We start from the raw sequence: 72089 nt of genomic DNA on the forward strand, positions 1-72089 counted from the left end.
AGAGAATATTGGGACTGAAGGTGGATGAAAATCAGCATAATGTATTGAATCAGAGAGAGTTTTCCTCTGCAATTATTCATAGAGTCTTGACTCATTCACTTCCCCAGAGAGTATTGGGACTGAAGGTAGATGAAATCTGCATAACGTTTTTAATCAGAGAGAGTTTTCCTCTGCAATTATTCATAGAGTCTTGACTCATTCACTTCCCCAGAGAATATTCGGACTGAAGGTAGATGAAAGTCAGCATAATGTTTTTAATCAGAGAGAGTTTTCCTCTGCAATTATTCATGGAGACTTGACTCCTTCGCTTAACCAGAGAACATTGGGACTGAAGGAAGATGAATATCAGCATAATGTTTTTAATCCGAGAGAGTTTTCCTCTGCAATTATTTATGGATTCTCGACTCATTCACTTTCCCAGATAATATTGGGACTGAAGGTAGATGAAAATCAGCAAAATGTTTTTAATTAGAGAGAGTTTTCCTCTGCAATTATTCATAGAGTCTTGAATCATTCACTTCCCCATAGAATATTGGGACTGAAGGTAGATGAAAATCAGCATAATGTTTTTAATCAGAGAGTGTTTTCCACTGCAATTATTCATGGAGTCTTGACTCATTCACTTCCGCAGAGAATAATGGGACTGAAGGTAGATGATAATCAGCATATTGTATTTAATCAGAGAAAGTTTTCCACTGCAATTATTCATGGAGTCTTGACTCATTCACTTCCCCAGAGAATAATGGGACTGAAGGTAGATGAAAATCAGCATATTGTATTTAATCAGAGAAAGTTTTCCACTGCAATTATTCATGGAGTCTTGACTCATTCACTTCCCCAGAGAATATTGGGACTGAAGGTAGATGAAGATCAGCATAATGTATTGAATAAGAGAGAGTTTTCCTCTGCAACTGTTCATGGAGTCTTGGCTTATTCACTTCCCCAGAGAATATTGGGACTGAAGGTGGATGAAAATCAGCATAATGTATTGAATCAGAGAGAGTTTTCCACTGCAATTATTCATGAAGTCTTGACTCATTCACTTCCCTGGAGAATATTGGGACTGAAGGTAGATGAAAATCAGCATATTGTTTTTAATCAGAGAGAATTTTTCTCTGCAATTATTCATGGAGGCTTGACTAATTCACTTCCCGAGAGAATATTGGGACTGAAGGTAGATGAAAATCAGCATTAAGTTTTTAATTAGAGAGAGTTTTCCTCTGCAATTATTCATAGAGTCTTGACTCATTCACTTCCCCAGAGAGTATTGGCACTGAAGGTAGATGAAATCTGCATAACGTTTTTAATCAGAGAGAGTTTTCCTCTGCAATTATTCATAGAGTCTTGAATCATTCACTTCCCCAGAGAATATTGGGACTGAAGGTAGATGAAAATCAGCATAATGTTTTTAATCAGAGAAAGTTTTCCACTGCAATTATTTATGGAGTCTTGACTCATTCACTTCCCCAGAGAATAATGGGACTGAAGGTAGACGAAAATCAGCATATTGTATTTAATCAGAGAAAGTTTTCCACTGCAATTATTCATGGAGTCTTGACTCATTCACTTCCCCAGAGAATATTGGGACTGAAGGTAAATGAAAATCAGCAAAATATTTTTTTTTAATAAGAGAGAGTTTTCCTCTGCATATATTCATGGAGTCTTGACTCATTCACTTCCCCAGAGAATATTGGGACTGAAAGTAGATGAAAATCAGCATAATATTTTTAATCAGAGAAAGTTTTCCTCTGCAATTATTCAGGGAGTCCTGACTCATTCACTTCCCCAGAGAATATTGGGACTGAAGGTAGATGAAAATCGGCATAATGTATTTAATCAGAGAAAGTGTTCCACTGCAATTATTCATGGAGTCTTGACTCATTCGCTTCCCCAGAGAATATTGGGACTGAAGGTAGATGAAAATCAGCATAATGGTTTTTATCAGAGAGAGTTTTCCAATGCAATTATTCATGGAGTCTTGACTCATTCACTTCCCCAGAGAATAGTGGGACTGAAGGTAGATGAAATTCAGCAAAATGTTTTTAATTAGAGAGAGTTTTTCTCTGCAATGATTCATGGAGTCTTGACTCATTCACTTCCCCAGAGAATATTGGGACTGAAGGTAGATGAAAATCAGCACAGTGTTTTTAATCAGAGAGAGTTTTCCTCTGCAATTATTCATGGAGTCTTGACTCATTCACTTCCCCAGAGAATATTGGTACTGAAGGTAGATGAAAATCAGCAGAATGTTTTTAATAAGAGAAAATTTTCCTCTGCATTTATTCATGGAGTCTTGACTCATTCACTTCCCCTGAGAATATTGGGACTGAAGGTAGATGAAAATCAGCATAATGTTTAATCAGAGAGAGTTTTCCTCTGCAATTATTCATGGAGTCTTGACTCATTCACTTCCCCAGAGAATATTGGGACTGAAGATAGATGAAAATCAGCAAAATGTTTTTATTTAGATAGAGTTCTTCTCTGTAATTATTCATAGACTCTTGACTCATTCACTTCCCCAGAGAATATTGGGACTGAAGTTAGATGAAAATCAGCATAATATTCTTAATCAGAGAGAGTTTTCCTCTGCAATTATTCATGGAGTCTTGACTCATTCACTTCCCCAGAGAATATTGGGACTGAAGGTAGATGAAAATCAGCATAGTGTTTTTAATTAGAGAGGGTTTTCCACTGCAATTATTCATGGGGTCTTGACTCATTCACTTCCCAAGAGAATATTGGGACTGAAGGTAGATGAAATTCAGCATCATGTTTTTAATGACATAATTTTCCTCTGCAATGATTCATGGAGTCTTGACTCATTCACTTCCCCAGAGAATATTGGGACTGAAGGTAGATGAAAATCAGCATAGTGTTTTTAATTAGAGAGGGTTTTCCACTGCAATTTTTCATGGGGTCTTGACTCATTCACTTCCCCAGAGAATATTGGGACTGAAAGTAGATGAAAATCAGCATAATATTTTTAATCAGAGAAAGTTTTCCTCTGCAATTATTCAGGGAGTCCTGACTCATTCACTTCCCCAGAGAATATTGGGACTGAAGGTAGATGAAAATCGGCATAATGTATTTAATCAGAGAAAGCTTTCCACTGCAATTATTCATGGAGTCTCGACTCATTCGCTTCCCCAGAGAATATTGGGACTGAAAGTAGATGAAAATCAGCATAATATTTTTAATCAGAGAAAGTTTTCCTCTGCAATTATTCAGGGAGTCCTGACTCATTCACTTCCCCAGAGAATATTGGGACTGAAGGTAGATGAAAATCGGCATAATGTATTTAATCAGAGAAAGTTTTCCACTGCAATTATTCATGGAGTCTTGACTCATTCGCTTCCCCAGAGAATATTGGGACTGAAAGTAGATGAAAATCAGCATAATATTTTTAATCAGAGAAAGTTTTCCTCTGCAATTATTCAGGGAGTCCTGACTCATTCACTTCCCCAGAGAATATTGGGACTGAAGGTAGATGAAAATCGGCATAATTTATTTAATCAGAGAAAGTTTTCCACTGCAATTATTCATGGAGTCTTGACTCATTCACTTCCCCAGATAATATTGGGCCTGAAGGTAGATGAAAATCAGCATATTGTTTTTAATTAGAGAGAGTTTTCCTCTGCAATTATTCATAGAGTCTTGACTCATTCACTTCCCCAGAGAATATTGGGACTGACAGTAGATGAAAATCAGCATAATATTTTTAATCAGAGAAAGTTTTCCTCTGCAATTATTCAGGGAGTCCTGACTCATTCACTTCCCCAGAGAATATTGGGACTGAAGGTAGATAAAAATCAGCATAGTGTTTTTAATTAGAGAGGGTTTTCCACTGCAATTATTCATGGGGTCTTGACTCATTCACTTCCCCAGAGAATATTGGGACTGAAAGTAGATGAAAATCAGCATAATATTTTTAATCAGAGAAAGTTTTCCTCTGCAATTATTCTGGGAGTCCTGACTCATTCACTTCCCCAGAGAATATTGGGACTGAAGTTAGATGAAAATCGGCATAATGTATTTAATCAGAGAAAGTTTTCCACTGCAATTATTCAAGGAGTCCTGACTCATTCGATTCCCCAGAGAATATTGGGACTGAAGGTAGATGAAAATCGGCATAATGTATTTAATCAGAGAAAGTTTTCCACTGCAATTATTCATGGAGTCTTGACTCATTCGCTTCCCCAGAGAATATTGGGACTGAAGGTAGATGAAAATCAGCATAATGGTTTTTATCAGAGAGAGTTTTCCAATTCAATTATTCATGGAGTCTTGACTCATTCACTTCCCCAGAGAATAGTGGGACTGAAGGTAGATGAAAATCAGCATAATGTTTTTAATAAGAGAGAATTTTCCTCTGCTTTTATTCATGGAGTTTTGACTCATTCACTTCCCCTGAGAATATTGGGACTGATGGTAGATGAAAATCAGCATAATGTTTAATCAGAGAAAGTTTTCCTCTGCAATTTTTCAGGGAGTCCTGACTCATTCACTTCCCCAGAGAATATTGGGACTGAAGGTAGATGAAAATTGGCATAATGTATTTAATCAGAGAAAGTTTTCCACTGCAATTATTCATGGAGTCTTGACTCATTCGCTTCCCCAGAGAATATTGGGACTGAAGGTAGATGAAAATCAGCATAATGGTTTTTATCAGAGAGAGTTTTCCTATGCAATTATTCATGGAGTCTTGACTCATTCACTTCCCCAGAGAATAGTGGGACTGAAGGTAGATAGAATTCAGCAAAATGTTTTTAATTAGAGAGAGTTTTTCTCTGCAATGATTCATGGAGTCTTGACTCATTCACTTCCCAAGAGAATATTGGGACTTAAGGTAGATGAAAATCAGCATAGTGTTTTTAATCAGAGAGAGTTTTCCTCTGCAATTATTCATGGAGTCTTGACTCATTCACTTCCCAAGAGAATATTGGGACTTAAGGTAGATGAAAATCAGCATAGTGTTTTTAATCAGAGAGAATTTTCCTCTGCATTCATTCATGGAGTCTTGACTCATTCACTTCCCCTGAGAATATTGGGACTGAAGGTAGATGAAAATCAGCATAATGTTTAATCAGAGAGAATTTTCCTCTGCAATTATTCATGGAGTCTTGACTCATTCACTTCCCCAGAGAATATTGGGACTGAAGATAGATGAAAATCAGCAAAATGTTTTTATTTAGATAGAGTTCTTCTCTGCAATTATTCATAGACTCTGGACTCATTCACTTCCCCAGAGAATATTGGGACTGAAGTTAGATGAAAATCAGCATAATATTCTTAATCAGAGAGAGTTTTCCTCTGCAATTATTCATGGAGTCTTGACTCATTCACTTCCCCAGAGAATATTGGGACTGAAGGTAGATGAAAATCAGCATAGTGTTTTTAATTAGAGAGGGTTTTCCACTGCAATTATTCATGGGGTCTTGACTCATTCACTTCCCAATAGAATATTGGGACTGAAGGTAGATGAAATTCAGCATCATGTTTTTAATGACATAATTTTCCTCTGCAATGATTCATGGAGTCTTGACTCATTCACTTCCCCAGAGAAAATTGGGACTGAAGGTAGATGAAAATCAACATAATGTTTTTAATTAGAGAGAGTTTTCCTCTGCAATTATTCATGGAGTCTTGACTCATTCACTTCCCCAGAGAATATTGGGACTGAAGGTAGATGAAAATCAGCATAATGTTTTAAATCAGAGAAGGTTTTCCACTGCAATTATTCATGGAGTCTTGACTCATTCACTTCCCAAGAGAATATTGGGACTGAAGGTAGATGAAATTCAGCATCATGTTTTTAATCAGAGATAGTTTTCCTCTGCAATGATTCATGGAGTCTTGACTCATTCACTTCCCCAGAGAATATTGGGACTGAAGGTAGATGAAATTCAGCGTCATGTTTTTAATCAGAGAGGGTTTTCCTCTGCAATGATTCATGGAGTCTTGACTCATTCTTTTCCCCAGAGAATATTGGGACTGAAGGTAGATGAAAATCAGCATAATGTTTTTAATCAGAGAGAGTTTTCCTCTGCAATTATTCATGGAGTCTTGACTCATTCACTTCCCCAGAGAATATTGGTACTGAAGGTAGATGAAAATCAGCATAATGTTTTTGATTAGAGAGAGTTTTCCTCTGCAATTATTCATGGAGTCTTGAATCATTCACTTCCGCTGAGAATATTGGGACTGAAGGTTGATGAAAATCAGCATAATGTTTTTTATCAGAGATAGTTTTCCTCTGCAATTATTCATGGAGTCTTGACTCATTCACTTCTCCAGAGAATATTGGGACTGAAGATAGATGAAAATCAGCAAAATATTTTTATTTAGAGAGAGTTTTTCTCTGCAATTATTCATGGAGTCTTGACTCATTCACTTCCCCAGAGAATATTGGGACTGAAGGTAGATGAAAATCAGCATAATGTTTTTAATCAGAGATAGTTTTCCTCTGCAATGATTCATGGAGTCTTGACTCATTCACTTCCCCAGAGAATATTAGGACTGAAGGTAGATGAAAATCAGCATAATGTTTTTAATCAGAGAGAGTTTTCCTCTGCAATTCTTCATGGAGTCTTGACTCATTCACTTCCCCAGAGAATATTGGTACTGAAGGTAGATGAAAATCAGCAAAATGTTTTTATTTAGAAAGAGTTTTTCTCTGCAATTATTCATGGAGTCTTGACTCATTCACTTCCCCAGAGAATATTGGGACTGAAGGTAGATGAAAATCAGCATAATGTTTTTAATCAGAGATAGTTTTCTTCTGCAATGATTCATGGAGTCTTGACTCATTCACTTCCCCAGAGAATATTGGGACTGGAGAAAGATGAAAATCAGCATAATGTTTTTAATCAGAGAGGGTTTTCCACTGCATTTATTCATGGAGTCTTGACTCATTCACTTCCCCAGAGAATATTGGGACTGAAGGTAGATGAAATTCAGCGTCATGTTTTTAATCAGAGAGGGTTTTCCTCTGCAATGATTCATGGAGTCTTGACTCATTCACTTCCCCAGAGAATATTGGGACTGAAGGTAGATGAAAATCAGCATAATGTTTTTAATCAGAGAGAGTTTTCCTCTGCTATTATTCATGGAGTCTTGACTCATTCACTTCCCCAGAGTATATTGGTACTGAAGGTAGATGAAAATCAGCATAATGTTTTTAATTAGAGAGAGTTTTCCTCTGCAATGATTCATGGAGTCTTGACTCATTCACTTCCCCAGAGAATATTGGGACTGAAGGTAGATGAAAATCAGCATAATGTTTTTAATCAGAGAGAGTTTTCCTCTGCTATTATTCATGGAGTCTTGACTCATTCACTTCCCCAGAGTATATTGGTACTGAAGGTAGATGAAAATCAGCATAATGTTTTTAATCAGAGATAGTTTTCCTCTGCAATGATTCATGGAGTCTTGACTCATTCACTTCCCCAGAGAATATTAGGACTGAAGGTAGATGAAAATCAGCATAATGTTTTTAATCAGAGAGAGTTTTCCTCTGCAATTCTTCATGGAGTCTTGACTCATTCACTTCCCCAGAGAATATTGGTACTGAAGGTAGATGAAAATCAGCAAAATGTTTTTATTTAGAAAGAGTTTTTCTCTGCAATTATTCATGGAGTCTTGACTCATTCACTTCCCCAGAGAATATTGGGACTGAAGGTAGATGAAAATCAGCATAATGTTTTTAATCAGAGATAGTTTTCTTCTGCAATGATTCATGGAGTCTTGACTCATTCACTTCCCCAGAGAATATTGGGACTGGAGAAAGATGAAAATCAGCATAATGTTTTTAATCAGAGAGGGTTTTCCACTGCATTTATTCATGGAGTCTTGACTCATTCACTTCCCCAGAGAATATTGGGACTGAAGGTAGATGAAATTCAGCGTCATGTTTTTAATCAGAGAGGGTTTTCCTCTGCAATGATTCATGGAGTCTTGACTCATTCACTTCCCCAGAGAATATTGGGACTGAAGGTAGATGAAAATCAGCATAATGTTTTTAATCAGAGAGAGTTTTCCTCTGCTATTATTCATGGAGTCTTGACTCATTCACTTCCCCAGAGTATATTGGTACTGAAGGTAGATGAAAATCAGCATAATGTTTTTAATTAGAGAGAGTTTTCCTCTGCAATGATTCATGGAGTCTTGACTCATTCACTTCCCCAGAGAATATTGGGACTGAAGGTAGATGAAAATCAGCATAATGTTTTTAATCAGAGAGAGTTTTCCTCTGCTATTATTCATGGAGTCTTGACTCATTCACTTCCCCAGAGTATATTGGTACTGAAGGTAGATGAAAATCAGCATAATGTTTTTAATCAGAGATAGTTTTCTTCTGCAATGATTCATGGAGTCTTGACTCATTCACTTCCCCAGAGAATATTGGGACTGGAGAAAGATGAAAATCAGCATAATGTTTTTAATCAGAGAGGGTTTTCCACTGCATTTATTCATGGAGTCTTGACTCATTCACTTCCCCAGAGAATATTGGGACTGAAGGTAGATGAAATTCAGCGTCATGTTTTTAATCAGAGAGGGTTTTCCTCTGCAATGATTCATGGAGTCTTGACTCATTCACTTCCCCAGAGAATATTGGGACTGAAGGTAGATGAAAATCAGCATAATGTTTTAATCAGAGAGAGTTTTCCTCTGCTATTATTCATGGAGTCTTGACTCATTCACTTCCCCAGAGTATATTGGTACTGAAGGTAGATGAAAATCAGCATAATGTTTTTAATTAGAGAGAGTTTTCCTCTGCAATTATTCATGGAGTCTTGAATCATTCACTTCCCCTGAGAATATTGGGACTGAAGGTTGATGAAAATCAGCATAATGTTTTTTATCAGAGAGAGTTTTCCTCTGCAATTATTCGTGGAGTCTTGACTCCTTCACTTCTCCAGAGTATTGGGACTGAAGATAGATGAAAATCAGCAAAATGTTTTTATTTAGAGAGAGTTTTTCTCTGCAATTATTCATGGAGTCTTGACTCATTCACTTCCCCAGAGAATATTGGGACTGAAGTTAGACGAAAATCAGCATAATGTCTTTAATCAGAGAAAGTTTTCCTCTGCAATTATTCATGGAGTCTTGACTCAATCACTTCCCCAGAGAATATTGGGACTGAAGGTAGATGAAAATCAGCATAGTGTTATTAATTAGAGAGAGTTTTCCTCTGCAATTATTCATGGAGTCTTGACTCATTCACTTCCCCAGAGAATATTGGGACTGAAGGTAGATGAAAATCAGCATAATGTATTTAATCAGAGAGGGTTTTCCACTGCAATTTTTCATGGAGTCTTGACTCATTCACTTCCCAAGAGAATATTGGGACTGAAGGTAGATGAAAATCAGCATAATGTTTTTAATTAGAGAGAGTTTTCTTCTGCAATTATTCATGGAGTCTTGACTCATTCACTTCCCCAGAGATTATTGGGACTGAATGTAGATAAAAATCAGCATAATGTTTTTAATTAGAGAGAGTTTTCCTCTGCAATTATTCATAGAGTCTTGACTCATTCACTTCCCCAGAGAAAATTGGGACTGAAGATAGATGAAAATCAGCATAATGTTTTTAATTAGAGAGAGTTTTCCTCTGCAATTTTTCATGGAGTCCTGACTCATTCACTTCCCCAGAGAATAATGGGACTGAATGTAGATGAAAATCAGCATAATGTTTTTAATTAGAGAGAGTTTTCCTCTGCAATTATTCATAGAGTCTTGACTCATTCGCTTCCCCAGAGAATATTGGGGCTGAAGGTAGATGAAAATCAGCATAATGTTTTTAATCAGAGAGAATTTTCCACTGCAATTATTCATGGAGTCTTGACTCATTCACTTCCCCAGAGAATATTGGGACTGAAGGTAGATGAAAATCAGCATAGTGTTTTTAATTAGAGAGAGTTTTCCTCTGCAATTATTCATGGAGTCTTGACTCATTCACTTCTCCAGAGAATATTGGGACTGAAGGTAGATGAAAATCAGCATAATGTATTTAATCAGAGAGGGTTTTCCACTGCAATTTTTCATGGAGTCTTGACTCATTCACTTCCCCAGAGAATATTGGGACTGAATGTAGATAAAAATCAGCATAATGTTTTTAATTAGAGAGAGTTTTCCTCTGCAATTATTCAAAGAGTCTTGACTCATTCACTTCCCCAGAGAAAATTGGGACTGAAGATAGATGAAAATCAGCATAATGTTTTTAATTAGAGAGAGTTTTCCTCTGCAATTATTCATGGAGTCCTGACTCATTCACTTCCCCAGAGAATAATGGGACTGAATGTAGATGAAAATCAGCATAATGTTTTTAATTAGAGGGAGTTTTCCTCTGCAATTATTCATAGAGTCTTGACTCATTCGCTTCCCCAGAGAATATTGGGGCTGAAGGTAGATGAAAATCAGCATAATGTTTTTAATCAGAGAGAATTTTCCACTGCAATTATTCACGGAGTCTTGACTCATTCACTTCTCCAGAGAATATTGGGACTGAAGGTAGATGAAAATCAGCATAATGTATTTAATCAGAGAGGGTTTTCCACTGCAATTTTTCATGAAGTCTTGACTCATTCACTTCCCCAGAGAATATTGGGACTGAATGTAGATAAAAATCAGCATAATGTTTTTAATTAGAGAGAGTTTTCCTCTGCAATTATTCATAGAGTCTTGACTCGTTCACTTCCCCAGAGAAAATTGGGACTGAAGATAGATGAAAATCAGCATAATGCTTTTAATTAGAGAGAGTTTTCCTCTGCAATTATTCATGGAGTCTTGACTCATTCACTTCCCCAGAGAATATTGGGACTGAAGGTAGATGAAAATCAGCATAGTGTTTTTAATTAGAGAGAGTTTTCCTCTGCAATTATTCATAGAGTCTTGACTCATTCACTTCCCCAGAGATAATTGGGACTGAAGATAGATGAAAATCAGCATAATGTTTTTAATTAGAGAGAGTTTTCCTCTGCAATTATTCATGGAGTCCTGACTCATTCACTTCCCCAGAGAATAATGGGACTGAATGTAGATGAAAATCAGCATAATGTTTTTAATTAGAGAGAGTTTTCCTCTGCAATTTCTCATAGAGTCTTGACTCATTCACTTCCCCAGAGAAAATTGGGACTGAAGATAGATGAAAATCAGCATAATGTTTTTAATTAGAGAGAGTTTTCCTCTGCAATTATTCATGGAGTCCTGACTCATTCACTTCCCCAGAGAATAATGGGACTGAATGTAGATGAAAATCAGCATAATGTTTTTAATTAGAGAGAGTTTTCCTCTGCAATTATTCATAGAGTCTTGACTCATTCGCTTCCCCAGAGAATATTGGGGCTGAAGGTAGATGAAAATCAGCATAATGTTTTTAATCAGAGAGAATTTTCCACTGCAATTACTCATGGAGTCTTGACTCATTCACTTCCCCAGAGAATATTGGGACTGAAGGTAGGTGAAAATCAGCATAGTGTTTTTAATTAGAGAGAGTTTTCCTCTGCAATTATTCACGGAGTCTTGACTCATTCACTTCCCCAGAGAATATTGGGACTGAAGGTAGATGAAAATCAGCATAATGTATTTAATCAGAGAAGGTTTTCCACTGCAATTTTTCATGGAGTCTTGACTCATTCACTTCCCAAGAAAAAATTGGGACTGAAGGTAGATGAAAATCAGCATAATGGTTTTAATTAGAGAGAGTTTTCTTCTGCAATTATTCATGGAGTCTTGACTCATTCACTTCCCCAGAGAATATTGGGACTGAATGTAGATAAAAATCAGCATAATGTTTTTAATTAGAGAGAGTTTTCCTCTGCAATTATTCATGGAGTCCTGACTCATTCACTTCCCCAGAGAATAATGGGACTGAAAGTAGATGAAAATCAGCATAATGTTTTTAATTAGAGAGAGTTTTCCTCTGCAATTATTCATAGAGTCTTGACTCATTCGCTTCCCCAGAGAATATTGGGGCTGAAGGTAGATGAAAATCAGCATAATGTTTTTAATCAGAGAGAATTTTCCACTGCAATTATTCATGGAGTCTTGACTCATTCACTTCCCCAGAGAATATTGGGACTGAAGGTAGATGAAAATCAGCATAGTGTTTTTAATTAGAGAGAGTTTTCCTCTGCAATTATTCATGGAGTCTTGACTCATTCACTTTCCCAGAGGATATTGGGACTGAAGGTAGATGAAAATCAGCATAATGTATTTAATCCGAGAGAGTTTTCCACTGCAATTTTTCATGGAGTCTTGACTCATTCACTTCCCAAGAGAATATTGGGACTGAAGGTAGATAAAAATCAGCATAATGTTTTTAATTAGAGAGAGTTTTCTTCTGCAATTATTCATGGAGTCTTGACTCGTTCACTTCCCCAGAGAATATTGGGACTGAATGTAGATAAAAATCAGCATAATGTTTTTAATTAGAGAGAGTTTTCCTCTGCAATTATTCATAGAGTCTTGACTCATTCACTTCCCCAGAGAAAATTGGGACTGAAGGTAGATGAAAATCAGCATAATGTTTTTAATTAGAGAGAGTTTTCCTCTGCAATTATTCATGGAGTCCTGACTCATTCACTTCTTCAGAGAATAATGGGACTGAATGTAGATGAAAATCAGCATAATGTTTTTAATTAGAGAGAGTTTTCCTCTGCAATTATTCATAGAGTCTTGACTCATTCGCTTCCCCAGAGAATATTGGGGCTGAAGGTAGATGAAAATCAGCATAATATTTTTAATCAGAGAGAATTTTCCACTGCAATTATTCATGGAGTCTTGACTCATTCACTTCCCCAGAGAACATTTGGACTGAGGGTAGATGAAAATCAGCATAATGTATTTAATCAGAGAGAGTTTTCCACTGCAATTATTCATGGAGTCTTGACTCATTCACTTCCCCAGAGAATATTGGGACTGAAGTTAGATGAAAATCAGCATAGTGTTTTTAATTAGAGAGAGTTTTCCTCTGCAATTATTCATGGAGTCTTGACTCATTCACTTCCCCAGGGAATATTGGGACTGAAGGTAGATGAAAATCAGCATAGTGTTTTTAATTAGAGAGAGTTTTCCACTGCAATTATTCATGGAGTCTTGACTCATTCGCTTCCCCAGAGAATATTGGGGCTGAAGGTAGATGAAAATCAGCATAATGTTTTTAATCAGAGAGAATTTTCCACTGCAATTATTCATGGAGTCTTGACTCATTCGCTTCCCCAGAGAATATTGGGGCTGAAGGTAGATGAAAATCAGCATAATGTTTTTAATCAGAGAGAATTTTCCACTGCAATTATTCATGGAGTCTTGACTCATTCACTTTCCCAGAGATTATTGGGACTGAAGGTAGATGAAAATCAGCATAGTGTTTTTAATTAGAGAGAGTTTTCCTCTGCAATTATTCATAGAGTCTTAACTCATTCGCTTCTCCAGAGAATATTGGGGCTGAAGGTAGATGAAAATCAGCATAATATTTTTAATCAGAGAGAATTTTCCACTGCAATTATTCATGGAGTCTTGACTCATTCACTTCCCCAGAGAATATTGGGGCTGAAGGTAGATGAAAATCAGCATAATGTTTTTAATCAGAGAGAATTTTCCACTGCAATTATTCATGGAGTCTTGACTCATTCACTTCCCCAGAGAATATTGGGACTGAAGGTAGATGAAAATCAGTATAGTGTTTTTAATTAGAGAGAGTTTTCCTCTGCAATTATTCATGGAGTCTTGACTCATTCACTTCCCCAGAGAATATTGGGACTGAAGGTAGATGAAAATCAGCATAGTGTTTTTAATTAGAGAGAGTTTTCCACTGCAATTATTCATGGAGTCTTGACTCATTCGCTTCCCCAGAGAATATTGGGGCTGAAGGTAGATGAAAATCAGCATAATATTTTTAATCAGAGAGAATTTTCCACTGCAATTATTCATGGAGTCTTGACTCATTCACTTCCCCAGAGAACATTTGGACTGAGGGTAGATGAAAATCAGCATAATGTATTTAATCAGAGAGAGTTTTCCACTGCAATTATTCATGGAGTCTTGACTCATTCACTTCCCCAGAGAATATTGGGGCTGAAGGTAGATGAAAATCAGCATAATGTTTTTAATCAGAGAGAATTTTCCACTGCAATTATTCATGGAGTCTTGACTCATTCACTTCCCCAGAGAATATTGGGACTGAAGGTAGATGAAAATCAGCATAGTGTTTTTAATTAGAGAGAGTTTTCCTCTGCAATTATTCATGGAGTCTTGACTCATTCACTTCCCCAGAGAATATTGGAACTGAAGGTAGATGAAAATCAGCATAGTGTTTTTAATTAGAGAGAGTTTTCCACTGCAATTATTCATGGAGTCTTGACTCATTCGCTTCCCCAGAGAATATTGGGGCTGAAGGTAGATGAAAATCAGCATAATATTTTTAATCAGAGAGAATTTTCCACTGCAATTATTCATGGAGTCTTGACTCATTCACTTCCCCAGAGAACATTTGGACTGAGGGTAGATGAAAATCAGCATAATGTATTTAATCAGAGAGAGTTTTCCACTGCAATTATTCATGGAGTCTTGACTCATTCACTTCCCCAGAGAATATTGGGGCTGAAGGTAGATGAAAATCAGCATAATGTTTTTAATCAGAGAGAATTTTCCACTGCAATTATTCATGGAGTCTTGACTCATTCACTTCCCCAGAGAATATTGGGACTGAAGGTAGATGAAAATCAGCATAGTGTTTTTAATTAGAGAGAGTTTTCCTCTGCAATTATTCATGGAGTCTTGACTCATTCACTTCCCCAGAGAATATTGGGACTGAAGGTAGATGAAAATCAGCATAGTGTTTTTAATTAGAGAGAGTTTTCCACTGCAATTATTCATGGAGTCTTGACTCATTCGCTTCCCCAGAGAATATTGGGGCTGAAGGTAGATGAAAATCAGCATAATGTTTTTAATCAGAGAGAATTTTCCACTGCAATTATTCATGGAGTCTTGACTCATTCGCTTCCCCAGAGAATATTGGGGCTGAAGGTAGATGAAAATCAGCATAATGTTTTTAATCAGAGAGAATTTTCCACTGCAATTATTCATGGAGTCTTGACTCATTCACTTCCCCAGAGAATATTGGGACTGAAGGTAGATGAAAATCAGCATAGTGTTTTTAATTAGAGAGAGAGTTTTCCTCTGCAATTATTCATAGAGTCTTGACTCATTCGCTTCCCCAGAGAATATTGGGGCTGAAGGTAGATGAAAATCAGCATAATATTTTTAATCAGAGAGAATTTTCCACTGCAATTATTCATGGAGTCTTGACTCATTCACTTCCCCAGAGAACATTTGGACTGAGGGTAGATGAAAATCAGCATAATGTATTTAATCAGAGAGAGTTTTCCACTGCAATTATTCATGGAGTCTTGACTCATTCACTTCCCCAGAGAATATTGGGACTGAAGGTAGATGAAAATCAGCATAGTGTTTTTAATTAGAGAGAGTTTTCCTCTGCAATTATTCATAGAGTCTTGACTCATTCACTTCCCCAGAGAATATTGGGACTGAAGGTAGATGAAAATCAGCATAGTGTTTTTAATTAGAGAGAGAGTTTTCCTCTGCAATTATTCATAGTGTCTTGACTCATTCGCTTCCCCAGAGAATATTGGGGCTGAAGGTAGATGAAAATCAGCATAATATTTTTAATCAGAGAGAATTTTCCACTGCAATTATTCATGGAGTCTTGACTCATTCACTTCCCCAGAGAACATTTGGACTGAGGGTAGATGAAAATCAGCATAATGTATTTAATCAGAGAGAGTTTTCCACTGCAATTATTCATGGAGTCTTGACTCATTCACTTCCCCAGAGAATATTGGGGCTGAAGGTAGATGAAAATCAGCATAATGTTTTTAATCAGAGAGAATTTTCCTCTGCAATTATTCATGGAGTCTTGACTCATTCACTTCCCCAGAGAATATTGGGACTGAAGGTAGATGAAAATCAGCATAGTGTTTTTAATTAGAGAGAGTTTTCCTCTGCAATTATTCATAGAGTCTTGACTCATTCGCTTCCCCAGAGAATATTGGGGCTGAAGGTAGATGAAAATCAGCATAATGTTTTTAATCAGAGAGAATTTTCCACTGCAATTATTCATGGAGTCTTGACTCATTCACTTCCCCAGAGAATATTGGGACTGAAGGTAGATGAAAATCAGCATAGTGTTTTTAATTAGAGAGAGAGTTTTCCTCTGCAATTATTCATAGAGTCTTGACTCATTCGCTTCCCCAGAGAATATTGGGGCTGAAGGTAGATGAAAATCAGCATAATATTTTTAATCAGAGAGAATTTTCCACTGCAATTATTCATGGAGTCTTGACTCATTCACTTCCCCAGAGAACATTTGGACTGAGGGTAGATGAAAATCAGCATAATGTATTTAATCAGAGAGAGTTTTCCACTGCAATTATTCATGGAGTCTTGACTCATTCACTTCCCCAGAGAATATTGGGACTGAAGGTAGATGAAAATCAGCATAGTGTTTTTAATTAGAGAGAGTTTTCCTCTGCAATTATTCATAGAGTCTTGACTCATTCACTTCCCCAGAGAATATTGGGACTGAAGGTAGATGAAAATCAGCATAGTGTTTTTAATTAGAGAGAGAGTTTTCCTCTGCAATTATTCATAGAGTCTTGACTCATTCGCTTCCCCAGAGAATATTGGGGCTGAAGGTAGATGAAAATCAGCATAATATTTTTAATCAGAGAGAATTTTCCACTGCAATTATTCATGGAGTCTTGACTCATTCACTTCCCCAGAGAACATTTGGACTGAGGGTAGATGAAAATCAGCATAATGTATTTAATCAGAGAGAGTTTTCCACTGCAATTATTCATGGAGTCTTGACTCATTCACTTCCCCAGAGAATATTGGGGCTGAAGGTAGATGAAAATCAGCATAATGTTTTTAATCAGAGAGAATTTTCCTCTGCAATTATTCATGGAGTCTTGACTCATTCACTTCCCCAGAGAATATTGGGACTGAAGGTAGATGAAAATCAGCATAGTGTTTTTAATTAGAGAGAGAGTTTTCCTCTGCAATTATTCATAGAGTCTTGACTCATTCGCTTCCCCAGAGAATATTGGGGCTGAAGGTAGATGAAAATCAGCATAATATTTTTAATCAGAGAGAATTTTCCACTGCAATTATTCATGGAGTCTTGACTCATTCACTTCCCCAGAGAACATTTGGACTGAGGGTAGATGAAAATCAGCATAATGTATTTAATCAGAGAGAGTTTTCCACTGCAATTATTCATGGAGTCTTGACTCATTCACTTCCCCAGAGAATATTGGGGCTGAAGGTAGATGAAAATCAGCATAGTGTTTTTAATTAGAGAGAGAGTTTTCCTCTGCAATTATTCATAGAGTCTTGACTCATTCGCTTCCCCAGAGAATATTGGGGCTGAAGGTAGATGAAAATCAGCATAATATTTTTAATCAGAGAGAATTTTCCACTGCAATTATTCATGGAGTCTTGACTCATTCACTTCCCCAGAGAACATTTGGACTGAGGGTAGATGAAAATCAGCATAATGTATTTAATCAGAGAGAGTTTTCCACTGCAATTATTCATGGAGTCTTGACTCATTCACTTCCCCAGAGAATATTGGGGCTGAAGGTAGATGAAAATCAGCATAGTGTTTTTAATTAGAGAGAGAGTTTTCCTCTGCAATTATTCATAGAGTCTTGACTCATTCGCTTCCCCAGAGAATATTGGGGCTGAAGGTAGATGAAAATCAGCATAATATTTTTAATCAGAGAGAATTTTCCACTGCAATTATTCATGGAGTCTTGACTCATTCACTTCCCCAGAGAATATTGGGGCTGAAGGTAGATGAAAATCAGCATAGTGTTTTTAATTAGAGAGAGAGTTTTCCTCTGCAATTATTCATAGAGTCTTGACTCATTCGCTTCCCCAGAGAATATTGGGGCTGAAGGTAGATGAAAATCAGCATAGTGTTTTTAATTAGAGAGAGAGTTTTCCTCTGCAATTATTCATAGAGTCTTGACTCATTCGCTTCCCCAGAGAATATTGGGGCTGAAGGTAGATGAAAATCAGCATAGTGTTTTTAATTAGAGAGAGAGTTTTCCTCTGCAATTATTCATAGAGTCTTGACTCATTCGCTTCCCCAGAGAATATTGGGGCTGAAGGTAGATGAAAATCAGCATAATATTTTTAATCAGAGAGAATTTTCCACTGCAATTATTCATGGAGTCTTGACTCATTCACTTCCCCAGAGAACATTTGGACTGAGGGTAGATGAAAATCAGCATAATGTATTTAATCAGAGAGAGTTTTCCACTGCAATTATTCATGGAGTCTTGACTCATTCACTTCCCCAGAGAATATTGGGGCTGAAGGTAGATGAAAATCAGCATAGTGTTTTTAATTAGAGAGAGAGTTTTCCTCTGCAATTATTCATAGAGTCTTGACTCATTCGCTTCCCCAGAGAATATTGGGGCTGAAGGTAGATGAAAATCAGCATAATATTTTTAATCAGAGAGAATTTTCCACTGCAATTATTCATGGAGTCTTGACTCATTCACTTCCCCAGAGAATATTGGGACTGAAGGTAGATGAAAATCAGCATAGTGTTTTTAATTAGAGAGAGAGTTTTCCTCTGCAATTATTCATAGAGTCTTGACTCATTCGCTTCCCCAGAGAATATTGGGGCTGAAGGTAGATGAAAATCAGCATAATATTTTTAATCAGAGAGAATTTTCCACTGCAATTATTCATGGAGTCTTGACTCATTCACTTCCCCAGAGAACATTTGGACTGAGGGTAGATGAAAATCAGCATAATGTATTTAATCAGAGAGAGTTTTCCACTGCAATTATTCATGGAGTCTTGACTCATTCACTTCCCCAGAGAATATTGGGACTGAAGGTAGATGAAAATCAGCATAGTGTTTTTAATTAGAGAGAGTTTTCCTCTGCAATTATTCATAGAGTCTTGACTCATTCACTTCCCCAGAGAATATTGGGACTGAAGGTAGATGAAAATCAGCATAGTGTTTTTAATTAGAGAGAGAGTTTTCCTCTGCAATTATTCATAGAGTCTTGACTCATTCGCTTCCCCAGAGAATATTGGGGCTGAAGGTAGATGAAAATCAGCATAATATTTTTAATCAGAGAGAATTTTCCACTGCAATTATTCATGGAGTCTTGACTCATTCACTTCCCCAGAGAACATTTGGACTGAGGGTAGATGAAAATCAGCATAATGTATTTAATCAGAGAGAGTTTTCCACTGCAATTATTCATGGAGTCTTGACTCATTCACTTCCCCAGAGAATATTGGGACTGAAGGTAGATGAAAATCAGCATAGTGTTTTTAATTAGAGAGAGTTTTCCTCTGCAATTATTCATAGAGTCTTGACTCATTCACTTCCCCAGAGAATATTGGGACTGAAGGTAGATGAAAATCAGCATAGTGTTTTTAATTAGAGAGAGAGTTTTCCTCTGCAATTATTCATGGAGTCTTGACTCATTCACTTCCCCAGAGAACATTTGGACTGAGGGTAGATGAAAATCAGCATAATGTATTTAATCAGAGAGAGTTTTCCACTGCAATTATTCATGGAGTCTTGACTCATTCACTTCCCCAGAGAATATTGGGGCTGAAGGTAGATGAAAATCAGCATAATGTTTTTAATCAGAGAGAATTTTCCTCTGCAATTATTCATGGAGTCTTGACTCATTCACTTCCCCAGAGAATATTGGGACTGAAGGTAGATGAAAATCAGCATAGTGTTTTTAATTAGAGAGAGAGTTTTCCTCTGCAATTATTCATAGAGTCTTGACTCATTCGCTTCCCCAGAGAATATTGGGGCTGAAGGTAGATGAAAATCAGCATAATATTTTTAATCAGAGAGAATTTTCCACTGCAATTATTCATGGAGTCTTGACTCATTCACTTCCCCAGAGAACATTTGGACTGAGGGTAGATGAAAATCAGCATAATGTATTTAATCAGAGAGAGTTTTCCACTGCAATTATTCATGGAGTCTTGACTCATTCACTTCCCCAGAGAATATTGGGACTGAAGGTAGATGAAAATCAGCATAGTGTTTTTAATTAGAGAGAGTTTTCCTCTGCAATTATTCATAGAGTCTTGACTCATTCACTTCCCCAGAGAATATTGGGACTGAAGGTAGATGAAAATCAGCATAGTGTTTTTAATTAGAGAGAGAGTTTTCCTCTGCAATTATTCATAGAGTCTTGACTCATTCGCTTCCCCAGAGAATATTGGGGCTGAAGGTAGATGAAAATCAGCATAATATTTTTAATCAGAGAGAATTTTCCACTGCAATTATTCATGGAGTCTTGACTCATTCACTTCCCCAGAGAACATTTGGACTGAGGGTAGATGAAAATCAGCATAATGTATTTAATCAGAGAGAGTTTTCCACTGCAATTATTCATGGAGTCTTGACTCATTCACTTCCCCAGAGAATATTGGGACTGAAGGTAGATGAAAATCAGCATAGTGTTTTTAATTAGAGAGAGTTTTCCTCTGCAATTATTCATAGAGTCTTGACTCATTCACTTCCCCAGAGAATATTGGGACTGAAGGTAGATGAAAATCAGCATAGTGTTTTTAATTAGAGAGAGAGTTTTCCTCTGCAATTATTCATGGAGTCTTGACTCATTCACTTCCCCAGAGAACATTTGGACTGAGGGTAGATGAAAATCAGCATAATGTATTTAATCAGAGAGAGTTTTCCACTGCAATTATTCATGGAGTCTTGACTCATTCACTTCCCCAGAGAATATTGGGGCTGAAGGTAGATGAAAATCAGCATAATGTTTTTAATCAGAGAGAATTTTCCTCTGCAATTATTCATGGAGTCTTGACTCATTCACTTCCCCAGAGAATATTGGGACTGAAGGTAGATGAAAATCAGCATAGTGTTTTTAATTAGAGAGAGAGTTTTCCTCTGCAATTATTCATAGAGTCTTGACTCATTCGCTTCCCCAGAGAATATTGGGGCTGAAGGTAGATGAAAATCAGCATAATATTTTTAATCAGAGAGAATTTTCCACTGCAATTATTCATGGAGTCTTGACTCATTCACTTCCCCAGAGAACATTTGGACTGAGGGTAGATGAAAATCAGCATAATGTATTTAATCAGAGAGAGTTTTCCACTGCAATTATTCATGGAGTCTTGACTCATTCACTTCCCCAGAGAATATTGGGGCTGAAGGTAGATGAAAATCAGCATAATGTTTTTAATCAGAGAGAATTTTCCTCTGCAATTATTCATGGAGTCTTGACTCATTCACTTCCCCAGAGAATATTGGGACTGAAGGTAGATGAAAATCAGCATAGTGTTTTTAATTAGAGAGAGAGTTTTCCTCTGCAATTATTCATAGAGTCTTGACTCATTCGCTTCCCCAGAGAATATTGGGGCTGAAGGTAGATGAAAATCAGCATAATATTTTTAATCAGAGAGAATTTTCCACTGCAATTATTCATGGAGTCTTGACTCATTCACTTCCCCAGAGAACATTTGGACTGAGGGTAGATGAAAATCAGCATAATGTATTTAATCAGAGAGAGTTTTCCACTGCAATTATTCATGGAGTCTTGACTCATTCACTTCCCCAGAGAATATTGGGACTGAAGGTAGATGAAAATCAGCATAGTGTTTTTAATTAGAGAGAGTTTTCCTCTGCAATTATTCATAGAGTCTTGACTCATTCACTTCCCCAGAGAATATTGGGACTGAAGGTAGATGAAAATCAGCATAGTGTTTTTAATTAGAGAGAGAGTTTTCCTCTGCAATTATTCATAGAGTCTTGACTCATTCGCTTCCCCAGAGAATATTGGGGCTGAAGGTAGATGAAAATCAGCATAATATTTTTAATCAGAGAGAATTTTCCACTGCAATTATTCATGGAGTCTTGACTCATTCACTTCCCCAGAGAACATTTGGACTGAGGGTAGATGAAAATCAGCATAATGTATTTAATCAGAGAGAGTTTTCCACTGCAATTATTCATGGAGTCTTGACTCATTCACTTCCCCAGAGAATATTGGGGCTGAAGGTAGATGAAAATCAGCATAATGTTTTTAATCAGAGAGAATTTTCCTCTGCAATTATTCATGGAGTCTTGACTCATTCACTTCCCCAGAGAATATTGGGACTGAAGGTAGATGAAAATCAGCATAGTGTTTTTAATTAGAGAGAGTTTTCCTCTGCAATTATTCATAGAGTCTTGACTCATTCGCTTCCCCAGAGAATATTGGGGCTGAAGGTAGATGAAAATCAGCATAATATTTTTAATCAGAGAGAATTTTCCACTGCAATTATTCATGGAGTCTTGACTCATTCACTTCCCCAGAGAACATTTGGACTGAGGGTAGATGAAAATCAGCATAATGTATTTAATCAGAGAGAGTTTTCCACTGCAATTATTCATGGAGTCTTGACTCATTCACTTCCCCAGAGAATATTGGGGCTGAAGGTAGATGAAAATCAGCATAATGTTTTTAATCAGAGAGAATTTTCCTCTGCAATTATTCATGGAGTCTTGACTCATTCACTTCCCCAGAGAATATTGGGACTGAAGGTAGATGAAAATCAGCATAGTGTTTTTAATTAGAGAGAGTTTTCCTCTGCAATTATTCATGGAGTCTTGACTCATTCACTTCCCCAGAGAATATTGGGACTGAAGGTAGATGAAAATCAGCATAGTGTTTTTAATTAGAGAGAGTTTTCCACTGCAATTATTCATGGAGTCTTGACTCATTCGCTTCCCCAGAGAATATTGGGGCTGAAGGTAGATGAAAATCAGCATAATGTTTTTAATCAGAGAGAATTTTCCACTGCAATTATTCATGGAGTCTTGACTCATTCACTTCCCAAGAGAATATTGGGACTAAAGGTAGATGAAAATCAGCATAGTGTTTTTAATTAGAGAGAGTTTTCCTCTGCAATTATTCATGGAGTCTTGACTCATTCACTTCCCCAGAGAATATTGGGACTGAAGGTAGATGAAAATCAGCATAGTGTTTTTAATTAGAGAGAGTTTTCCTCTGCAATTATTCATGGAGTCTTGACTCATTCACTTCCCAAGAGAATATTGGGACTGAAGGTAAATGAAAATCAGCATAAAGTTTTTAATTAGAGAGAGTTTTCTTCTGCAATTATTCATGGAGTCTTGACTCATTCACTTCCCCAGAGAATATTGGGACTGAATGTAGATAAAAATCAGCATAATGTTTTTAATTAGAGAGAGTTTTCCTCTGCAATTATTCATGGAGTCCTGACTCGTTCACTTCCCCAGAGAATAATGGGACTGAATGTAGATGAAAATCAGCATAATGTTTTTAATTAGAGAGAGTTTTCCTCCGCAATTATTCATAGAGTCTTGACTCATTCGCTTCCCCAGAGAATATTGGGGCTGAAGGTAGATGAAAATCAGCATATTTTTAATCAGAGAGAATTTTCCACTGCTATTATTCATGGAGTCTTGACTCATTCACTTCCCCAGAGAACATTTGGACTGAGGGTAGATGAAAATCAGCATAATGTATTTAATCAGAGAGAGTTTTCCACTGCAATTATTCATGGAGTCTTGACTCATTCACTTCCCCAGAGAAAATTGGGACTGAAGGTAAATGAAAATCAGCATAACGTTTTTAATTAGAGAGAGTTTTCTTCTGCAATTAATCATGAAGTCTTGACTCATTCACTTCCCCTGAGAATATTGGGACTGAATGTAGATGAAGATCAGCCTAACGTTTTTAATCAGAGAGAGTTTTCCTCTGCAATTATTCAGGGAGTCTTGACTCATTCACTTCCCCATAGAATGTTGGGACTGATGGTAGATGAAAATCAGCATAATGTATTAATCAGAGTGAGTTTTCCACTGCAATCATTCATGGAGTCTGGACTCATTCACATCGCCAGAGAATATTGGGACTGAAGGTAGATGAAAATCAGCATAATGTTTATCTTCAGAGAGAGTTTTCCTCTGCAATTATTCATGAAGTCTTGACTCATTCACTTCCCCAGAGAAGATTGGGACTGAAGGTAGATGAAAATCAGCATAATGTTTTTAATTGGAGAGTTTTCTTCTGCAATTATTCATGGAGTCTTGACTCATTCACTTCCCCAGAGAATATTGGGACTGAAGGTAGATGAAAATCAGCATAATGTTTATCTTCAGAGAGAGTTTTCCTCTGCAATTATTCATGAAGTCTTGACTCATTCACTTCCCCAGAGAAGATTGGGACTGAAGGTAGATGAAAATCAGCATAATGTTTTTAATTGGAGAGTTTTCTTCTGCAATTATTCATGGAGTCTTGACTCATTCACTTCCCCAGAGAATATTGGGACTGAAGGTAGATGAAAATCAGCATAATGTTTTTAATCAGAGAGAATTTTCCTCTGAAATTATTCATGGTGTCTCAACTCATTCACTTCCCCAGAGAATATTGGGACTGAAGGTAAATGAATATCAGCATAATGTTTTTAATCAGAGAGAGTTTTCCACCGCAATTATTCATGGAGTCTTGACTCATTCACTTCCCCAGAGAAAATTGGGACTGAAGGTAAATGAAAATCAGCATAACGTTTTTAATTAGAGAGAGTTTTCTTCTGCAATTAATCATGAAGTCTTGACTCATTCACTTCCCCTGAGAATATTGGGACTGAAGGTAGATGAAGATCAGCCTAACGTTTTTAATCAGAGAGAGTTTTCCTCTGCAATTATTCAGGGAGTCTTGACTCATTCACTTCCCCATAGAATGTTGGGACTGATGGTAGATGAAAATCAGCATAATGTATTAATCAGAGTGAGTTTTCCACTGCAATCATTCATGGAGTCTGGACTCATTCACATCGCAGGAGAATATTGGGACTGAAGGTAGATGAAAATCAGCATAATGTTTATCTTCAGAGAGAGTTTTCCTCTGCAATTATTCATGAAGTCTTGACTCATTCACTTCCCCAGAGAAGATTGGGACTGAAGCTAGATGAAAATCAGCATAATGTTTTTAATTGGAGAGTTTTCTTCTGCAATTATTCATGGAGTCTTGACTCATTCACTTCCCCAGAGAATATTGGGACTGAAGGTAGATGAAAATCAGCATAATGTTTTTAATCATAGAGAGTTTTCCTCTGAAATTATTCATGGTGTCTCAACTCATTCACTTCCCCAGAGAATATTGGGACTGAAGGTAGATGAAAATCAGCATAATGTTTTTAATCAGAGACAGTTTTTCTCTGCAATTATTCTTGGAGTCTTGATTCATTCACTTCCCCAGAGAATATTGGGACTGAAGGTAGATGAATATCAGCATAATGTTTTTAATCAGAGAGAGTTTTCCACCGCAATTATTCATGGAGTCTTGACTCATTCACTTCCCCAGAGAAAATTGGGACTGAAGGTAAATGAAAATCAGCATAACGTTTTTAATTAGAGAGAGTTTTCTTCTGCAATTAATCATGAAGTCTTGACTCATTCACTTCCCCTGAGAATATTGGGACTGAAGGTAGATGAAGGTCAGCCTAACGTTTTTAATCAGAGAGAGTTTTCCTCTGCAATTATTCAGGAGTCTTGACTCATTCACTTCCCCATAGAATGTTTGGACTGATGGTAGATGAAAATCAGCATAATGTATTAATCAGAGTGAGTTTTCCACTGCAATCATTCATGGAGTCTGGACTCATTCACATCGCCAGAGAATATTGGGACTGAAGGTAGATGAAAATCAGCATAATGTTTATCTTCAGAGAGAGTTTTCCTCTGCAATTATTCATGAAGTCTTGACTCATTCACTTCCCCAGAGAAGATTGGGACTGAAGGTAGATGAAAATCAGCATAATGTTTTTAATTGGAGAGTTTTCTTCTGCAATTATTCATGGAGTCTTGACTCATTCACTTCCCCAGAGAATATTGGGACTGAAGGTAGATGAAAATCAGCATAATGTTTTTAATCAGAGAGAGTTTTCCTCTGAAATTATTCATGGTGTCTCAACTCATTCACTTCCCCAGAGAATATTGGGACTGAAGGTAGATGAAAATCAGCATAATGTTTTTAATCAGAGACAGTTTTTCTCTGCAATTATTCTTGGAGTCTTGATTCATTCGCTTCCCCAGAGAATATTGGGACTGAAGGTAGATGAATATCAGCATAATGTTTTTAATCAGAGAGAGTTTTCCACCGCAATTATTCATGGAGTCTTGACTCATTCACTTTCCCAGAAAATATTGGGACTGAAGGTAGATGAAAATCAGCATAATGTTTTTAATCAGAGACAGTTTTTCTCTGCAATTATTCTTGGAGTCTTGATTCATTCACTTCCCCAGAGAATATTGGGACTGAAGGTAGATGAATATCAGCATAATGTTTTTAATCAGAGAGAGTTTTCCTCTGAAATTATTCATGGCGTCTCAACTCATTCACTTCCCCAGAGAATATTGGGACTGAAGGTAGATGAAAATCAGCATAATGTTTTTAATCAGAGACAGTTTTTCTCTGCAATTATTCTTGGAGTCTTGATTCATTCACTTCCCCAGAGAATATTGGGACTGAAGGTAGATGAATATCAGCATAATGTTTTTAATCAGAGAGAGTTTTCCACAGCAATTATTCATGGGGTCTTGACTCATTCACTTCCCCTGAGAATATTGGGACTGAAGGTAGATGAAGATCAGCCTAACGTTTTTAATCAGAGAGAGTTTTCCTCTGCAATTATTCAGGGAGTCTTGACTCATTCACTTCCCCATAGAATGTTGGGACTGATGGTAGATGAAAATCAGCATAATGTATTAATCAGAGTGAGTTTTCCACTGCAATCATTCATGGAGTCTGGACTCATTCACATCTCCAGAGAATATTGGGACTGAAGGTAGATGAAAATCAGCATAATGTTTATCTTCAGAGAGAGTTTTCCTCTGCAATTATTCATGAAGTCTTGACTCATTCACTTCCCCAGAGAAGATTGGGACTGAAGGTAGATGAAAATCAGCATAATATTTTTAATTGGAGAGTTTTCTTCTGCAATTATTCATGGAGTCTTGACTCATTCACTTCCCCAGAGAATATTGGGACTGAAGGTAGATGAAAATCAGCATAATGTATTTAATCAGAGAGTTTTCCACTGCAATTATTCATGGGGTCTTGACTCATTCACTTCCCCTGAGAATATTGGGACTGAAGGTAGATGAAGATCAGCCTAACGTTTTTAATCAGAGAGAGTTTTCCTCTGCAATTATTCAGGGAGTCTTGACTCATTCACTTCCCCATAGAATGTTGGGACTGATGGTAGATGAAAATCAGCATAATGTATTAATCAGAGTGAGTTTTCCACTGCAATCATTCATGGAGTCTGGACTCATTCACATCGCCAGAGAAGATTGGGACTGAAGGTAGATGAAAATCAGCATAATGTTTATCTTCAGAGAGAGTTTTCCTCTGCAATTATTCATGAAGTCTTGACTCATTCACTTCCCCAGAGAAGATTGGGACTGAAGGTAGATGAAAATCAGCATAATATTTTTAATTGGAGAGTTTTCTTCTGCAATTATTCATGGAGTCTTGACTCATTCACTTCCCCAGAGAATATTGGGACTGAAGGTAGATGAAAATCAGCATAATGTATTTAATCAGAGAGTTTTCCACTGCAATTATTCATGGGGTCTTGACTCATTCACTTCCCCTGAGAATATTGGGACTGAAGGTAGATGAAAATCAGCATAATGTATTTAATCAGAGAGTTTTCCACTGCAATTATTCATGGGGTCTTGACTCATTCACTTCCCCTGAGAATATTGGGACTGAAGGTAGATGAAGATCAGCCTAACGTTTTTAATCAGAGAGAGTTTTCCTCTGCAATTATTCAGGGAGTCTTGACTCATTCACTTCCCCATAGAATGTTGGGACTGATGGTAGATGAAAATCAGCATAATGTATTAATCAGAGTGAGTTTTCCACTGCAATCATTCATGGAGTCTGGACTCATTCACATCGCCAGAGAATATTGGGACTGAAGGTAGATGAAAATCAGCATAATGTTTATCTTCAGAGAGAGTTTTCCTCTGCAATTATTCATGAAGTCTTGACTCATTCACTTCCCCAGAGAAGATTGGGACTGAAGGTAGATGAAAATCAGCATAATGTTTATCTTCAGAGAGAGTTTTCCTCTGCAATTATTCATGAAGTCTTGACTCATTCACTTCCCCAGAGAAGATTGGGACTGAAGGTAGATGAAAATCAGCATAATATTTTTAATTGGAGAGTTTTCTTCTGCAATTATTCATGGAGTCTTGACTCATTCACTTCCCCAGAGAATATTGGGACTGAAGGTAGATGAAAATCAGCATAATGTATTTAATCAGAGAGTTTTCCACTGCAATTATTCATGGAGTCTCGACTCATTCACTTCCCCAGAGAATATTGGGACTGAAGGTAGATGAAAATCAGCATAATGTTTTTAATCAGAGACAGTTTTTCTCTGCAATTATTCTTGGAGTCTTGATTCATTCACTTCCCCAGAGAATATTGGGACTGAAGGTAGATGAATATCAGCATAATGTTTTTAATCAGAGAGAGTTTTCCACTGCAATTATTCATGGGGTCTTGACTCATTCACTTCCCCTGAGAATATTGGGACTGAAGGTAGATGAAGATCAGCCTAACGTTTTTAATCAGAGAGAGTTTTCCTCTGCAATTATTCAGGGAGTCTTGACTCATTCACTTCCCCATAGAATGTTGGGACTGATGGTAGATGAAAATCAGCATAATGTATTAATCAGAGTGAGTTTTCCACTGCAATCATTCATGGAGTCTGGACTCATTCACATCGCCAGAGAATATTGGGACTGAAGGTAGATGAAAATCAGCATAATGTTTATCTTCAGAGAGAGTTTTCCTCTGCAATTATTCATGAAGTCTTGACTCATTCACTTCCCCAGAGAAGATTGGGACTGAAGGTAGATGAAAATCAGCATAATGTTTATCTTCAGAGAGAGTTTTCCTCTGCAATTATTCATGAAGTCTTGACTCATTCACTTCCCCAGAGAAGATTGGGACTGAAGGTAGATGAAAATCAGCATAATATTTTTAATTGGAGAGTTTTCTTCTGCAATTATTCATGGAGTCTTGACTCATTCACTTCCCCAGAGAATATTGGGACTGAAGGTAGATGAAAATCAGCATAATGTATTTAATCAGAGAGTTTTCCACTGCAATTATTCATGGAGTCTCGACTCATTCACTTCCCCAGAGAATATTGGGACTGAAGGTAGATGAAAATCAGCATAATGTTTTTAATCAGAGACAGTTTTTCTCTGCAATTATTCTTGGAGTCTTGATTCATTCACTTCCCCAGAGAATATTGGGACTGAAGGTAGATGAATATCAGCATAATGTTTTTAATCAGAGAGAGTTTTCCGCCGCAATTATTCATGGAGTCTTGACTCATTCACTTTCCCAGAAAATATTGTGACTGAAGGTAGATGAAAATCAGCATGAGGGATTTAATCAGAGAGAGTTTTCCAATGCAGTTATTCATGGAGTCTTGACTTATTGACTTCCCCAGAGAATATTGGGACTGAAGGTAGATGAAAATCAGCATAATGTTTTTAATCAGAGAGAGGTTTCCTCTGCAATTATTCATGGGGTCTTGACTCATTCACTTCCCCTGAGAATATTGGGACTGAAGGTAGATGAAGATCAGCCTAACGTTTTTAATCAGAGAGAGTTTTCCTCTGCAATTATTCAGGGAGTCTTGACTCATTCACTTCCCCATAGAATGTTGGGACTGATGGTAGATGAAAATCAGCATAATGTATTAATCAGAGTGAGTTTTCCACTGCAATCATTCATGGAGTCTGGACTCATTCACATCGCCAGAGAATATTGGGACTGAAGGTAGATGAAAATCAGCATAATGTTTATCTTCAGAGAGAGTTTTCCTCTGCAATTATTCATGAAGTCTTGACTCATTCACTTCCCCAGAGAAGATTGGGACTGAAGGTAGATGAAAATCAGCATAATGTTTATCTTCAGAGAGAGTTTTCCTCTGCAATTATTCATGAAGTCTTGACTCATTCACTTCCCCAGAGAAGATTGGGACTGAAGGTAGATGAAAATCAGCATAATATTTTTAATTGGAGAGTTTTCTTCTGCAATTATTCATGGAGTCTTGACTCATTCACTTCCCCAGAGAATATTGGGACTGAAGGTAGATGAAAATCAGCATAATGTATTTAATCAGAGAGTTTTCCACTGCAATTATTCATGGAGTCTCGACTCATTCACTTCCCCAGAGAATATTGGGACTGAAGGTAGATGAAAATCAGCATAATGTTTTTAATCAGAGACAGTTTTTCTCTGCAATTATTCTTGGAGTCTTGATTCATTCACTTCCCCAGAGAATATTGGGACTGAAGGTAGATGAATATCAGCATAATGTTTTTAATCAGAGAGAGTTTTCCGCCGCAATTATTCATGGAGTCTTGACTCATTCACTTTCCCAGAAAATATTGTGACTGAAGGTAGATGAAAATCAGCATGAGGGATTTAATCAGAGAGAGTTTTCCAATGCAGTTATTCATGGAGTCTTGACTTATTGACTTCCCCAGAGAATATTGGGACTGAAGGTAGATGAAAATCAGCATAATGTTTTTAATCAGAGAGAGGTTTCCTCTGCAATTATTCATGGGGTCTTGACTCATTCACTTCCCCTGAGAATATTGGGACTGAAGGTAGATGAAGATCAGCCTAACGTTTTTAATCAGAGAGAGTTTTCCTCTGCAATTATTCAGGGAGTCTTGACTCATTCACTTCCCCATAGAATGTTGGGACTGATGGTAGATGAAAATCAGCATAATGTATTAATCAGAGTGAGTTTTCCACTGCAATCATTCATGGAGTCTGGACTCATTCACATCGCCAGAGAATATTGGGACTGAAGGTAGATGAAAATCAGCATAATGTTTATCTTCAGAGAGAGTTTTCCTCTGCAATTATTCATGAAGTCTTGACTCATTCACTTCCCCAGAGAAGATTGGGACTGAAGGTAGATGAAAATCAGCATAATGTTTTTAATTGGAGAGTTTTCTTCTGCAATTATTCATGGAGTCTTGACTCATTCACTTCCCCAGAGAATATTGGGACTGAAGGTAGATGAAAATCAGCATAATGTATTTAATCACAGAGTTTTCCACTGCAATTATTCATGGAGTCTCGACTCATTCACTTCCCCAGAGAATATTGGGACTGAAGGTAGATGAAAATCAGCATAATGTTTTTAATCAGAGACAGTTTTTCTCTGCAATTTTTCTTGGAGTCTTGACTCATTCACTTCCCCAGGGAATATTGGGACTGAATATAGATGAAAATCAGCATAATGTTTTCAATCAGAGAGAGTTTTTCTCTGCAATTATTCTTGGAGTCTTGATTCATTCACATCCCCAGAGAATATTGGGACTGAAGGTAGATGAAAATCAGCATAATATTTTTATTCAGAGAGAGTTTTCCTCTGCAATTATTCATGGAGTCTAGACTCATTCACTTCCCCAGAGAATATTGGGACTGAAGGTAGATGAAAATCAGCATAATGTTTTTAATCAGAGAGAGTTTTCCAATGCAATTATTCATGGAGTCTTGACTCATTCACTTCCCCAGAGAATAGTGGGACTGAAGGTAGATAGAATTCAGCAAAATGTTTTTAATTAGAGAGAGTTTTTCTCTGCAATGATTCATGGAGTCTTGACTCATTCACTTTCCCAATAAATATTGTGACTGAAGGTAGATGAAAATCAGCATGAGGTATTTAATCAGAGAGAGTTTTCCAATGCAGTTATTCATGGACTCTTGACTCATTCACTTCCCCTGAGAATATTGGGACTGAAGGTAGATGAAGATCAGCATAATGTTTTTAATCAGAGAGAGTTTTCCTCTGCAATTATTCATGGGGTCTTGACTCATTCACTTCCCCTGAGAATATTGGGACTGAAGGTAGATGAAGATCAGCCTAACGTTTTTAATCAGAGAGAGTTTTCCTCTGCAATTATTCAGGGAGTCTTGACTCATTCACTTCCCCATAGAATGTTGGGACTGATGGTAGATGAAAATCAGCATAATGTATTAATCAGAGTGAGTTTTCTACAGCAATCATTCATGGAGTCTGGACTCATTCACATCGCCAGAGAATATTGGGACTGAAGGTAGATGAAAATCAGCATAATGTTTATCTTCAGAGAGAGTTTTTCTCTGCAATTATTCATGAAGTCTTGACTCATTCACTTCCCCAGAGAAGATTGGGACTGAAGGTAGATGAAAATCAGCATAATGTTTTTAATTGGAGAGTTTTCTTCTGCAATTATTCATGGAGTCTTGACTCATTCACTTCCCCAGAGAATATTGGGACTGAAGGTAGATGAAAATCAGCATAATGTATTTAATCAGAGAGTTTTCCACTGCAATTATTCATGGAGTCTCGACTCATTCACTTCCCCAGAGAATATTGGGACTGAAGGTAGATGAAAATCAGCATAATGTTTTTAATCAGAGACAGTTTTTCTCTGCAATTTTTCTTGGAGTCTTGATTCATTCACTTCCCCAGAGAATATTGGGACTGAAGGTAGATGAAAATCAGCATAATGTTTTAAATCTGAGAGAGTTTTCCACCGCAATTATTCATGGAGTCTTGACTCATTCACTTTCCCAGAAAATATTGTGACTGAAGGTAGATGAAAATCAGCATGATGTATTTAATCAGAGAGAGTTTTCCAATGCAGTTATTCATGGAGTCTTGACTTATTGACTTCCCCAGAGAATATTGGGACTGAAGGTAGATGAAAATCAGCATAATGTTTTTAATCAGAGAGAGTTTTCCTCTGCAATTATTCATGGGGTCTTGGCTAATTCACTTCCCCAGAGAATATTGGGACTGAAGGTAGATGAAAACCAGCATAATGTTTTTAATCAGAGAGAGTTTTTCTCTGCAATTATTCTTGGAGTCTTGATTCATTCACTTCCCAAGAGAATATTGGGACTGAAGGTAGATGAAAATCAGCATAATGTTTTTAATCAGAGAGAATTTTCCACTGCAATTATTCATGGAGTCTTGACTCATTCACTTTCCCAGAGAATATTGGGACTGAAAGTAGATGAAAATCAGCATAATGTATCTATTCAGAGAGAGTTTTCCAATGCAATTATTCATGGAGTCTTGACTCATTCACTTCCCAAGAGAATTTTGGGACTGAAGGTAGATGAAAATCAGCATAAAGTATTTCATCAGAGAGAGTTTTCCACTGCAATTATTCATGGAGTCTTGACTTATTCACTTCCCCAGAGAATATTGGGACTGAAGGTAGATGAAAATCAGCATAATGTTTTTAATCAGAGAGAGTTTTCCTCTGCAATTATTCATGGAGTCTTGACTCTTTCACTTCCCCGCAGAATATTGGGACTGAAGGTAGATGAAAATCAGCATATTGTTTTTAATTAGAGAGAGTTTTCCTCTGCAATTATTCATGGAGTCTTGACTCATTCACTTCCTCAGAGAATATTGGGACTGAAGGTAGATGAAAATCAGCATAATGTTTTTAATCAGAGAGAGTTTTCCTCTGCAATTATTCATGGAGTCTTGACTCATTCACTTCCCCAGAGAATATTGGGACTGAAGGTAGATGAAAATCAGCATAATGTTTTTAATCAGAGAGAGATTTCCTCTGCAATTATTCATGGAGTCTTGACTCATTCACTTCCAAAGAGAATATTGGGACTGAAGGTAGATGAAAATCAGCATAATGTTTTTAATCAGAGAGAGTTTTCCTCTGCAATTATTCATGGAGTCTTGACTCATTCACTTCCCCAGAGAATATTGGGACTGAATATAGATGAAAATCAGCATAATGTTTTCAATCAGAGAGAGTTTTTCTCTGCAATTATTCTTGGAGTCTTGATTCATTCACATCCCCAGAGAATATTGGGACTGAAGGTAGATGAAAATCAGCATAATATTTTTATTCAGAGATAGTTTTCCTCTGCAATTATTCATGGAGTCTAGACTCATTCACTTCCCCAGAGAATATTGGGACTGAAGGTAGATGAAAATCAGCATAATGTTTTTAATCAGAGAGAGTTTTCCTCTGCAATTATTCATGGAGTCTTGACTCATTCACTTCCCCAGAGAAAATTGGGACTGAATATAGATGAAAATCAGCATAATGTTTTCAATCAGAGAGAGTTTTTCTCTGCAATTATTCTTGGAGTCTTGATTCATTCACATCCCCAGAGAATATTGGGACTGAAGGTAGATGAAAATCAGCATAATGTTTTTAATCAGAGAGAGTTTTCCTCTGCAATTATTCATGGAGTCTAGACTCATTCACTTCCCCAGAGAATATTGGGACTGAAGGTAGATGAAAATCAGCATAATGTTTTTAATCAGAGAGAGTTTTCCTCTGCAATTATTCATGGAGTCTCGACTCATTCACTTCCCCAGAGAATATTGGGACTGAATGTAGATGAAAATCAGCATAATGTTTTTAATCAGAGAGAGTTTTTCTCTGCAATTATTCTTGGAGTCTTGATTCATTCACTTCCCCAGAGAATATTGGGACTGAAGGTAGATGAAAATCAGCATAAAGTTTTTTAATCAGAGAGAGTTTTCCACTGCAATTATTCATGGAGTCTTGACTCATTCACTTTCCCAGAGAATATTGGGACTGAAGGTAGATGGAAATCAGCATAATGTATTTAATCAGAGAGAGTTTTCCAATGCAATTATTCATGGAGTCTTGACTCATTCACTTTCCAAGAGAATTTTGGGACTGAAGGTAGATGAAAATCAGCATAAAGTATTTCATCAGAGAGAGTTTTCCACTGCAATTATTCATGGAGTCTTGACTCATTCACTTCCCCAGAGAATATTGGGACTGAAGGTAGATGAAAATCAGCATAATGTTTTTAATCAGAGAGAGTTTTCCTCTGCAATTATTCATGGAGTCTTGACTCATTCACTTCCCCAGAGAATATTGGGACTGAAGGTAGATGAAAATCAGCATAATGTTTTTAATCAGAGAGAGTTTTCCTCTGCAATTATTCGCGGAGTCTTGACTCATTCACTTCCCCAGAGAATATTGGGACTGAAGGTAGATGAAAATCAGCATAATGTTTTTAATTAGAGAGAGTTTTCCTCTGCAATTATTCATGGAGTCTTGACTCAATCACTTCCCCAGAGAATATTGGGACTGAAGGTAGATGAAGATCAGCAGAATCTTTTTAATCAGAGAGAGTTTTCCTCTGCAATTATTCGCGGAGTCTTGACTCATTCACTTCCCCAGAGAATATTGGGACTGAAGGTAGATGAAAATCAGCATAAGGTTTTTAATTAGAGAGAGTTTTCCTCTGCAATTATTCATGGAGTCTTGACTCAATCACTTCCCCAGAGAATATTGGGACTGAAGGTAGATGAAGATCAGCAGAATGTTTTTAATCAGAGAGAGTTTTCCTCTGCAATTATTCGCGGATTCTTGACTCATTCACTTCCCCAGAGAATATTGGGACTGAAGTTAGATGAAAATCAGCATAATGTTTTTAATTAGAGAGAGTTTTCCTCTGCAATTATTCATGGAGTCTTGACTCAATCACTTCCCCAGAGAATATTGGGACTGAAGGTAGATGAAGATCAGCAGAATGTTTTCAGCTAAAATCTTAACCCCTACTTTTTCTCTTTTTAATTGTCAGTATACTCGATTTCCAAATTTCAAACTAAAGGTTTTACTAAAGGAAAACCAAAATTTCTTTGATTTCCTACCTTGTAAACCTAAGCTAACCTAACTAAGCTTTCTATATTCTGTCAGCCGAAATAATTGATTTTCTCCATGTTTTTCCGAAGGATTTTGGCAAATACTTTGTTGCTTTTTTCTTCTATTGGACTAAAAATAATCTCCATTTGCAAGAAATCTCCGAATTGTTGCAAGATAACCGTCGAAACTGGAGTCATAGGCTGATATGTGAGAAAAAATACACTGGTTTGAATTGATCTGTGACTGACGTGTTCTATGCTGTTTAGAAGGATATGGCCTCTCTCTCCATGACTATGACTATGTCAGTGATTATGCTAGGAAGCAAGTCACAATTCAGAAGAGACGCTTCGCAATAAAAGTGTTGACTGCATTTAGTAGAATATACTACATAGCCAATAGTGTTATTCTGTTGACAGTTGTAGTGTACTACAGAAAAGGGGCCGGGATTCTTCGTATGAAACTGATGCGACTTTGGAATAATTGCGAACTATAAGCGAAATCCGAGAAAAATTTTACCTAAATTCATCTGTTCATTTTCCCGCTCTCTACATTCTGATCCTTATTTTGACATCAAATATATGTACTCAACTTTTCTTTTAAGGCCCGGGTCGAGATGTTTGCGGCTGTAAGCGGAAATTTTCGCAAGAAATGCACTGAATTTGATGACTTTTTGGAAGGAATATGCTAAATGTGCGACAGTATAAATTTGTGAGCTGAACTTGCTGAGTAAAAAAAATTACCTGTAAACACATTTCTTATAAATTTTCAGCACCTTTTTCAACCCATCTGCTACATAACTTCAGCGTTTGCAAAATTCTCGAATTCAGCACTTTCCGCACATTCCTTACACAAATGTGGTACATTTCTCTCATAAATTCACACACTTTTCGACGCATTCCTTACATAAATTCAGCAGTTCAAAATTCAGCACATTCCTTACATAAATTTAGCACACTTCATACCCGGGCCGAGGATTTTACAGAAAAATAACGGGGAAAAGAGTGTAAAGAGTGTAAAAAAATATATTTTTACACCGTTAGTGCTACCCTTAATAAGGGTGGAAAAAGTGTAGTTTAAGAGCGTAAAAAAAGATTTAACGGTGGAATAAAGGTGTAATTTCTGAGAGTTACACTCTATTTAATTACACCATTAACTTATTTTTACACACTAATTTTACACCATTATCTCATCTTATTACACTCTTCCACTCTCTTTCTTATAATTACACTCTTGCATTACACTTTTTCCACCCTTATTAAGTGTAGCACTAACGGTGTAAAAATAATTTTTTACACTCTTTTACACACTTTTCCCCGTTATTTTTCGGTAAAATCCTCGGCCCGTAAACCGTCTCGAAAGTACACGGTAGTCTGATCAAATGCACTAAATAAGTCTATAAATATATTTAGCTACAGTAGTGTCGGAAATATCTCAATTTGGTTTGAAAAAAAATCAACTCTTGAGGTTTTTCCATTATGATTTGGGTGTGTTTCCCTCCTCCTTATCTCAACCGGGCTGGGGACCGGCTACGGCGGAGTTACGAACATTCAACAATAGGAGATCTTTGAGCAAAGCACTGGACGAAAAACCAGGCCTAAACTCTATCTCCAAAACAAAATAAAAGCAAACAATAAAATAGCTAAGAACTGTCGGAAACAATAACAAAACATAATAAAATACAAAATATATTAGATAAAAAAATAAAAAAAGAAGTAACTTTTTCCAGAGGCCAGGTATACCGAAAATTCTTCTTTTCCTAGATTCTATATACCCTGGGGATACTTCATATCAAGTTTGGTTCGATTTGGACAACTCTTTGTCCCTATCAAAAATAACTATAGTTAAATTTAGCTAATTGCGAAATTCGCAAATTTCCGTATGAAAAACTAAGTTTTTTCATGGGCAATCTATATCAAAAATTCTTGTCGTTTTACACTCTACCTACACAAGGGATATTCCATACCGCGTTTGATTCGGTTTGATAATCTCCTTGACCCGATGAAAAAGACTTATTTTTAAACTTCGCTAATAGCGAAATTCGCCAACTTCCGTATGAAAACTAAACTTTTTTCCTAGACAAGCTATAGCAAAAACTCTTTTTTCCCTACACTTTACCTACAAAGCGGATACTCCATACCAAGTTTGGTTCAATCTGGACAACTTTGTGACCCAATCAAAATTAACTATAAATAAATAAAATGCGCTAATCGCGAACTTCCAAAAATTACGTTTGAAATCCAAACCATTTTCCTAGGCAAGCTATTTCGAAAATTCTGAAAAATTTTTTAATACACTCTACCTACACAGGGGATACTCTATACCGATTTTGGTTTGATTTGAACAACTATTTGACCCGATGAAAAAGACCTGTTTTTAAAATTACTTTTTCGCGAAATTCAAAAAGTTCCTTATGAAACACTAACTTTTTTACTAGGCAAGCTATAGCAAAAATTCGTTTTTTCCTACAGTCTACCTACACATGTGATACTCCACGCCAAGTTTAGTACGGTTTGGACAACTTCTTGACCCAATCAAAAAAAAAATATAGTTAAAATTCGTTATTCGCAAAATTCAAAAAGATTCGTATGAAATACTGACTTTTTTACTAGGCAAGCTATAGCAAAAATTCGTTTCGGGCAACAATCTACCTACACAGATGATACTCCATGCCATGTTTGGTTCGATTTGGACAACTTCTTGACCCAATCAAAAAAATACATTTAAAAATCGTTATTCGCAAAAGTCAAAAAGTTCCGTTTGAAATACTAACTTTTTTTCTAGGCAAGCTTTAGCAAAAATTCGTTTTGTCCTACTTTCCGCACATTCCTTACACAAATGTGGTACATTTCTCTCATAAATTCACACACTTTTCGACGCATTCCTTACATAAATTCAGCAGTTCAAAATTCAGCACATTCCTTACATAAATTTAGCACACTTCATACCCGGGCCGAGGATTTTACAGAAAAATAACGGGGAAAAGAGTGTAAAGAGTGTAAAAAAATATATTTTTACACCGTTAGTGCTACCCTTAATAAGGGTGGAAAAAGTGTAGTTTAAGAGCGTAAAAAAAGATTTAACGGTGGAATAAAGGTGTAATTTCTGAGAGTTACACTCTATTTAATTACACCATTAACTTATTTTTACACACTAATTTTACACCATTATCTCATCTTATTACACTCTTCCACTCTCTTTCTTATAATTACACTCTTGCATTACACTTTTTCCACCCTTATTAAGTGTAGCACTAACGGTGTAAAAATAATTTTTTACACTCTTTTACACACTTTTCCCCGTTATTTTTCGGTAAAATCCTCGGCCCGTAAACCGTCTCGAAAGTACACGGTAGTCTGATCAAATGCACTAAATAAGTCTATAAATATATTTAGCTACAGTAGTGTCGGAAATATCTCAATTTGGTTTGAAAAAAAATCAACTCTTGAGGTTTTTCCATTATGATTTGGGTGTGTTTCCCTCCTCCTTATCTCAACCGGGCTGGGGACCGGCTACGGCGGAGTTACGAACATTCAACAATAGGAGATCTTTGAGCAAAGCACTGGACGAAAAACCAGGCCTAAACTCTATCTCCAAAACAAAACAAAAGCAAACAATAAAATAGCTAAGAACTGTCGGAAACAATAACAAAACATAATAAAATACAAAATATATTAGATAAAAAAATAAAAAAAGAAGTAACTTTTTCCAGAGGCCAGGTATACCGAAAATTCTTCTTTTCCTAGATTCTATATACCCTGGGGATACTTCATATCAAGTTTGGTTCGATTTGGACAACTCTTTGTCCCTATCAAAAATAACTACAGTTAAATTTCGCTAATTGCGAAATTCGCAAATTTCCGTATGAAAAACTAAGTTTTTTCATGGGCAATCTATATCAAAAATTCTTGTCGTTTTACACTCTACCTACACAAGGGATATTCCATACCGCGTTTGATTCGATTTGATAATCTCCTTGACCCGATGAAAAAGACTTATTTTTAAACTTCGCTAATAGCGAAATTCGCCAACTTCCGTATGAAAACTAAACTTTTTTCCTAGACAAGCTATAGCAAAAACTCTTTTTTCCCTACACTTTACCTACAAAGCGGATACTCCATACCAAGTTTGGTTCAATCTGGACAACTTTGTGACCCAATCAAAATTAACTATAAATAAATAAAATGCGCTAATCGCGAACTTCCAAAAATTACGTTTGAAATCCAAACCATTTTCCTAGGCAAGCTATTTCGAAAATTCTGAAAAATTTTTTAATACACTCTACCTACACAGGGGATACTCTATACCGATTTTGGTTTGATTTGAACAACTATTTGACCCGATGAAAAAGACCTGTTTTTAAAATTACTTTTTCGCGAAATTCAAAAAGTTCCTTATGAAACACTAACTTTTTTACTAGGCAAGCTATAGCAAAAATTCGTTTTTTCCTACAGTCTACCTACACATGTGATACTCCACGCCAAGTTTAGTACGGTTTGGACAACTTCTTGACCCAATCAAAAAAAAATATAGTTAAAATTCGTTATTCGCAAAATTCAAAAAGATTCGTATGAAATACTGACTTTTTTACTAGGCAAGCTATAGCAAAAATTCGTTTCGGGCAACAATCTACCTACACAGATGATACTCCATGCCATGTTTGGTTCGATTTGGACAACTTCTTGACCCAATCAAAAAAATACATTTAAAAATCGTTATTCGCAAAAGTCAAAAAGTTCCGTTTGAAATACTAACTTTTTTTCTAGGCAAGCTTTAGCAAAAATTCGTTTTGTCCTACTTTCTACCTACACAGGTGATACTCCATGCCAAGTTTGGTTTGATTTGAACATTTCCTTGACCCGATCAAAGAAAACTATATTTAAAATTCGTTATTCGCAAAATTCAAAAAATTCCGTATGAAATACTAACTTTTTTACTAGGCAAGCTTTAGCAAAATTCGTTTCGTCCTACTTTCTACCTACACAGGTGATACTCCATGCCAAGTTTGGTTTGATTTGAACAACTCCTTGATCCGATCAAATAAAAACTATATTTAAAAATCGTTATTCGCAAAACTCAAAAATTTCCGTATGAAATACTAACTTTTTTACTAGGCAAGCTCTAGCAAAAATTCGTTTCGTACTACTTTCTACCTACACAGGTGATACTCCATGCCAAGTTTAGTTTGATTTGAACAAATCCCTGACCCGATCACAAAAAACTATAGTTGAAGTTCGTTATTCGGAAAATTCAAAAAGTTCCGTATGAAAAACTAGCCTTTTTTTTACTAGGCAAGCTATAGCAAAAATTCGTTTCGGGCAACAATCTACCTACACAGATGATACTCCATGCCATGTTTGGTTCGATTTGGACAACTTCTTGACCCAATCAAAAAAATACATTTAAAAATCGTTATTCGCAAAAGTCAAAAAGTTCCGTTTGAAATACTAACTTTTTTTCTAGGCAAGCTTTAGCAAAAATTCGTTTTGTCCTACTTTCTACCTACACAGGTGATACTCCATGCCAAGTTTGGTTTGATTTGAACATTTCCTTGACCCGATCAAAGAAAACTATATTTAAAATTCGTTATTCGCAAAATTCAAAAAATTCCGTATGAAATACTAACTTTTTTACTAGGCAAGCTTTAGCAAAATTCGTTTCGTCCTACTTTCTACCTACACAGGTGATACTCCATGCCAAGTTTGGTTTGATTTGAACAACTCCTTGATCCGATCAAATAAAAACTATATTTAAAAATCGTTATTCGCAAAACTCAAAAATTTCCGTATGAAATACTAACTTTTTTACTAGGCAAGCTCTAGCAAAAATTCGTTTCGTCCTACTTTCTACCTACACAGGTGATACTCCATGCCAAGTTTAGTTTGATTTCAACAAATCCCTGACCCGATCACAAAAAACTATAGTTAAATTTCGTTATTGCAAAATTCAAAAAGTTCCGTATGAAATACTAACTTTTTTTACTAGGCAAGCTATAGCAAAAATTCGTTTCGGGCAACACTCTACCTACACAGGTGATACTGCATGCCAAGTGTGGTTCGATTTGGACAACTTCTTGACCCAATCAAAAAAATATATTTAAAGTTCGTTATTCGCAAAATTCAAAAAGTTCCGTATGAAATACTAACTTTTTTACTAGGCAAGCTTTAGCAAAAATTCGTATCGTCCTACTTTCTACCTACACAGATGATACTCCATGCCAAGTTTAGTTTGATTTGAACAAATCCGTGACCCGATCACAAAAAACTATAGTTAAAGTTCGTTATTCGCAAAATTCAAAAATTTCCGTATGAAATACTATTTTTTTTACTAGGCAAGCTTTAGCAAAAATTCGTTTCGTCCTACTTTCTACATACACAGGTGATACTTCGTGCCAAGTTTGGTTTGACTTGAAAAACTCCTTGATCCGATAAAAAAAACTATGTTTAAAATGCGTCATTTTGCAAGCTATTGAATAAATTCTTTCACTACACTCTGCCTACACTCTGCCTACACAGTGGGTACTCTATACAAAGTTTAATTCAATTAGGACAGCGTCTTGACCCAATCAAAAATAACTATATTTAAAATTCGCTAATCGCAAAATTCTGAAATTTCCGTTTGAAAAACTAACCTTTTTCCTAGGCAAGCTATACCTAAAATTCTCTGTTTTTTTAACAACTCCTTAACCCGATGAAAAAGACCTATTTTTAAAAACTTTTTTTCGCGAAAATCAAAAAGTTCCTTATGAAATACTAACTTTTTTACTAGGCAAGCTATAGCAAAAATTCGTTTTTTTCCTACACTCTACCTACACAGGTGATACTCTACGCCAAACGCTAAGTTTGGTTTGATTTGAACAACTCCCTGACCCGATCAACAAAAACTATAGTAAAAATTCGTTCTTCGAAAATTTCAAAAAGTTTCGTATGAAATACTAATTTTTATATTAGGCGAGCTATAGGAAAAAAAATCTTTTTTTCCTACACCCTACCTATAGAGCGGATACTCCATTCCAAGTCTAATTCAATTTGGACATCTTGACCCAATCAAAAAAAACTATATTTAAAATTCGCTAATCACGAAATTCGCAAAATTCCGTATGAAAAACTAACTTTTTTCCTAGGCACGCTATACCTAAAATTCTTTTTTTTTGTTTTAACATCTCCTTATCCCGGTGAAAAAGACCTATTTTTAAAATTCCTTTTTCGCAAAATTCAAAAAGTTCCTTATGAAATACTAATTTTTTTTTACTAGGCAAGCTATAGCAAAAATTCGTTTTGTCCTACACTCTACCTACACAGGTGGTACTCCATGCCATGTTTGGTTCGATTTGGACAACTTCTTGACCCAATCAGAAAAAAATATATTCAAAGTTCGTTATTCGCAAAATTCAAAAACTTCCGTATGAAATACTAACTTTTTTACTAGGCAAGCTATAGCAAAAATTCGTTTTGTCCTACACTCTACCTACACAGGTGGTACTCCATGCCAAGTTTAGTTTGATTAGAACAACTCCCTGACCCGTTCACAAAAAAATTATAGTTAAAATTCGTTAATCGCAAAATTCAAAAAGTTCCTTATGAAATACCAATTTTTTAATTAGGCAAGCTATAGCCAGAATTCTTTTTTCCTACACTCTACCTACACAGTGGATACTCCGTACGAAGATTAATTTAAATTGGACAACATCTTGACCCAATAAAAAATAACTATAGTTCGCTAATTGCGAAACTCGCAAATTTGCGTATGAAGAACTAAGTTTTTTCATAGGCAAGCTATACCAAAAATTCTTGTCGTTTTACAATCTACCTGCACAGGGGATATTCCTTACCGCGTTTGGTTTGATTTGAAATACTCCTTTACCCGATGAAAAAGATCTATTTTTCAAATTCGCTAATAGCGAAATTCGCAAATTTCCATATGAAAAACTAATTTTTTTCCAGGGCAAGCTATACTTAATTTTTTTTGTTGTACACTCTGATTACACTGGTGATACTGCATTTCGAGTATGCTAAAATTTGGACAACTTCTTGACCCGATGAAGGAGACCTGTTTTTAAAATTCTATTATCGCAATTTATTCGAATTATTCGCAAATTTCCGTATGAAATAATAACTTTTTTCCTAGACAAGCTATATCAAAAATTCTTTTTGATTTACACTCTAGGTACCCATGGTATACTCTATGCCCAGTTTAGTTCGATTTGAGCAACACATTGACCCGATGAAAAATACTAAATTTAAAAATTAAATATTCGAAATAATCGCAAATTTATGTATGAAAAGCTAACTTTTTCCTAGACAAGCTATAGCAGAAATTCTTTTTGTTTTACACTCTAGGTACCCATGGTATACTTCATACCCAGTTTGGTTCGATTTGAACAACTCCCTGACCCGACGAAAAATACTATATTTAAAAAAATAATTATTGGAAATAATCGCAACTCTCCGTATTAAAAGCTAACTTTTTTCCTAGACAAGCTACTGCAGAAATTCTTTTTGTTTTACACTCTAGTTACCCATGGTATACTCCATACCCAGTTCGCTTCGATTTGAGCAACTCCTTGACCCGATGAAAAACTCGTCCTACACTCTACCTAGTTTTGTCCTACACTCTACCTACACAGGTGATACTCCATGCCAAGTCTGGTTCGATTTGGACAACTTCTTGACCCAATCAAAAAAATATAGTTAAAATTCGTTATTCGCAAAACTCAAAAAGTCATATGAAATGCTAACATTTTTACTAGGAAAGCTTTTGCAAAATTTTTTTTTGTGCTACGCTCTACCTACACAGGTGATACCCCAAGCCATGTTTGGTTCGATCTGGACAACTTCTTGACCCAATCAAAAAAATATATTTAAAGTTCATTATTCGCAAAATTCAAAAAGTTCCGTATGAAATACTAACTTTTTTCTAGGCAAGATTTAGCAAAAATTCGATTCGTCCTACTTTCTACCTACACAGGTGATACTCCATTCCAAGTTTAGTTTGATTTGAACAAATCCCTGACCCGATCACAAAAAACTATAGTTGAAGTTCGTTATTCGCAAAATTCAAAAAGTTCCGTATGAAATACTAACTTTTATTTACTAGGCAAGCTATAGCAAAAATTCGTTTGGGGCAACACTCTACCGACACAGGTGATACTCCATGCCATGTTTGGTTCGATGTGGACAACTTCTTGACCCAAAAAAAATATATTTAAAAATCGTTATTCGCAAAATTCAAAAATTTCCGTATAAAATACTAACTTTTTTACTAGGCAAGCTTTAGCAAAAATTCGATTCGTCCTACTTTCTACCTACACAGGTGATACTCCATGCCAAGTTTAGTTTGATTTGAACAAATCCCTGACCCGATCACAAAAAACAATAGTTGAAGTTCGTTATTCGCAAAATTCAAAAAGTTCCGCATGAAATACTACCTTTTTTTACTAGGCAAGCTATCGCAAAAATTCGTTTCGGGCAACACTCTACCGACACAGGTGATACCCCAAGCCATATTTGGTTCGATCTGGACAACTTCTTGACCCAATCAGAAAAATACATTTAAAGTTCATTATTCGCAAAATTCCAAAAGTTTCCGTATGAAATACTAACTTCTTTACTAGGCAAGCTTTAGCAAAAATTCGATTCGTCCTACTTTCTACCTACACAGGTGATACTCCATGCCAAGTTTAGTTTGATTTGAACAAATCCCTGACCCGATCACAAAAAGCTATAGTTGAAGTTCGTTATTCGGAAAATTCAAAAAGTTCCGTATGAAAAACTAGCTTTTTTTTTACTAGGCAAGCTATAGCAAAAATTCGTTTCGGGCAACACTCTACCGACACAGGTGATACTCCATGCCATGTTTGGTTCGATGTGGACAACTCCTTGACCCAAAAAAAATATATTTAAAAATCGTTATTCGCAAAATTCAAAAATTTCCGTATGAAATACTAACTTTTTTTTACTAGGCAAGCTTTAGCAAAAATTCGATTCGTCCTACTGTCTACCTACACAGGTGATACTCCATGCCAAGTTTAGTTTGATTTGAACAAATCCCTGACCCGATCACAAAAAACTATAGTTGAAGTTCGTTATTCGCAAAATTCAAAAAGTTCCGTATGAAATACTAACTTTTTTTTACTAGGCAAGCTATAGCAAAAATTCGTTTCGGGCAACACTCTACCGACACAGGTGATACCCCAAACCATGTTTGGTTCGATCTGGACAACTTCTTGACCCAATCAAAAAAATATATTTAAAGTTCATTATTCGCAAAATTCAAAAAGTTCCGTATGAAATACTAACTTTTTTACTAGGCAAGCTTTAGCAAAAATTCGATTCGTCCTACTTTCTACCTACACAGGTGATACTCCATGCCAAGTTTAGTTTGATTTGAACAAATCCCTGACCCGATCACAAAAAACTATAGTTGAAGTTCGTTATTCGCAAAATTCAAAAAGTTCCGTATGAAATTCTAACTTTTTTTTACTAGGCAAGCTATAGTAAAAATTCGTTTCGGGCAACACTCTACCGACACAGGTGATACTCCATGCCATGTTTGGTTCGATGTGGACAACTTCTTGACCCAAAAAAAATATATTTAAAAATCGTTATTCGCAAAATTCAAAAATTTCCGTATGAAATACTAACTTTTTTACTAGGCAAGCTTTAGCAAAAATTCGATTCGTCCTACTTTCTACCTACACAGGTGATACTCCATGCCAAGTTTAGTTTGATTTGAACAAATCCCTGACCCGATCACAAAAAACAATAGTTGAAGTTCGTTATTCGCAAAATTCAAAAAGTTCCGCATGAAATACTAACTTTTTTTTACTAGGCAAGCTATCGCAAAAATTCGTTTCGGGCAACACTCTACCGACACAGGTGATACCCCAAGCCATATTTGGTTCGATCTGGACAACTTCTTGACCCAATCAAAAAAATACATTTAAAGTTCATTATTCGCAAAATTCCAAAAGTTTCCGTATGAAATACTAACTTTTTTACTAGGCAAGCTTTAGCAAAAATTCGATTCGTCCTACTTTCTACCTACACAGGTGATACTCCATGCCAAGTTTAGTTTGATTTGAACAAATCCCTGACCCGATCACAAAAAACTATAGTTGAAGTTCGTTATTCGCAAAATTCAAAAAGTTCCGTATGAAAAACTAACTTTTTTTTACTAGGCAAGCTATAGCAAAAATTCGTTTCGGGCAACACTCTACCGACACAGGTGATACTCCATGCCATGTTTGGTTCGATGTGGACAACTCCTTGACCCAAAAAAAATATATTTAAAAATCGTTATTCGCAAAATTCAAAAATTTCCGTATGAAATACTAACTTTTTTTTACTAGGCAAGCTTCAGCAAAAATTCGATTCGTCCTACTTTCTACCTACACAGGTGATACTCCATGCCAAGTTTAGTTTGATTTGAACAAATCCCTGACCCGATCACAAAAAACAATAGTTGAAGTTCGTTATTCGCAAAATTCAAAAAGTTCCGCATGAAATACTAACTTTTTTTTACTAGGCAAGCTATCGCAAAAATTCGTTTCGGGCAACACTCTACCGACACAGGTGATACCCCAAGCCATATTTGGTTCGATCTGGACAACTTCTTGACCCAATCAAAAAAATACATTTAAAGTTCATTATTCGCAAAATTCCAAAAGTTTCCGTATGAAATACTAACTTTTTTACTAGGCAAGCTTTAGCAAAAATTCGATTCGTCCTACTTTCTACCTACACAGGTGATACTCCATGCCAAGTTTAGTTTGATTTGAACAAATCCCTGACCCGATCACAAAAAACTATAGTTGAAGTTCGTTATTCGCAAAATTCAAAAAGTTCCGTATGAAAAACTAACTTTTTTTTACTAGGCAAGCTATAGCAAAAATTCGTTTCGGGCAACACTCTACCGACACAGGTGATACTCCATGCCATGTTTGGTTCGATGTGGACAACTCCTTGACCCAAAAAAATATATTTAAAAATCGTTATTCGCAAAATTCAAAAATTTCCGTATGAAATACTAACTTTTTTTTACTAGGCAAGCTTCAGCAAAAATTCGATTCGTCCTACTTTATACCTACACAGGTGATACTCCATGCCATGTTTAGTTTGATTTGAACAAATCCCTGACCCGATCACAAAAAACTATAGTTAAAGTTCGTTATTCGCAAAATTCAAAAAGTTCCGTATGAAATACTAACTTTTTTTTACTAGGCAAGCTATAGCAAAAATTCGTTTCGGGCAACACTCTACCGACACAGGTGATACCCCAAGCCATGTTTGGTTCGATCTGGACAACTTCTTGACCCAATCAAAAAAATATATTTAAAGTTCATTATTCGCAAAATTCAAAAAGTTCCGTATGAAATACTAACTTTTTTACTAGGCAAGCTTTAGCAAAAATTCGATTCGTCCTACTTTCTACCTACACAGGTGATACTCCATGCCAAGTTTAGTTTGATTTGAACAACTCCTTGATCCGATCAAAAAAAACTATATTTAAAATTCGTTATTAGGCAAGCTATAGAATAAATTCTTTTTTTCCTACACTCTGCCTACACAGTGGATACTCCATACAAGGTTTAATTCAATTAGGACAGCGTCTTGACCCAATCAAAAATAACTATATTTAAAATTAGCTAATCGCAAAATTCGGAAATTTCCGTTTGAAAAACTAACCTTTTTCCTAGGCAAGCTATACCTAAAATTCTCTGTTTCTTTTAACAACTCCTTAACCCGATGAAAAAGACCTACTTTTAAATTTTTTTTCGCGAAAATCAAAAAGTTCCTTATGAAGTACTAACTTTTTTACTAGGCAAGCTATAGCAAAAATTCGATTCGTCCTACTTTCTACCTACACAGGTGATACTCCATGCCAAGTTTAGTTTGATTTGAACAAATCCCTGACCCGATCACAAAAAACAATAGTTGAAGTTCGTTATTCGCAAAATTCAAAAAGTTCCGCATGAAATACTAACTTTTTTTTACTAGGCAAGCTATCGCAAAAATTCGTTTCGGGCAACACTCTACCGACACAGGTGATACCCCATGCCATATTTGGTTCGATCTGGACAACTTCTTGACCCAATCAAAAAAATACATTTAAAGTTCATTATTCGCAAAATTCCAAAAGTTTCCGTATGAAATACTAACTTTTTTACTAGGCAAGCTTTAGCAAAAATTCGATTCGTCCTACTTTATACCTACACAGGTGATACTCCATGCCAAGTTTAGTTTGATTTGAACAAATCCCTGACCCGATCACAAAAAAATATAGTTGAAGTTCGTTATTCGCAAAATTCAAAAAGTTCCGTATGAAAAACTAACTTTTTTTTACTAGGCAAGCTATAGCAAAAATTCGTTTCGGGCAACACTCTACCGACACAGGTGATACTCCATGCCATGTTTGGTTCGATGTGGACAACTCCTTGACCCAAAAAAATATATTTAAAAATCGTTATTCGCAAAATTCAAAAATTTCCGTATGAAATACTAACTTTTTTTTACTAGGCAAGCTTCAGCAAAAATTCGATTCGTCCTACTTTATACCTACACAGGTGATACTCCATGCCATGTTTAGTTTGATTTGAACAAATCCCTGACCCGATCACAAAAAACTATAGTTAAAGTTCGTTATTCGCAAAATTCAAAAAGTTCCGTATGAAATACTAACTTTTTTTTACTAGGCAAGCTATAGCAAAAATTCGTTTCGGGCAACACTCTACCGACACAGGTGATACCCCAAGCCATGTTTGGTTCGATCTGGACAACTTCTTGACCCAATCAAAAAAATATATTTAAAGTTCATTATTCGCAAAATTCAAAAAGTTCCGTATGAAATACTAACTTTTTTACTAGGCAAGCTTTAGCAAAAATTCGATTCGTCCTACTTTCTACCTACACAGGTGATACTCCATGCCAAGTTTAGTTTGATTTGAACAACTCCTTGATCCGATCAAAAAAAACTATATTTAAAATTCGTTATTAGGCAAGCTATAGAATAAATTCTTTTTTTCCTACACTCTGCCTACACAGTGGATACTCCATACAAGGTTTAATTCAATTAGGACAGCGTCTTGACCCAATCAAAAATAACTATATTTAAAATTAGCTAATCGCAAAATTCGGAAATTTCCGTATGAAAAACTAACCTTTTTCCTAGGCAAGCTATACCTAAAATTCTCTGTTTCTTTTAACAACTCCTTAACCCGATGAAAAAGACCTACTTTTAAATTTTTTTTCGCGAAAATCAAAAAGTTCCTTATGAAGTACTAACTTTTTTACTAGGCAAGCTATAGCAAAAATTCGTTTTTCCCTACACTCTACCTACACAGGTGATAATCCACGCCAAGTTTGGTTTGATTTGATCAACTCCCTGACCCGATCAACAAAAACTATAGTAAAAATTCGTTATTCGAAAATTTCAAAAAGTTCCGTATGAAATACTAATTTTTATATTAGGCGAGCTATAGCAAAAAAAAATCTTTTTTTTTCCTACACCCTACCTATAGAGGGGATATTCCATACCAAGTCTAATTCAATTTGGACAACATCTTGACCCAATCAAAAATAACTATATTTAAAAATCGCTAATCACGAAATTCGCAAATTTCCGTATGAAAAACTAACTTTTTGCCTAGGCAAGCTATACCTAAAATTATTTTTTTTTGTTTTAACATCTCCTTAACCCGGTGAAAAAGACCTATATTTAAAATTCCTTTTTCGCGAAATGCAAAAAGTTCCTTATGAAATACTAATTTTTTTACTACGCAAGCTATAGCAAAAATTCGTTTTGTCCTACACTCTACCTACACAGCTGGTACTCCATGCCAAGTCTGGTTCGATTTGGACAACTTCCTGACCCAATCAAAAATATTATAGTTAAAATTCGTTATTCGCAAAATTCAAAAAGTTCCGTATGAAATACTTACTTTTTTACTGGCAAGCTATAGCAAAAATTTGTTTTGTGCAACACTCTACCTTCACAGGTGATATTCCATGCCATGTTTAGTTCGATTTGTACAACTTCTTGACCCAATCAAAAAAATATATTTAAAGTTCGTTATTCGCAAAATTCAAAAAGTTCCTTATGAAATACTAATTTTTTAATTAGGCAAGCTATAGCCAGAACTCTTTTTTCCTACACTCTTTCTACACAGCGGATACTCCGTACAAAGATTAATTTAATTTGGACAACATCTTACCCAATAAAAAATAACTATAGTTCGCTAATTGCGAAACTCGCAAATTTGCGTATGAAGAACTAAGTTTTTTCATAGGCAAGCTATACCAAAAATTCTTGTCGTTTTACAATCTACCTGCACAGGGTATATTCTTTACTGCGTTTGGTTCGATTTGAAATACTCCTTTACCCGATGAAAAAGACCTATTTTTAAAATTCGCTAATAGCGAAATTCGCAAATTTCCGTATGAAAAACTAATTTTTTTCCAGGACAAGCTATACTCAATTTTTTTTGTTAAACACTCTGATTACACTGGTGATACTGCATACCGAGTATGCTAAAATTTGGACAACTTCTTGTCCCGATGAGGGAGACCTATTTTTAAAATTATTCGAATTAATCGCAAATTTCCGTATGAAATACTAACTTTTTTCCTAGACAAGCTATAGCAAAAATTCTTTTTGTTTTACACTCTAGGTACCCATGGTATACTCTATACCCAGTTTGGTTCGATTTGAACAACTCCTTGACCCGATGAAAAATACTACATTTAAAAATTAAATGTTCGAAATATTCGCAAATTTATGTATGAAAAGCTAACTTTTTCCTAGACGAGCTATAGCAGAAATTATTTTTGTTTTACACTCTAGGTACCCATGGTATACTTCACACCCAGTTTGTTTCGATTTGAACAACTCCTTGACCCGATGAAAAATACTATATTTAAAAAATAACTATTGAAAATAATCGCATTTTTCCGTATTAAAAGCTAACTTTTTTCCTAGACAAGCTATTGCAGAAATTCTTTTTGTTTTACACTCTAGTTACCCATGGTACACTCCATACCCAGTTTGCTTCGATTTGAACAACTCCTTGACCCGATGAAAAACTCGTCCTACACTCTACCTAGTTTTGTCCTACACTATACCTACACAGGTGATACTCCATGCCAAGTCTGGTTCGATTTGGACAACTTCCTGACCCAATAAAAAAATATAGTTAAAATTCGTTATTCGCAAAACTCAAAAAAGTTCCGTATGAAATGCTAACTTTTTACCAGGAAAGCTTTAGCAAAATTTTTTTTTGTGCTACGCTCTACCTACACAGGTGATACCGCAAGCCATGTTTGGTTCGATCTGGACATCTTCTTGACCCAATCAAAAAAAATATAGTTAAAATTCTTTACTCGCAAAATTCAAAATGTTCCGTAAGAAATACCAACTTTTTTACTAGGCAAGCTTTTGCAAAATTTTGTTTCGTCCTACATTCTACCTACACAGGTGATACTCCATGCCAAGTTTGGTTTGATTTGAACAATTTCTTGTCCTTGACGCGATCAAAAAAAACGATAGTTAAAATTTGTTATTCGCAAAGTTCAAAAAGGTTCGTACGAAATACTAATTATTTTTTATTAGGCAAGAAGTAGCAAAAATTCTTTTTTCCTACACTCTACCTACACTGGGGATACTCCATACCAACTTTAATTCAATTTGGACAACATCCTGACCCAATCAAAAAGAACTATTGTTAAAATTCGCTAATCGCGAAATTCGAAAATTTCCGGATGAAAAACTAACTTTTTTCCTAGGCAAGCTACACCTAAAATTCTTTTTTGTTTTACTCTAATTACACTGATGATACTGCATACCGAGTGTGGTACAATTTGGACAACTTCTTGACCCGACGAAGAAGACCTATTTTTAAAATTCTATAATCGCAATTTGTTTGAACTAATCGCAAATTTCCGTATGAAATACTAACTTTTATCATAGACAAGCTACAGCAAAAATTCGTCTTTTTCTACACTCTACCTACACAGGGAATACTCCATTCCAACTTTGGTTCAATTTGGACAACATCTTGACCCAATGAAAAAGACCTGTTTTTAAAATTCGCAATTTGCAAAATTCGCAAAATACCGTATGAAAAGCTAACTTTTTTCCCAGAAAAGCTATTGCAAAATTTCTTTTTGTTTTACACTATAGGTACCCATGGTATACTCCATACCCAGTTTGGTTCGATTTGAACAACTCCTTGACCCAATGAAAAATACTATATTTGAAAATTAAATATTGGAAATAATCGCAAATTTAATTATGAAAAGCTAATTTTTTCCTAGACAAGCTATAACAAAAATTGTTTTTGTTTCACACTCTGGGTACCCATGGTATACTCCATACCTAGTTTGGTTCGATTTGAACAACTCCTTGGCCCGAAGAAAAATACTATATTTAAAAATTAAATATTCGAAATAATTGCAAATTTACCTATGAAAAGCTAACTTTTTTCCTAGACAAGCTATAGCAAAAATTCTTTTTATTTTACACTTTAGGTACCCAGGGTATACTCCATACCCAGTTTGGTTTGATTTGGACAACTCCTTGACCCAATGAAAAATACTATATTTAAAAATTAAATATTGGAAATAACCGCAAATTTCGTATGAAAAGCTAACTTTTTTTTAATAGACAAGCTATAGCAATAATTCTTTTTGTTTTACACTCTAGGTACCCATGGTATACTCTATACCCAGTTTGGTTCGATTTGAGCACCACATTGACCCGATGAAAAATACTATATTTAAAAATTGAATATTCGAAATAATCGCAAATTTATGTAAGAAAAGCTAACTTTTTCCTGGACAAGCTATAGCAAAAATTGTTTTTGTTTTACACTCTAGGTACCCATGGTATACTCCATACCTAGTTTGGTTTGATTTGAACAACTCCTTGACCCGATGAAAAATACTATATTTAAAAATTAAATATTGGAAATAACCGCAAATTTCGTATGAAAAGCTAACATTTTTAATAGACAAGCTATACCAATAATTCTTTTTGTTTTACACTCTAGGTACCCATGGTATACTCCATAACTAGTTTGGTTCGATTTGAACAACTCCTTGACTCTATGAAAAATACTATATTTGAAAATTAAATATTGGAAATAACCGCAAACTTTCGTATCAAAAGCTAACTTTTTTTCTAGGCAAGCTATAGCAGAAATTCTTTTTATTTTACACTCTAGGTACCCATCGTATACTCCATACCCAGTTTGGTGCGATTTGAACAACTCCTTGACCCGATGAATAATACTATATTTAAAAATTAAATATTGGAAATAATCGCAAATTTAAATATGAAAAGCTAATTTTTTCCTAGACAAGCTAGAGCAAAAATTGTTTTTGTTTTACACTCTAGGTACCCATGGTATACTCCATACCCAGTTTCGTTCGATTTGAGCAACACACTGACCCGATGAAAAATACTAAATTTAAAAATTAAATATTCGAATTAGTTGCAAATTTACGTATGAAAAGCTAACTTTTTTCCTAGACAATCTATAGCAAAAATTGCTTCCGTTTTACACTCTGGGTTCCCATGGTATACTCCATACCCAGTTGGGTTCGATTCGAACAACTCCTTGACCCGATAAAAAATACTATATTTAAAAATTAAATATTCGAAATAATTGCAAATTTACCTATGAAAAGCTAACTTTTTTCCTAGACAAGCTATAGCAGAAATTCTTTTTGTTTTACACTCTAGGTACCCATCGTATACTCCATACCCAGTTTGGTGCGATTTGAACAACTCCTTGACCCAATGAAAAATACTGTATTTGAAAATTAAATATTGGAAATAACCGCAAATTTCCGTATGAAAAGCTAACTTTTTTTCCTAGGCAAGCTATAGCAGAAATTCTATTTATTTTACACTCTAGGTACCCATGGTATACTCCATACCCAGTTTCGCTCGATTTGAGCAACACACTGACCCGATGAAAAATACTAAATTTAAAAATTAAATATTCGAATTAGTTGCAAATTTACTTATGAATATACTCAATTTTTTTTGTTGTACACTCTGATTACATTGGTGATACTGCATACCGAGTATGCTTAAATTTGGACAACTTCTTGACCCGATGAAGGAGACCTATTTTTAAAATTATATAATCGCAATTTATTCGAATTAATCGCAAATTTCCGAATGAAATGCTAACTTTTTTCCTAGACAAGCTATAGCAAAAATTCTTTTTGTTTTACACTCTAGGTACCCATGGTATACTCTATACCCAGTTTGGTTCGATTTGAGCAACACATTGACCCGATGAAAAATACTACATTTAAAAATTAAATATTCGAAATAATCGCAAATTTATGTATGAAAAGCTAACTTTTTTTCCTAGATAATCTATAGCAAAAATTGTTTTCGTTTTACACTCTGGGTTCCAATGGTATACTCCATACCCAGTTGGGTTCGATTCGAACAACTCCTTGACCCGATAAAAAAATACTATATTTAAAAATTAAATTACTTTTTTCCTAGACAGGCTATAGCGGAAAAAGTTAGCTTTTCATACGTAAATTTGCAACTATTTCGAATATTTAATTTTTAAATTTAGTATTTTTCATCGGGTCAGTGTGTTGCTCAAATCGAACGAAACTGGGTATGGAGTATACCATGGGTACCTAGAGTGTAAAACAAAAACAATTTCTGCTATAGCTTGTCTAGGAAAAAATTAGCTTTTCATAATTAAATTTGCGATTATTTCCAATATTTAATTTTCAAATATAGCATTTTTCATTGGGTCAAGGAGTTGATCAAATTGAACCAAACTGGGTATGGAGTATACCATGGGTACCTAAGTGTGAAACAAAAAGGTTTTTTGCTATAGCTTTTCTAGGAAAAAAATAGCTTTTCATAATTAAATTTGAGATTATTTCCAATATTTAATTTTTAAATATAGTATTTTTTAATCGGGACAAGGAGTTGTTCAAATCGCACCAAACTGGGTATGGAGTATACGATGGGTACCTAGAGTGTAAAACAAAAAGAATTTCTGCTATAGCTTGTTTAGGAAAAACAATTAGCTTTTCATAGGTAAATTTGCAATTATTTCGAATATTTAAATTTTAAATATAGTATTTTTTATCGGGTCGAGGAGTTGTTCGAATCGAACCCAACTGGGTATGGAGTATACCATGGGAACCCAGAGTTTAAAACGAAAACAATTTTTGCTATAAATTGTCTAGGAAAAAAGTTAGCTTTTCATACGTAAATTTGCAACTAATTCGCATATTTAATTTTTAAATTTAGTATTTTTCATCGGGTCAGTGTGTTGCTCAAATCGAACGAAACTGGGTATGGAGTATACCATGGGTACCTAGAGTGTAAAATAAAAAGAATTTCTGCTATAGCTTGCCTAGGAAAAAAGTTAGCTTTTCATACGGAAATTTGCGGTTATTTCCAATATTTAATTTTCAAATATAGTATTTTTCATTGGGTCAAGGAGTTGTTCAAATCGAACCAAACTGGGTATGGAGTATACCATGGGTACCTATAGTGTAAAACAAAAAGAATTTTTGCTGTAGCTTTTCTAGGAAAATATTAGCTTTTCATAATTAAATTTGCTATTATTTCCAATTTTTAATTTTTAAGTATAGTATTTTTCATCGGGACAAGGAGTTGTTCAAATCGCACCAAACTGGGTATGGAGTATACGATGGGTACCTAAAGTGTAAAACAAAAAGATTTTCTGCTATAGCTTGTCTAGGAAAAAAGTTAGCTTTTCATACGGAAATTTGCGGTTATTTCCAATATTTAATTTTCAAATATAGTATTTTTCATTGGGTCAAGGAGTTGTTCAAATCGAACCAAACCGGGTATGGAGTATACCATGGGTACCTATAGTGTAAAACAAAAAGAATTTTTGCTATAGCTTTTCTAGGAAAAAATTAGCTTTTCATAATTAAATTTGCTATTATTTCCAATTTTTAATTTTTAAGTATAGTATTTTTCATCGGGACAAGGAGTTGTTCAAATCGCACCAAACTGGGTATGGAGTATACGATGGGTACCTAAAGTGTAAAACAAAAAGATTTTCTGCTATAGCTTGTCTAGGAAAAAAGTTAGCTTTTCATAGGTAAATTTGCAATTATTTCGAATATTTATTTTAAATATAGTATTTTTTATCGGGTCAAGGAGTTGTTCGAATCGAACCCAACTGGGTATGGAGTATACCATGGGAACCCAGAGTGTAAAACGGAAACAATTTTTGCTATAGATTGTCTAGGAAAAAAGTTAGCTTTTCATACGTAAATTTGCAACTAATTCGAATATTTAATTTTTAAATTTAGTATTTTTCATCGGGTCAGTGTGTTGCTCAAATCGAACGAAACTGAGTATGGAGTATACCTTGGTCACCTAGAGTGTAAAACAAAAACAATTTTTGCTATAGCTTGTCTAGGAAAAAATTAGCTCTTCATATTTAAATTTGCGATTATTTCCAATATTTAATTTTTAAATATAGTATTTTTCATCGGGTCAAGGAGTTGTTCAAATCACACCAAACTGGGTATGGAGTATACGATGGGTACCTAGAGTGTAAAATAAAAAGAATTTCTGCTGTAGCTTGCCTAGGAAAAAAGTTAGCTTTTCATACGAAATTTGCGGTTATTTCCAATATTTAATTTTCAAATATAGTATTTTCTATCGGGTCGAGGAGTTGTTCGAATCGAACCCAACTGGGTATTTAGTATACCATGGGAACCCAGAGTGTAAAACGAAAACAATTTTTGCTATAAATTGTCTAGGAAAAAAGTTAGCTTTTCATACGTAAATTTGCAACTAATTCGAATATTTAATTTTTAAATTTAGTATTTTTCATCGGGTCAGTGTGTTGCTCAAATCGAACGAAACTGGGTATGGAGTATACCATGAGTACCTAGAGTGTAAAATAAAAAGAATTTCTGCTATAGCTTGCCTAGGAAAAAAAGTTAGCTTTTCATACGGAATTTGCGGTTATTTCCAATATTTAATTTTCAAATATAGTATTTTTCATTGGGTCAAGGAGTTGTTCAAATCGAACCAAACTGGGTATGGAGTATACCATGGGTACCTATAGTGTAAAACAAAAAGAATTTTTGCTATAGCTTTTCTAGGAAAAAATTAGCTTTCCATAATTAAATTTGCGATTATTTCGAATATTTATTTTAAATATAGTATTTTTTATCGGGTCAAGGAGTTGTTCGAATCGAACCCAACTGGGTATGGAGTATACCATGGGAACCCAGAGTGTAAAACGGAAACAATTTTTGCTATAGATTGTCTAGGAAAAAAGTTAGCTTTTCATACGTAAATTTGCAACTAATTCGAATATTTAATTTTTAAATTTAGTATTTTTCATCGGGTCAGTGTGTTGCTCAAATCGAACGAAACTGAGTATGGAGTATACCTTGGGTACCTAGAGTGTAAAACAAAAACAATTTTTGCTATAGCTTGTCTAGGAAAAAATTAGCTCTTCATATTTAAATTTGCGATTATTTCCAATATTTAATTTTTAAATATAGTATTTTTCATCGGGTCAAGGAGTTGTTCAAATCACACCAAACTGGGTATGGAGTATACGATGGGTACCTAGAGTGTAAAATAAAAAGAATTTCTGCTGTAGCTTGCCTAGGAAAAAAGTTAGCTTTTCATACGAAATTTGCGGTTATTTCCAATATTTAATTTTCAAATATAGTATTTTCTATCGGGTCGAGGAGTTGTTCGAATCGAACCCAACTGGGTATTTAGTATACCATGGGAACCCAGAGTGTAAAACGAAAACAATTTTTGCTATAAATTGTCTAGGAAAAAAGTTAGCTTTTCATACGTAAATTTGCAACTAATTCGAATATTTAATTTTTAAATTTAGTATTTTTCATCGGGTCAGTGTGTTGCTCAAATCGAACGAAACTGGGTATGGAGTATACCATGAGTACCTAGAGTGTAAAATAAAAAGAATTTCTGCTATAGCTTGCCTAGGAAAAAAAGTTAGCTTTTCATACGGAATTTGCGGTTATTTCCAATATTTAATTTTCAAATATAGTATTTTTCATTGGGTCAAGGAGTTGTTCAAATCGAACCAAACTGGGTATGGAGTATACCATGGGTACCTATAGTGTAAAACAAAAAGAATTTTTGCTATAGCTTTTCTAGGAAAAAATTAGCTTTCCATAATTAAATTTGCGATTATTTCCAATATTTAATTTTTAAATTTAGTATTTTTCATCGGGTCAAGGATTTGTTTAAATCGAACCAAACTAGGTATGGAGTATACAATGGGTACCTAGAGTGTAAAACAAAAAGAATTTCTGCTATAGCTTGTCTAGGAAAAAAGTTAGCTTTTCATAGGTAAATTTGCAATTATTTCGAATATTTAATTTTTAAAAATAGTATTTTTTATCTGGTCAAGGAGTTGTTCGAATCGAACCCAACTGGGTATGGAGTATACCATGGAAACCCAGAGGAGTGTAAAACGGAAACAATTTTTGCTATAGATTGTCTAGGAAAAAAGTTAGCTTTTCATACGTAAATTTGCAACTAAGTCGAATATTTAATTTTTAATTTTAGTATTTTTCATCGGGTCAGTGTGCTCCTCAAATCGAACGAAACTGGGTATGGAGTATACCATGGGTACCTAGAGTGTAAAACAGAAACAATTTTTGCTATAGCTTGTCTAGGAAAAAAATAGCTTTTCATATTTAAATTTGCGATTATTTCCAATATTTAATTTTTAAATATAGTATTTTTTCATCGGGTCAAGGAGTTGTTCAAATCGCACCAAACGGGGTATGGAGTATACGATGGGTACCTAGAGTGTAAAATAAAAAAAATTTCTGCTATAGCTTGCCTATTAAAAAAGTCAGCTTTTCATATTTAAATTTGCGGTTATTTCCAATATTTAAATTTTAAATATAGTATTTTTCATCGGGTCAAGGAGTTGTTCAAATCGAAGCAAACAAGGTATGGAGTATACCATGGGTACCCAGAGTGTAAAACAAAAACAAGTTTTGCTATAGCTTGTCTAGGAAAAAGTTAGCTTTTCATACATAAATTTGCGATTATTTCGAATATTTAATTTTTAAATATAGTATTTTTCATAGGGTCAATGTGTTGCTCAAATCGAACCAAACTGGGCATAGAGTATACCATGGGTACCTAACGTGTAAAACAAAAAGAATTATTGCTATAGCTTGTCTATTAAAAAAGTTAGCTTTTCATACGAAATTTGCGTTTATTTCCAATATTTAATTTTAAAATATAGTATTTTTCATTGGGTCAAGCAGTTGTCCAAATCGAACCAAACTGGGTATGGAGTATAGCCTGGGTACCTAAAGTGTAAAACAAAAAGAATTTTTGCAATTGCTTGTCTTGGAAAAAAGTTAGCTTTTCATAGGTAAATTTGCAATTATTTCGAATATTTAATTTTTAATTATAGAATTTTTCATCGGGGCAAGGAGTTGTTCAAATCGAACCAAACTAGGTATGGAGTATACCATGGGTACCCAGAGTGTAAAACAAAAACAATTTTTGCTATAGCTTGTCTAGGAAAAAATAAGCTTTTAATAATTAAATTTGCGGTTATTTCCAATATTTAATTTTTAAATATAGTATTTTTCATCGGGTCAAGGATTTGTACAAATCGAACCAAACTAGGTATGGCGTATACCATGGGTACCCAGAGTGTAAAACAAAAACAATTTTTGCTATAGCTTGTCTAGGAAAAAATAAGCTTTTCATAATTAAATTTGCGATTATTTCCAATTTTTAATTTTCAAATATAGTATTTTTCATTGGGTCAAGGAGTTGTTCAAATCGAACCAAACTGGGTATGGTGTATACCATGGGTACCTATAGTGTAAGACAAAAAGAATTTTTTCAATAGCTTTTCTGGGAAAAAAGTTAGCTTTTCATACGGTATTTTGCGAATTTTGCAAATTGCGAATTATAAAAATAGGTCTTTTTCATCGGATCAAGGCAATGTCCAAATCAAACGGAAAATTGCGATTATTTCAAATAAGTAACATTAAAAATATTTCTCTTTGATTAGGTCATAGAGGTGTCCAAAGTGAACAAATCTCGGTATGGAGTATTCCATGTGTACCTAGAGTGTAAAACAAAAAGAAGTTTTGCTTTAGCTTGTCTAGGAAAAAGTTAGCTTTTCATACATAAATTTGCGACTATTTCGAATATTTAATTTTTAAATATAGTATTTTTCATTGGGTCAAGGAGTTGTCCAAATCGAACCAAACTGGGTATGGAGTATACCATGGTACCTAGAGTGTAAAATAAAAAGAATTTTAGCTATAGCTTGTCTAGGAAAAAAGTTAGCTTTTCATAGGTAAATTTGCAATTATTTCGAATATTTAGTTTTTAATTATAGTATTTTTCATCGGGTCAAGGAGTTGTTCAAATCGAACCAAACTAGGTATGGAGTATACCATGGGTACCCAGAGTGTGAAACAAAAACAATTTTTGCTGTAGCTTGTCTAGGAAAAAATTAGCTTTTAATAATTAAATTTGCGGTTATTTCCAATATTTAATTTTTAAATATAGTATTTTTCATCGGGTCAAGGATTTGTTCAAATCGAACCAAACTAGGTATGGAGTATACCATGGGGGGTACCCATAGTGTAAAATAAAAAGAATTTCTGCTATAGCTTGTCTAGGAAAAAAGTTAGCTTTTCATAGGTAAATTTGCAATTTTTTCGAATATTTAATTTTTAAATATAGTATTTTTTATCGGGTCAAGGAGTTGTTCAAATCGAACCAAACTAGGTATGGAGTATACCATGGGTACCCAGAGTGTGAAACAAAAACAATTTTGGCTATAGCTTGTCTAGGAAAAAATTAGCTTTTCATAATTAAATTTGCGATTGTTTCCAATATTTAATTTTCAAATATAGTATTTTTCATTGGGTCAAGGAGTTGTTCGAATCGAACCAAACTGGGTATGGAGTATACCATGGGGGGTACCCTTAGTGTAAAACAAAAAGAATTTTTGCAATAGCTTTTCTGGGAAAAAAGTTAGCTTTTCATAGGTAAATTTGCAATTATTTCGAATATTTAGTTTTTAATTATAGTATTTTTCATCGGGTCAAGGAGTTGTTCAAATCGAACCAAACTAGGTATGGAGTATACCATGGGTACCCAGAGTGTGAAACAAAAACAATTTTTGCTATAGCTTGTCTAGGAAAAAATTAGCTTTTAATAATTAAATTTGCGGTTATTTCCAATATTTAATTTTTAAATATAGTATTTTTCATCGGGTCAAGGATTTGTTCAAATCGAACCAAACTAGGTATGGAGTATACCATGGGGGGTACCTATAGTGTAAAATAAAAAGAATTTCTGCTATAGCTTGTCTAGGAAAAAAGTTAGCTTTTCATAGGTAAATTTGCAATTATTTCGAATATTTAATTTTTAAATATAGTATTTTTTATCGGGTCAAGGAGTTGTTCAAATCGAACCAAACTAGGTATGGAGTATACCATGGGTACCCAGAGTGTGAAACAAAAACAATTTTTGCTATAGCTTGTCTAGGAAAAAATTAGCTTTTCATAATTAAATTTGCGATTGTTTCCAATATTTAATTTTCAAATATAGTATTTTTCATTGGGTCAAGGAGTTGTTCGAATCGAACCAAACTGGGTATGGAGTATACCATGGGGGGTACCCTTAGTGTAAAACGAAAAGAATTTTTGCAATAGCTTTTCTGGGAAAAAAGTTAGCTTTTCATAGGTAAATTTGCAATTATTTCGAATATTTAGTTTTTAATTATAGTATTTTTCATCGGGTCAAGGAGTTGTTCAAATCGAACCAAACTAGGTATGGAGTATACCATGGGTACCCAGAGTGTGAAACAAAAACAATTTTTGCTATAGCTTGTCTAGGAAAAAATTAGCTTTTAATAATTAAATTTGCGGTTGTTTCCAATATTTAATTTTTAAATATAGTATTTTTCATCGGGTCAAGGATTTGTTCAAATTGAACCAAACTAGGTATGGAGTATACCATGGGGGGTACCCATAGTGTAAAATAAAAAGAATTTCTGCTATAGCTTGTCTAGGAAAAAAGTTAGCTTTTCATAGGTAAATTTGCAATTATTTCGAATATTTAATTTTTAAATATAGTATTTTTTATCGGGTCAAGGAGTTGTTCAAATCGAACCAAACTAGGTATGGAGTATACCATGGGTACCCAGAGTGTGAAACAAAAACAATTTTTGCTATAGCTTGACTAGGAAAAAATTAGCTTTTCATAATTAAATTTGCGATTGTTTCCAATATTTAATTTTCAAATATAGTATTTTTCATTGGGTCAAGGAGTTGTTCAAATCGAACCAAACTGGGTATGGAGTATACCATGGGGGGTACCCTTAGTGTAAAACAAAAAGAATTTTTGCAATAGCTTTTCTGGGAAAAAAGTTAGCTTTTCATACGGTATTTTGCGAATTTTGCAAATTGCGAATTATAAAATTAGTTCTTTTTCATCGGATCAAGGCATTGTCCAAATCAAACGGAAAATTGCGATTATTTCAAATAAGTAACTTTAAAAATATTTCTCTTTGATTAGGTCATAGAGGTGTCCAAAGTGAACAAATCTCGGTATGGAGTATTCCATGTGTACCTAGAGTGTAAAACAAAAAGAATTTTTGCTTTAGCTTGCTCAAAACAAAAGTTAGGTTTTCATACGGAAATTTGCGAATTTCGCGAATAACGAATTTTAAAAACAGGTCTTTTTCATTGGGTCAAGATGTTGTCCAAATTGAACCAAAGTTGGAATGGAGTATTCCCTGTGTAGGTAGAGTGTAGAAAAAGAAGAATTTTTGCTGTAGCTTGTCTATGATGAAAAGTAGTATTTCATACGGAAATTTGCGATTAGTTCGAACAAATTGCGATTATAGAATTTTAAAAATAGGTCTTTTTCGTCGGGTCATGAAGTTGTCCAAATTGTACCACACTCGGTATGCAGTATCATCAGTGTAATTAGAGTCTAAAGCAAAAAAAAAGAATATTAGGTGTAGCTTGCCTAGGAGAAAAGTTAGTTTTTCATACGGAAATTTTCGAATTTCGCGATTAGCGAATTTTAACAATAGTTCTTTTTGATTGGGTCAGGATGTTGTCCAAATTGAATTAAAGTTGGTATGGAGTATCCCCAGTGTAGGTAGAGTGCAGGAAAAAAGAATTTTTGCTACTGCTTGCCTAATAAAAAATAATTAGTATTTCGTACGGATTTTTTTGAACTTTGCGAATAACAAATTTTAACTATCGTTTTTTTGATCGCGTCAAGGACAAGAAATTGTTCAAATCAAACCAAACTTGGCATGGAGTATCACCTGTGTAGGTAGAATGTAGGACGAAATGAAATTTGCAAAAGCTTGCCTAGTAAAAAAAATTGGTATTTCATACGGAACATTTTGAATTTTGCGAGTAAGGAATTTTAACTATAATTTTTTGATTGGGTGAAGAAGTTGTCCAGATCGAACCAAACATGGCTTGGGGTATCACCTGTGTAGGTAGAGCGTAGCACAAAAAAAATTTTGCTAAAGCTTTCCTAGTAAAAAAGTTCGCATTTCATACGGAACTTTTTGAGTTTTGCGAATAACGAATTTTAACTATATTTTTTATTGGGTCAAGAAGTTGTCCAAATCGAACCAGACTTGTCATGGAGTATCACCTGTGTAGGTATAGTGTAGGACAAAACTAGGTAGAGTGTAGGACGAGTTTTTCATTGGGTCAAGGAGTTGTTCAAATCGAAGCGAACTGGGTATGGAGTATACCATGGGTAACTAGAGTGTAAAACAAAAAGAATTTCTGCAATAGCTTGTCTAGGAAAAAAGTTAGCTTTTAATACGAAAAAATGCGATTATTTTCAATAATTATTTTTTAAATATAGTATTTTTCATCGGGTCAAGGAGTTGTTCAAATCGAAACAAACTGGGTGTGAAGTATACCATGGGTACCTAGAGTGTAAAACAAAAAAGAATTTCTGCTATAACTTGTCTAGGAAAAAGTTAGCTTTTCATACATAAATTTGCGATTATTTCGAATATTTAATTTTTAACTGTAGTTTTTTTCATCGGGTCAATGTGTTGCTCAAATCGAACCAAACTGGGCATAGAGTATATCATGGGTACCTAGAGTGTAAAACAAAAAGAATTTTTGCTATAGCTTGTCTAGGAAAAAGTTAGCATTTCATACGGAAATTTGCGATTAATTCGAATAAATTGCGATTATGTAATTTTAAAAATAGGTCTCCTTCATCGGGTCAAGAAGTTGTCCAAATTTTAGCATACTCGGTATGCAGTATCACCAGTGTAATCAGAGTGTACAGCAAAAAAAATTGAGTATAGCTTGCCCTGGAAAAAAATTAGTTTTTCATACGGAAATTTGCGAATTTCGCTCTTAGCGAATTTTAAAAATAGGTTTTTTTCATCGGGTAAAGAGTATTTCAAATCGAACCAAACGCGGTAAGGAATATCCCCTGCGCAGGTAGATTATAAAACGACAAGATTTTTTGGTATAGCTTGCCAATGAAAAAACTTAGTTCTTCATACGCAAATTTGCGAGTTTCGCAATTAGCGACCTATAGTTGTTTTTTATTGGGTCAAGATGTTGTCCAAATTAAATTAATCTTCGTACGGAGTATCCGCTGTGTAGGTAGAGTGTAGGAAAAAAGAATTCTGGCTATAGCTTGCCTATTTAAAAAATTAGTATTTCATAAGGAACTTTTTGAATTTTGCGAATAACGAATTTTAACTATAGTTTTTCTGTGATCGGGTCAGGGAGTTGTTCAAATCAAACTAAACTTGGCATGGAGTATCACCTGTGTAGGTAGAAAGTAGGACGAAACGAATTTTTGCTAAAGCTTGCCTAGTAAAAAAGTTAGCATATCATACGGAACTTTTTGAGTTTTGCAAATAACGAATTTTAACTATATTTTTTTATTGGGTCAAGAAGTTGTCCAAATCGAACCAGACTTGGCATGGAGTATCACCTGTGTAGGTATAGTGTAGGACAAAACTAGGTAGAGTGTAGGACGAGTTTTTCATTGGGTCAAGGAGTTGTTCAAATCGAAGCGAACTGGGTATGGAGTATACCATGGGTAACTAGAGTGTAAAACAAAAAGAATTTCTGCAATAGCTTGTCTAGGAAAAAAGTTAGCTTTTAATACGGAAAACTGCGATTATTTTCAATAATTATTTTTTAAATATAGTGTTTTTCATCGGGTCAAGGAGTTGTTCAAATCGAAACAAACTGGGTGTGAAGTATACCATGGGTACCTAGAGTGTAAAACAAAAAGAATTTCTGCTATAGCTTGTCTAGGAAAAAGTTAGCTTTTCATACATAAATTTGCGATTATTTCGAATATTTAATTTTTAAATGTAGTATTTTTCATCGGGTCAATGTGTTGCTCAAATCGAACTAAACTGGGTATAGAGTATACCATGGGTACCTAGAGTGTAAAACAAAAAGAAATTTTTGCTATAGCTTGTCTAGGAAAAAAGTTAGCATTTCATACGGAAATTTGCCATTAATTCGAATAAATTGCGATTATATAATTTTAAAAATAGGTCTCCTTCATGGGGTCAAGAAGTTGTCCAAATTTAAGCATACTCGGTATGCAGTATCACCAGTGTAATCAGAGTGTACAACAAAAAAAAAATTGAGTATAGCTTGCCCTGGAAAAAAATTAGTTTTTCATACGGAAATTTGCGAATTTCGCTATTAGCGAATTTTAAAAATAGGTTTTTTTCATCGGGTAAAGGAGTATTTCAAATCGAACCAAACGCGGTAAGGAATATCCCTGCGCAGGTAGATTATAAAACGACAAGATTTTTTGGTATAGCTTGCCAATGAAAAAACTTAGTTCTTCATACGCAAATTTGCGAGTTTCGCAATTAGCGACCTATAGTTGTTTTTTATTGGGTCAAGATGTTGTCCAAATTAAATTAATTTTCGTACGGAGTATCCGCTGTGTAGGTAGAGTGTAGGAAAAAAGAATTCTGGCTATAGCATGCCTAATTTAAAAATTAGTATTTCATAAGGAACTTTTTGAATTTTGCGAATAACGAATTTTAACTATAGTTTTTCTGTGATCGGGTCAGGGAGTTGTTCAAATCAAACTAAACTTGGCATGGAGTATCACCTGTTTAGGTAGAAAGTAGGACGAAACGAATTTTTGCTAAAGCTTGCCTAGTAAAAAAGTTAGCATATTATACGGAACTTTTTGAGTTTTGCGAATAACGAATTTTAACTATATTTTTTATTGGGTCAAGAAGTTGTCCAAATCGAACCAGACTTGGCATGGAGTATCACCTGTGTAGGTATAGTGTAGGACAAAACTAGGTAGAGTGTAGGACGAGTTTTTCATTGGGTCAAGGAGTTGTTCAAATCGAAGCGAACTGGGTATGGAGTATACCATGGGTAACTAGAGTGTAAAACAAAAAGAATTTCTGCAATAGCTTGTCTAGGAAAAAAGTTAGCTTTTAATACGGAAAACTGCGATTATTTTCAATAATTATTTTTTAAATATAGTAGTTTTCATCGGGTCAAGGAGTTGTTCAAATCGAAACAAACTGGGTGTGAAGTATACCATGGGTACCTAGAGTGTAAAACAAAAAGAATTTTTGCTATAGCTTGTCTAGGAAAAAAGTTAGCATTTCATACGGAAATTTGCGATTAATTCGAATAAATTGCGATTATATAATTTTAAAAATAGGTCTCCTTCATCGGGTCAAGAAGTTGTCCAAATTTAAGCATACTCGGTATGCTGTATCGCCAGTGTAATCAGAGTGTACAACAAAAAAAAATTGAGTATAGCTTGCCCTGGAAAAAAAATTAGTTTTTCATACGGAAATTTGCGAATTTCTCTATTAGCGAATTTTAAAAATATATTTTTTTCATCGGGTAAAGGAGTACTTCAAATCGAACCAAACGCGGTAAGGAATATCCCCTATGCAGGTAGATTTTAAAACGACAAGAATTTTTGGTATAGCTTGCCAATGAAAAAACTTAGTTCTTCATACGCAAATTTGTGAGTTTCGCAATTAGCGAACTATAGTTGTTTTTTATTGGGTCAAGATGTTGTCCAAATTAAATTAATCTTCGTACGGAGTATCCGCTGTGTAGGTAGAGTGTAGGAAAAAAGAATTCTGGCTATAGCTTGCCTAATTAAAAAATTAGTATTTCATAAGAAACTTTTTGAATTTTGCGAATAACGAATTTTAACTATAGTTTTTTTGTGATCGGGTCAGGGAGTTGTTCAAATCAAACTAAACTTGGCATGGAGTATCACCTGTGTCGGTAGAAAGTAGGACGAAACGAATTTTTGCTAAAGCTTGCCTAGTAAAAAAGTTAGTATTTCATACGGAACTTTTTGAATTTTGCGAATAACGAACTTTAAATATATTTTTTTGATTGGGTCAAGAAGTTGTCCAAATCAAACCAAACATGGCATGGAATATCACCTGTGTAGGTAGAGTGTTGCACAAAACAAATTTTTGCTACAGCTTGCCAGTAAAAAAGTTAGTTTTTCATACGGAACTTTTTGAATTTTGCGAATAACGAATTTTAACTATATATTTTTTTATTGGGTCAAGAACTTGTTCAAATCGAACCAGACTTGGCATGGAGTACAACCTGTGTAGGTAGAGTGTAGGACAAAACGAATTTTTGCTATAGCTTGCCTAGTAAAAAAAATAGTATTTCATAAGGAACTTTTTGAATTTCGCGAAAAAGGAATTTCAAAAATAGGTCTTTTTCACCGGGTTAAGGAGATGTTAAAACAACAAAAAGAATTTTAGGTATAGCTTGCCTAGGCAAAAAGTTAGTTTTTCATACGGAAATTTGCGAATTTCGTGATTAGCGATTTTTAAATGTAGATATTTTTGATTGGGTCAAGATGTTGTCCAAATTGAATTAGACTTGGTATGGAATATCCCCTCTATAGGTAGGGTGTAGGAAAAAAAGATTTTTTTTTGCTATAGCTCGCCTAATATAAAAATTAGTATTTCATACGGAACTTTTTGAAATTTTCGAATAACGAATTTTTACTATAGTTTTTGTTGATCGGGTCAGGGAGTTGTTCAAATCAAACCAAACTTGGCGTGGAGTATCACCTGTGTAGGTAGAGTGTAGGAAAAAACGAATTTTTGCTATAGCTTGCCTAGTAAAAAATTTAGTATTTCATAAGAAACTTTTTGATTTTCGCTTAAAAAATTTTTTAAAAAAGGGCTTTTTCATCGGGTTAAGGAGTTGTTAAAAGAAACAGAGAATTTTAGGTATAGCTTGCTAGGAAAAAGGTTAGTTTTTCATACGGAAATTTCCGAATTTTGCGATTAGCGAATTTTAAATATAGTTATTTTTCATTGGGTCAAGACGCTGTCCTAATTGAATTAAACCTTGTATTGATGTATCCACTGTGTAGGCAGAGTGTAGGAAAAAAAGAATTTATTCTATAGCTTGCCTAATAACGAATTTTAAATATAGTTTTTTTTGATCGCATCAAGGAGTTGTTCAAATCAAACCAAACTTGGCATGGAGTATCACCTGTGTATGTAGAAAGTAGGACGAAACGAATTTTTGCTAAAGCTTGCCTATTAAAAAAGTTAGTATTTCATACGGAAATTTTTGAATTTTGCGAACAACGATTTTTAAATATATTTTTTATTGGGTCCAGAAGTTGTCCACATCGAACCAAACATGGCATGGAGTATCACCTGTGTCGGTAGAGTGTTGCCCGAAACGAACATTTGCTATAGCTTGCCTAGTAAAAAAGAAAGATAACAAACTTCAACTATAGTTTTTTGTGATCGGGTCAGGGATTTGTTCTATACCCAGTTTAGTTCGATTTGAGCAACACATTGACCTGATGAAAATACTAAATTTAAAAATTAAATATTCGAAATAATCGCAAATTTTTGTATGAAAAGCTAACTTTTTCCTAGACAAGCTATAGCAGAAATTCTTTTTGTTTTACACTCTAGGTACCCATGGTATACTTCATACCCAGTTTGGTTCGATTTGAACAACTCCTTGACCCGATGAAAAATACTATATTTAAAAAAAATTATTGGAAATAATCGCAACTTTCCGTATTAAAAACTAACTTTTTTCCTAGACAAGCTATTGCAGAAATTCTTTTTGTTTTACACTCTAGTTACCCATGGTATACTCCATACCCAGTTCGCTTCGATTTGAGCAACTCCTTGACCCGATGAAAAATTCGTCCTACACTCTACCTAGTTTTGTCCTACACTCTACCTACACAGGTGATACTCCATGCCAAGTCTGGTTCGATTTGGACAACTTCTTGACCCAATCAAAAAAATATAGTTAAAATTCGTTATTCGCAAAACTCAAAAAGTTCCGTATGAAATGCTAACTTTTTTACTAGGAAAGCTTTTGCAAAATTTTTTTTTGTGCTACGCTCTACCTACACAGGTGATACCCCAAGCCATGTTTGGTTCGATCTGGACAACTTCTTGACCCAATCAAAAAAATATATTTAAAGTTCATTATCCACAAAAATCAAAAAAGTTTCCGTATGAAATACTAACTTTTTTACTCGGCAAGCTTTAGCAAAAATTCGATTCGTCCTACTTTCTACCTACACAGGTGATACTCCATGCCAAGTTTAGTTTGATTTGAACAAATCCCTGACCCGATCACAAAAAACTATAGTTGAAGTTCGTTATTCGCAAAATTCAAAAAGTTCCGTATGAAATACTAACTTTTTTTTTACTAGGCAAGCTATAGCAAAAATTCGTTTTGGGCAACACTCTACCGACACAGATGATACTCCATGCCATGTTTGGTTCGATGTGGACAACTTCTTGACCCAATAAAAAAATATATTTAAAAATCGTTATTCGCAAAATTCAAAAATTTCCGTATGAAATACTAACTTTTTTTACTAGGCAAGCTTTAGCAAAAATTCGTTTCGTCCTACTTTCTACATACACAGGTGATACTCCATGCCAAGTTTGGTTTGATTTGAACAACTCCTAGATCCGATCAAAAAAAAACTATATTTAAAATTCCTTATTAGGCAAGCTATTGAATAAATTCTTTTTTTCCTACACTCTGCCTACACAGTGGATACTCCATACAAGGTTTAATTCAATTAGGACAGCGTCTTGACCCAATCAAAAATAACTATATTTAAAATTCGCTAATCGCAAAATTCGGAAATTTCCGTATGAAAAACTAACCTTTTTCCTAGGCAAGCTATACCTAAAATTCTCTGTTTCTTTTAATAACTCCTTAACCCGATGAAAAAGACCTATTTTTAAATTTTTTTTTCGCGAAAATCAAAAAGTTCCTTATGAAATACTAACTTTTTTACTAGGCAAGCTATAGCAAAAATTCGTTTTTTCCTACACTCTACCTACACAGGTGATACTCCACGCCAAGTTTGGTTTGATTTGAACAACTCCCTGACCCGATCAACAAAAACTATAGTAAAAATTCGTTATTCGAAAATTTCAAAAACTTCCGTATGAAATACTAATTTTAATATTAGGCGAGCTATAGCAAAAAAAATCTTTTTTTCCTACACCCTACCTATAGAGGGGATATTCCATACCAAGTCTAATTCAATTTGGACAACATCTTGACCCAATCAAAAATAACTATATTTAAAAATCGCTAATCACGAAATTCGCAAATTTCCGTATGAAAAACTAACTTTTTGCATAGGCAAGCTATACCTAAAATCCTTTTTTTTGTTTTAACATCTCCTTAACCCGGTGAAAAAGACCTATTTTTAAAATTCCTTTTTCGGGAAAATTCAAAAAGTTCCTTATGAAATACTATTTTTTTTACTAGGCAAGCTATAGCAAAAATTCGTTTTGTCCTACACTCTACCTACACAGGTGGTACTCCATGCCAAGTCTGGTTCGATTTGGACAACTTCTTGACCCAATCAAAAAATATATAGTTAAAACTCGTTATTCGCAAAATTCAAAAAGTTCTTTATGAAATACTAACTTTTTTACTGGCAAGCTATAGCAAAAATTTGTTTTGTGCAACACTCTACCTACACAGGTGATATTCCATGCCTGTTTGATTCGACTTGGTTCTTGACCCAATCAAAAAAATTTATTTAAAGTTCGTTATTCGCAAAATTCAAAAATTTCCGTATGAAATACTAACTTTTTTACTAGGCAAGCTTTAGCAAAAATTCGTTTCGTCCTACTTTCTACCTACACAGGTGATACTCCATGCCAAGTTTAGTT

Source organism: Convolutriloba macropyga, chromosome 7, assembly GCF_964194025.1.
Source record: "Convolutriloba macropyga chromosome 7, txConMacr16.3, whole genome shotgun sequence".
NCBI classification, from domain to species: domain Eukaryota; kingdom Metazoa; phylum Xenacoelomorpha; order Acoela; family Convolutidae; genus Convolutriloba; species Convolutriloba macropyga.